The sequence below is a fragment of the Ctenocephalides felis genome, unplaced genomic scaffold, assembly GCF_003426905.1.
Source record: "Ctenocephalides felis isolate EL2017-DRISC unplaced genomic scaffold, ASM342690v1 CF-g0.4_SCAFFOLD_01886, whole genome shotgun sequence".
In the NCBI taxonomy this organism is placed as follows: Eukaryota; Metazoa; Arthropoda; class Insecta; order Siphonaptera; family Pulicidae; genus Ctenocephalides; species Ctenocephalides felis.
The window spans coordinates 53,839,137-53,911,225 of record NW_020538040.1 but is presented as its reverse complement, the minus strand read 5'-3'; the positions used below and the strand labels follow the sequence as shown (position 1 = coordinate 53,911,225).

Below are 72,089 nucleotides of genomic sequence, written 5' to 3'. Positions count from 1 at the left end.
TAGGGTAAGAGATTTTAACAATATGTATTTTTTTTTTTACATTTCTATGGGTTCCGTACGTAACGCTTATGCGTTAGACGGCGGCGCGGCACTTGCGCGCTTTGACATTTCGTCTCTATGCAGTTCAAGCAGTACGATTACTTTGAAAAAAAGTTCAGAATTTCCAAAATATGTCAAAATGAAGAAAACATTTTTCTTTTCAAAAAAATTTAGTTTTCAAAAAAAAAATTTTTTTTTTTTTAAAAGTAATTTTTTGTCAAATTTATAGTTTCTCAAAAATCTAATTTTTTGAAGTAGAGTTTTTTCAAAAATGTTAATCGTTTTTAAAAAAATATTATTTTTTGGTACGGGAAGTTCCAGCAATTTGCCTTAAAGCACGATGCCTTAATTGCCTTAAGACAGAATTCCACTTACAGCTAGTTTAAATACACTTTGAACATATTTTCTGCAAAAACCAACATTTTATTTAACTAGTCAAAACTTAGTTGCTGTTATCACAAATCAAAAATGATTATGAGAATAACAAACACTTTCTTTCATTTTGAAAATTATGTTCAATTCCAATGCAACTTAAATCTTCTTTTATTCTTGTTATCTATTGCGTGTACTTAATTTTTATGCTGAACTGTTCAAGATCCGCGGGTAAAAAGGTCCACCACCGATATCTCAATAACCAGCAAAGTTAGAAACTTTTTAACAACAATATATGCAAGTAGAGGGAAAAAACGTATAACCATCCATCACATGGATTCTTACAACGTCGCTATGAAGAGAAAAACGACATTGTTTGAAAATCCATAACAAAAATATTTTTTTTCGTTGTTAGTTTTTTTGGTTTTTAAAAAAAAACCATAACAAAAATATTTTATTTCGTTGTTAGTTTTTTTAAGCACTGTTACTTAGTTTACGAAACCTTAATATGATTTTCTGATATACCTTATTCAAATGTTTATAAAATGTATTGTTAATTTTAACTAAGATGTAATTGTTTTATTTTTATAACCTCTATAAAAGCTTACTCCTAGGAGGAGTAAAAAAATCAACTGAACCTGTATCAACCTAAAATATCGTTCAAAAATTGGATGAGAATATTTTTGTTCTTCTTGGCACCAAAAATTAAAAACGTATAACATCAAAGGCGTAAAAAAATAAAAAATAGCAAATACAATACAAATTTGATCTAAAAAAGTAGGTTGAGTTGAAAAAGCTGTTTTACAAGAGACGAATTGAATAAGTAGTTATTCCAACTCTGCAATATTTCTGGCGATATACCACGTCAAAGTTATCTACAGTGTTATCTTTGTAAAAAAGCACCCATAAAATTTATATTTTGCATTGGTTGAATAATGTAGCTATTGTTTGTAAAATCGCCTGAAAATTAGAATAAGTCATTGGACCCGTTTGCACCCTGGCTGTTCCAATTCACCCCGCCTATGGGATTACAAATTTCCGAAAAACAACAAAAAAGCACTTGTACAATGATGAATTATCTGGGAGTTTTACTGAACATAGCCAAGCAGTTGTTTGTTCCATATATGTTATTTGTTGTAATATAATTGGTTTGGTTTTCACAATATAATTGCTCAAAGTAAAATTGGACCTTTATGGCTCGCTCTGCCCTATTATCAAACAAAATTGAAATAATTGTAAGTGTAAATCATTCAACAAATTGCGTTCTAAGTATAACTATCATTATTCGGTTAATTTGAATACTGTCTCTGCGATTTAAATACACTATCGTAAATTCAATATTGCTGAAGTATTTATCATCAAATACTGAAATTTTTACTCTAAAAAACCATAATAGAATTTATGTTTATCTCAATTTTAATATTGTGAAAAATAAGTATGTCTCTACATAGAAATATTTAAATATTTTAATAGCAGTCAGCAATTTGCATTAAAACTATGAATATTATTTCATATTTTAAGAAAGATATTTTAAATTATTATGTTGTTTAATAATTTTAAATAAGTTAGCGTATAAACAAAACAAAATATATAATAATGCTCTTGACGCACTAAACTAAACTACTAGGTTGCCATTCATTCAAGATCCATATAATAAGAAGTCAAAACAATTACTGAATGTCCTAAATGTGACAGATTGTAATTAAAAATAATAATAATAATATATCTTTCGTCATAACAAACATTTGTAAATCTGAAGATAACGCAATTTTACATATAAATGTAATTAAGTTAGTTTCACTAATAGAATCAAGTTCTAAATAATTATTTCTGCTCTATTAATAGTCCATTTGCAACTATATTTAATTATATCCATATCCATATATCGAAAGCAATTATTTGATCTAAAATACATGATACGATTTGAAAAAAAAAACTACAGAAAATTAGCATTAGCAGTTGCTCATGCAATGTACAGATTTGTTCAACATTTACATCCAAATAGTGTATAAATGAGAATGTGAGTAAATCATTGAACGTCGCCGAACAATTACAGGAAAATCTTAAGCTGTTGATCATACTGTCAAACTTATGTACATACAAAACCTGAGTACAATACTTACAGATTGTTTGTTAATTATGTGAAGATGATTATTCGTATTAAGATTGTTACAGCAAAGTTTATGTGTTCACACTGCCGCAGTATGTGTATAACAAAAATCAATAATCTCATTGTCAGTTAAATTATTAATTGTAATATCATACAACTTGATGCTTATCGGATTTTCGCATTTTGATGCGATACAATTTCAAAAGTATTCATTCTAGTGTCGGTATTAATATTATGTTCAAATTTCTACGAACTTGTTTTTAGCACTCACAGTCAGATGGAAATCAAATTATCTTATTTACATGGACTTAGAAATCACGTGGTTTTCTATTCAAAAGAGAATCACAATAACTTCAGTCATCAAATACTAGTAAAACGGCTGAATTTAAATTTACTGTAATTTTTTTTTTCGATTTAATGCCAATGGAAACATCAGCCGATGTTTCAAGATCGTTTACTGTCAAATTTGCCATTCCTACCTTATATATATATATATATATATATATATATATATATATACTAGCTGACCCGACAGAGGTTGTCCTGTAACCATGTCTACAATTCAAAAGTTCCAATTTTTTTAATAACCTATACTGATATTTACCATTTAGTTAAAAAATTGATGTTTTTTACACTACAGTCTATACCGAAATGTATATACATCACACGAGTCTCAGATTTCACACTTCATTTTTTAATTATATTGTGAAATTCAAATCAGCCACGTAAAACCATGTAGCATATATCAAACAAACAAATATTCAAATATGTTCAATAAAATTATATATAAGAAATTATACACTGCAACTTATTGAACCAATTTATTTCCAATAGTTCAATTTATTTTAATGCCAAGGGTTATACAATATTTTTAGTCATACCTGTAGATGTAGATAAAGCACTTGTAGAGTAAAGGTAAAGGTAGAAGCAGACATAGAGTAAGGCAAAGGTAGAAGTAAAGTAAAGATACAGGTGAAGGTAGACGTAGAGTAAAGGTAAAGGTAAAGATAGAGGTATAGTAAAGATAAATGTAAAGGACCAGGTAAATGTAGAGGTAGAGTAAACGTAAAGGTGAAGGACCAGGTAAAGGTAGAGGTAGAGTAAAGGTGAAGGTGAAGGATTAGGTAAAGGTAGAGGTAGAGTAAAGGCAAAGGTAAAGGTAGTTGCTTCTAATTAGCTAGATTTTTAATATTAATATATATTATTGACTCTTGAACCAAGTTAATTCTAGATGGAATACGAGTAATTTTAATTTTGCGCATTAAAAAATAAAATTACACTACTGAGAAGGAACACTAGGACATTCAGTAATTGTTTTGTAGTTATTATATGGCATTTGAATATATGGTTGTTCAAGCCAGATGTGGCTAATTAACTATACTCGAAGTATTTGTTGACACTTCACGACTTTATATGCAGCTATACACACGAGAGGCGATTTTCACTTGAAATCATATTTGAAATCTGTAACCACAAATGAAAATTTGACATCAAAGCTGCCTGATGTCAGGCTTTAGCAGTGGTCGAAATCGAACCATGGAACGGGAGACTAGTTTGTGCTAGCCTAAGTCCGAACTGATTACGTCACCGCTAAGTCGCCAGGAATTTTGCTAACATTTTTTTTTCTGATACATTAAGTTTTCTAATAACATGTTAAAAACATTATATGCATTCAAAACAATGATTAAAGTATTTAAAAGTCAATAATAAGTATTAAAATCTTAATAAAAAAAATAATTTAATAAGTCTTTAGTCCAGTCATTATAGTAAGTTCATCTCGGAATTCGAGATACCAGCTCTAAGTCTGTAAATACCCTAAATTTTAACACCCTAAAAGGGCCTAAAATAACACCCTAAAAGTTGTCCTAAAACCTACATATGGTAGAGTGTACGTACCATACCTAGGTTTTGAGACAAATTTTAGGGTGATATTTTAGGGTATTTACAGACTTGCAGCTGGGTATCTCGAATTCCAAGATTCTTACCTAATTTAAGCTTAAATGACTGGACTATAACAAATCAGTGAGACTCGGTCGATTTCAATCAATTTGGCAATGATAAGATATCTTTAACCGATTTCTCTTGAATGTTTACGCCGTAGCGATGAATGAGTAGAATATTTACCAGCCCGCCGTTAGTTATGTTAGTGCTTTCGTGCTTTTCGCACCGCGGCGCTATCGATCTCATGACGTAATGTACTGTGGCAGCGCGGACGGGGCAGCACACGATACCCTGTACACAATGCACAAACACGCGACACATCGCTAGGGATGAGCCGTGTTTACCCGTGTTAAACAAACATCGATGTTTTTTTAATAGTTTCATATACCAAATATACCAAACCAAACCAAACCAAAACAATAACAATAAATTACATCTATTATATTGATTACTTCATTAGATACATTCAATTAGATAATTACGTACGTTTCAAATGGCATGCTTCGAAACGAAAGAAAAGCATATTGATATTAAAAAGTACAAAAGAATTCATTCATATTTTGTCTTCAGGGGCGTAACTACCGCCGTATCAGCCGTATCAATGATACGGGGCCCCCGGTCCCAGGGGGCCCCCAACGAGCGTTAACAGAAATTGAGAAAAACTTTTAATTTATTTCACAAACGACAAAGTCAAAAAATTAATTTCTTTTTATTGTCGGGACAACTTACATCGATTGTCGGCACGTTTGGCCTACGGGGTTTCCCCGTTTATCCCTCAATAATCAATGTAAAACCCTCAATAAACAATGTACAGTTATGCGTACCCAAAATACAATGATATGTTGACAAGCGACGAACGAACGGCAGGGATTTCTTTTAATAAGTAATATTTTTTCCAACTGACCCAAAATGGACAAGAAGTACAACATTTGGTACAGAACTAAAGACGTTAGAAAAAATACAATCATATGATAATTGCCAGAGTTAGTCGAAGGGTTTATATATTGAAAGACAGCGGGGGTTATTTACATATTTCAGTGATTGTGAATTATTTTGTATTATAATACAAACCACTAGTGTTTTGGTTTAGTGATGATTTGTAGAAAAGTGTTAGTGGTGATTTAAAGAAAACAATGAGTAAAAAGAAAACGAAAAATTAAACAGAAAAAAGATGAAGTCATAAAAAATGCCAAAAATTTCTTAAATCGAAAAAATATACACGTTTTTTGGCAATAGCACACAATAACGCTGGTCAATGCTAAATCAAGATTCTTCCGAGGAATATTTAGTAACACTTAAAAGGGTATGCCCTACCAGATGGTTTTCAAGGAACGACGCCTTATTAGCAATAAGCATAAACTATTTATTAATAGTAAAAATTCTGTATAAATTAAATTTAATTTCTAAAAAAAAGATGAACGTGAAGAATGTAAGAATTTAATTAACCTTTTAGAAAGCTATGATATTTTAGTGCTCGTAACATTTTTTTCTTTATTGTTTCAAATTATTAATCCAATTTCGAAAGCTCTACAGGATGTGAGTAATGACTTACAACGAACTAGCATACTATTAGGAAATCTTTCAAAGAGTCTGCGCGAATTGAGGCATAAAAATTCATTCCTTATTTTGTTAAGGAATACTAAGGATTTAGCAAAGAATTGAAATATAAAAACAATTTTTAAAAACAAGAGGCAGAAGATAACAAAGCGATTTTTCGATGAGTTATCACAAGACGAGAGAATTTTAGACCCTGAATCATATTTTAAAGTAAACGTGTACTATTGCTGTTTAGATATTTTAATTTCTCAAACAAAACAAAGGTTTCAAAACCTTTGTGACGTAAATAGTATGTTCAGAATATTGCAACCGGAAAAACTCATGTCTTCTTCAAATGAAGAAATAATAATTGCTTCCGGAAAACTGACGACAAAATACTGCAAAGATCTATCAGGTAATCTTTGCGATCAATTGATAATCTAAAAGCATGCTTAAAATTAGAAATCGAAAATATTCATTCCATTAAAGAACTCGCTGAATTATTATTAATAAAATGTAATAGTATTGCATCCAGTTTTTCGGATGTAATAACAGCTTGCATTTTATTCTTGACCCTTCCAGTTACAACCGCAACTGCTGAAAGGAGTTTTTCAAAATTAAAATTAATCAAAAATTACCTCAGAACATCAATAAACAGGAACGTCTATCAGACATGTCTCTATTGTCCATAGAGGCAGAAACATTAGAAAAATAAAAACATCATCAGCTATAAATGACTTAATAAATCAGTTTGCTGATAAAAAGGCAAGGAGAGTGAATATTTAATTATAGTTACTTGTAAAATATTAAAAATAATATTCGACGTATATTTGAAAATTTGATAAATAAATGTTCTTTTAATTTTATTAAATGAATTTATTAATCTTTTTATGTTTCTTTGAATTATGAAAAATCTTTAGGGGGCCCCCCAAACCGATTTTGATACGGGGCCCCGCCAAGGCACGTTACGCCCCTGTTTGTCTTAGTTAAGTTATATTTTGTATCTGTTCAATCTTTTCCCAAAAAGGACAAGAAACGTATGTCACAACCGTACCCCACAATTTGTCACGACCAGACCATGCCCAACGCACACTTTTAAAAACAAATCATCATTATTGACTGAGCTGAATTATAAGCAAAAACTAATTGCTGGAAAATAACTACTAATGTTCAACTTACAACAAAATAACAAACAAAGTGATATACCTGTATATATACAATAGACAATTATTATTAAAGGAATTTTTTTTATATATATTTTTAACAGCAATCAGAACCTTACGTCCTATGAGCTGTTCGTATTTTTAGATGGTAAATAGTAATAGTAATAATTTTTAGATAGTAATAAGTAACCCAATGGTTAATCCATCCATATTTGATGATTTTGTTATTAGAATTAATCCAATAGGGCTGACTTTTTATTGGTGCAGCAATGCCGGGCAAGGGCTATTTTCACTTGGAAACATATTGCTATCTATATTTCCAGGTAAAAATCGTTGTCACTGCTGCCTGCCAACAGGCTGCTCGAAGTGGGTATCGAACCCGGGACCTCTGAACCAGGTCCCGTCGCTCTTAACCGCTTACCAACGGGCGAGCCCTATTAAAGGAATTTGAACATGAAAACGTATTCCTGACTATACAATTTACATGTATTATTAAAAGAATTCGAACAGTTATTTTTGACTCTTTAAAAGCAATGCGGTCTACAGATAATAATGATGTAAGGCACTGACTGACAGCAATAATGGAAACTTGTTCGAACAATCATACATCATCTTCCTCCCTTCAGACCCTATCTCAAAATCAGTATATTTTAGCTGTTATGACAAGTATCATTACCGTACCCTGGCAAAACCGTAGCCAGTCACCCCCAGTCACCCCTACTCATAAATACTATTTGACGATATCTATGAAGTCAGCAACTAATCAATCATCTTATGTATTTATTTTCAATTTATAGTGACATTTTATGAAAACATTTCATTCAGTTTTTGAGGATGAATTAACAACTTCAATTTGATAATATTGAATGATTCTTATTTAAAAAATACAGTTTACAATCAAATTCTACAATACAATCAATTTATCAAAATACAATATAATCTTTCTTAGAGTCACAATTTAGATTGACACTTGTATAAGTAATAATGTCTAACAAACATTTTCGAAGAAAAAGTGGAAATAAAATTCTTAACATAATGTTTGATTATATATCATCATAATTTCTATGTTTATTTTTGAAACAGTTTGAGATAAAAACAAAAAAGCTTTACTGCTTATGAAGGACTAAATCAAAACAAGGCTCATACAAGAAGCTACTTTTATATAAAACTTTATTCAAACCATTTTGGTGCTATGGAATACAATTGTGGGGCAGTGTTCATAAGACTAATATAGAAATAATACATAAGTTTCAGAACAAATTTTTGAAATTTGCCTTAGGAGCACCAAAATATATCTCAAACTGGCTAATTCTTCTCGACACGAACACACCTAACATAAAAGATGTAATAACAAAAACAGCACATAATATAGAAACAAGCTTTTCAGTCACCCAAATTCACTAGCAAACTTCTTAATAGCAGAAAACTATCGACGAAGGTTGAAAAGAAAAGCGCCACTGGGTTTAAGTCATCAACTCTCCTGATAAAAATTGAAATAACTTAGTCATTATTTATAAGAAATTATTTTATAAGTAAATAGTTAAGATTATATAATTATCAATAAAATATTGTTAATATTATAACGAATGGGAAAACAACTATTGAGTTGTTTTTCCAACATGCCCATTTAGTATACAATGTCCCTTTACGGCTGACAATTGTAAATTCCCGAAATTTATTAAATGTCCTTAACCAGACAGTTGTAAATAAAATAGAGAATAAAAAAATTTTTTTTGAAACTCAATCGTGTATCCGTTGATGTCGTTTTTATTCGATATATCGAATGCCTGCAATAACTTAAAACAGTTTAATATCTCTCATCTCTACATCCAACACGCAAGGCCGACTGAACCGACACCTAACTCATTTTATTTTATAAAGTTCTTATTGTGAACAAGCGAGTAGACAATGAATTTGATGTAAAAGGTAAAACGCTTTGTGCGGCACATTAGCGCGTCAACGCGTCAAAGTGGCCTCTGAACTGCGCTGCTACAAAATATTCCTTTTGTATCTTTCGACGATGTTTTTGAAAGTATTCACAAACGGTTGAAAACTAACGCATAGTTTTATATGAATTTAACGTTAGAGCCATGTTAAATGTAGTGTTTTGGTATTTGCTTTGGTAGTTTCTTTTTCGTTATTTCGACAGAATATTTTCTGATAATTCTAATACAGATATAGTACAACTTAACTTTGGTAAATATTATAAATACATAATACCATCATAATAAAAGATATTATTAAAAAACTCAAATGCATTAGTTTAACTACTTCCGCATTAAGCTAAGATATTTTTTAATGTTTGTAAAGTAAAGTTCAAAAAAGTACACAATTTTTATCTAAAAAATGCAAACCCATTTAAGGACCGATGGAAGATAGAGTCCCCTCTCTATTATCATCAGTTCTTAAAACAGTTAACATTTATAAGTAAAAAATTATATATACTTTATAAATACAATAAAGGACTAGAATTTTTAATAGTTTACTCATAGTGTTAAACTTTGAAGCAAAGGCAAACACAACACGTCGTCTATGGACGACATTCGTACACACAACACGTCATGCGGTTATCGTCCATGGACACTGGTAGCAATTATGACTTACTTTGGTTTTGTAAATACTTGAAGTACAAAATAATTCACTAGAACGTCAGGTGTAATAACTCCGAGAAGTCGTGGATAATTACATATTTAACATGCTAAATTATCAATATATATTTATATTTCATTTTATTAATTGAACATCCTTCATAATATTTAATTAAGTTTTTAAAAAGACAAATTTCAAGTATATTTTGTAATAAATTAATCAATATATTCTCTGAACGAACTGAATCTGAATAAGACTTCAAAGAGTATCTATTTATTAGTATTGTAGATTTTGAGAATGCAATTGAAACGTTTTATATATTAGAGAAAATCCTAATATATAAAACGTAAAAAAATCGTTTTAGTTTTTAGACATTTCAATGGCATATTCTATGGAAGCATAATATACTATATAAAATATAATTATTAATAATTAATAATAGTGATAATTATAACATATTTAAAATACTGTTAATCATTTATTTTAAGAAATTTACAATTTCAATATTGGTATTAATTTTTACATATAAACTATGAGGAATATTATTTTTCATTCCATATGCCATGTAAATAAATATTCTCGTCAAAGATATAACAAATTTAAATCAATAGAACAACTTCTGGAAATTTGAAAAATGTAGTATACCACACACACATTATACAATATATATATATATATATATATATATATATATATATACACATACATATACATATACAAGTGTTTGCATGATATAGATGAACATTCTTTCCAAGGGGTCGATAATTGAGCTTACAATAAACATCTTGAAACGGTAATTTTCTACATTATACATTTTTCACCGGAATCATTATTTTCCTTCTATAGTCTAACAAGAAAATTTAATCAACATCCCTCACAATCGACGTGTAATGCAAGCACAACAAGTCGTAATGTAAACACTTGTATTAAAAAAGCTTCTACATACCAAAGTTATGAAAGCGATGAGAGAACGTATACGAAAATAAAATTACTTAAGTAACGCGAGCTCAAAAGCTTTCAGAAAAGCTTCGCGACGAATACGAAGAACTTGAATGAAAAAGCACATCGCGCAGAAAAAATAGCACGACCAGGAACCACAATAAATATTGACTAAACGCGGAACAGATAGGGAAAATGCGGACAAAATGGTAAATATGGTCAAAATGATATAGTGGCCTTATTTAAAAATTGGCTAGTTTTATGCTTCCGCGACTGTACAACACGCAGAAAGCCATAATAATAATCCTTCAGGTGTTGAAGTGATTTTAATCAATTTTATTACAATTATCAGGTATTAGATGGAGTTTTGATTGTTCATTCACATTCGGACAAAATGACATAGCAGAATTTTGTTAAGAAAATGCTTTTTATTCCCAAAAAACAAAAACATTGAAACCTGTCGAATGTGATTGTCTAAAAACATATCGAAGGATCTAACGGTAAGAAGATTCTTGGATGTTGCCTTCTTAAAAATTAACTTCTCAGTATGTTCATACCCTATGACTATATTATTACTAAAACTTAATGCAACAAAAAATAAAAAAATATGTTAATATTTGAAAATTTTTTATTATTTTTTTTTTTGCGAATTACTTCAGTTTTTAATTGGTGCTATAATATATATATATATATATATATATATATTTATATATATTTGGGGTGGTCCTTAACAAGGACATTTTCGAATATCTTTGCTCCCAAGGGCGCCAATGCTTCCAAATGAATAAAAAATGAATCTCTAATAGTATTAGCTTTTAATATAAACATTTAAATAGAGCGCACGCTAATTGAAAGTTCCTTATATTTGTTATTAACATACGTCATTAAGTAAATTCTTGCGCCATTTGTATAGTATTCGTGAATTCAAATATTATAACACATAAGAATATTTATAAACCACTTAACGTCTAATTAAATCCATGCGGGCTGTTCTATAATATTTATTCATCATGGAATCAAGATAATAATTTTAGTTTCAACATCATCAATTAAATAAATATTTTGCTGCAAAATTAATCTTGATTCCATGATGAATAATATACATATACTACACATTATTACTTCTCAACAAACCATATTAGTAAAAAAATAAACAAAGGTGAATTATACTTCGAAAAATAAATAACCTAAACATAATAAATTCGGACATCATATCTCAAAGAACGAATCAAGTATGTAGTTCGAATTTATTATTTTCTCGTATATATATACAGGGTGTCCCAGATGTTGACGCCAAGCAGAATCGAAATGATTGTATTGACCTCAACCTTAGTTGTCCTAAATAAATTTAGAAAAAAATATCACCTCGTTTGAAAATTGTGAGCATAGTACAACCTAGAGCTTTAGTAATTTTTTTTGGTTATTGTGATTAACTTTCATTCATTTTGTTCATTTGAACTATGGAACAGTAACCGTGAATAACATTTCTAGGACCACAGTGAAACAAATTGACACAATAGCCCCAAGTTTTCGAGAATCAAAAGGTTTTGTTAAGCAATGAATTTAAATTTTTTCTGGAGTATATTCCCTAATTAATCGGTGCAGGCGATGCAGAAAATATCAAACTAAAATATGTTCCCAATAAAAAATAACTTAGAAACTGCGGTATGACAGACGATATAAAATCGCAGTATAATTAAATAAATTTACATACATATTATGTAGAACTTTTAAGCAAACGAAATAAATTCGACTCAGATATTCAGCATAACATTATACATGTGCCACCCGATACTATGAGATAGAGCGTCTAAGCGATGCCAGAAATTTGTTTCATCACTTGACAAATTGCATTTGATCAAATTACACCGCCGTCCTATGCTGTAAACACATCAATATCTACATCGTGCTAAGGTGACGCGATCGCTGAATTTCTTACAAATTCATCTGTTTTCTTCACGAGAAAAAGTTGTAAATACATACACGCAGCAATATCTATGTAATGCTGAAGTGACGAAGCATTTCTTCACACGATAAATATAGATATATTTTAAGGAACAATTTAATATATGTTTAGTTTACTAAATAAAAACTAGTGATGTATGGCATCGTGCCTTAAGGCAAATTGCTGGAACTTCCCGTATCAAAAATATTTTTTTGAAAAAAAAGATTTTTTTTTTAACTTTGGAAAAATCAGATTTTTGAGAAATTTTAAATTTTTGCAAAAAAAATTTGGAATTATTTTTTTTTTCATTCTGAAATATTTTGAAAATTTTAAACTTTTTTTGAAATTTATGCTTTAGCTGCATAAAGACAAAATATCGAAGCGCGTAAGCGCCGCGTTGCAGTCTTCCGGACAAACGATGTTGCGGAACCCACAGAAATGTAAACAAAATTTATACGTACTATTTAAATCTCCATAAAATATCTGATAATTTAATGTCCATACGCCTAATGATCATTTTACACCACCAAATGGCATTTCCTTTCTACTTTTTTTTACTAGATCTCCGAAACCGCTAGACCTGCCTTTCCAAAAAATTAATCATTTTTTCATCTTTTTAATACATGTGAAATGTTTTTTGTATTATTAAAATCGGACGCTCCGTTCTCCTAAAAACTGAGCTACCGTTTTTGGCACTTCTTGCCCCGTATCTTCGAAACGGCTAGATCTGCCATTACCAAAAACTAATCAGCACGTCTCTCTATCAATAGGAATTGAATGTGTTTTGAATCTAAAACGTAAAAATATATAAAAATTTTCATCTTAGATTTTTTGCGATTACTATAACTTACCCTACGAGAAGTTAAAAAATAGTTTAATTAACGTGTGTTACAATCTAAAAATAAATATATAACGTTGAAGAATAATCACCTAGCAAAAATACAAACCCATAGGATAATTACAATAAAAATTATTTAAATACTAAACGAAACGATTTCTGTTGATAAATATATTTTAGCGTAAGAGTCATGTTTAGTATGTAAATAAAATTTTGCAATTAAACAATCAATGTGTTCTAACATAAGATAAAATACAAATAAAGTATTTCGTACAAAACTGTATAACCTAATAGTAAAATATAAAATATAAAGTGATACACATTTTTAAAATATATTCAAAAAATAAATTATAAATTTTGAAATGAACATCAACTGAAGCCAGTATCAAAACAAAATTTGAAAATCAAAGTGAAACTTAAAAAGTTACTAAAATAGTCTTTCTATCTTATTTTCTAAACTATTGTCTCTACTATTTCATGGGTCGGATGCATATGTTGCACCTCTTTATGCAGAGGATTATTTTTCACGATGGGAAAACACGAAACCGAACATAAAATATTTTAAACCTAATTTATTATTTCGGCATATACAAGGTATAGTCTAAAAACTAAGACATTAAGTTTTCAAACAAGTATCAATGTAGGATAAAATATTTTTGAAAGTTAATACCAGAAATTAAATACTATTATTTATAATATTTTACTCTCTACTTTCTCTTATTGGAGCAGTTAATTACTAAATTAAAATTGGTATTTATTAATATATACTAGAGAATACAATTATTTAAATTACTATCCTAGTATCTTTTGTTTTCCAATAATTACTTGTGTGTCAGCACTATTATCCAAGATATTCTGTATAAAGTTAATTAAAACAGTTAAATATGAAGATCCCAAACGTTTAAGTTTCGCAACAACGAAGAACAATTTTTGTATTTATTCTCTTCTCTCGTCTGTAAGCATATTTAATTATAATTAGTATAATATTTACTTCGTTCTAATAACAAATGATACCTGCCAGAAATAATTGTTCGAGGAATAAGTGTTATCTAAGCATTCGTTTTAAGTACAAATACTTTTCTTTGTATAAACAAAAATTACTGTCATTTGCAATGATCAAGGGATTAATAATAATAAGAATCTTGCGTCTTATCACAAAAGCATAACGAGAAAGCTCTTAATAAAGGATCCCTCTCTTTGCTCATATTTTTACAAGACAATGGTTGAATAAAAATTCTTGTGTTAAGCTTGTCGGTTAAATAATTCCACCAATCATAAAAAACTAATATAATGCAAATAATTGATAATTTGTCATAAATATTGTTAAAAGTCATATAATTAATAATTAATAATCAGCAATATATTTTTTGTACACTTCATACTGAAATTATATGCGGTAAAATATGATAATAATAGAAACAGTAGAGTTTTTAAAAATAATTTTCCAAAAAAAAAGATATATTTTTGTTATGTTATTTATTTCTTTGTTAATAATACACATTTGTTTGTTTGAATACAACACATCTGAATTAGTTCAAGTTTAAATTATTTAACATCTTGCGACAATCAGTTCAAAAAACATCGTTTATTCTAAGATTGACTTCACTTTGTATGAAATAATTAATTGTTTCTTTGTATCAAATAATTGGTCTAAAAATGCACATGTATATTCTTAACGCGCTAAACAAATATTTATAATATTAAAAAAGTTGAAAAATTATAAACTTGAAAACTATTAGAATGTACCATATACGAATATATTAGAATAAAATTCATAACCTAATAATTATGTAATAATTACTTGAATATCGAGTACGCAAGGCGAGAAAATAAGGGAAAAATATGAGATGATAAAAAGTAAGGCGATTTTAAAACTTAAAAGAAGAGAACTTAAAAATTAAAAGAAGCCAAACAAAGCGCTATTTCACAATTATATGAGATATCTGAAAATATGATTTTAATTGTTGGCGTTTTAAGAAAATTTTGTCATAATCATTTAGAACGGTAAATTTATAGCCTCATTTTAATATTTATCCTTATCTCTGAAGATTAAGCCGCGAAATATTTGAAATATTTCAAACTATAAAAATACTGAAGCAGAGCTGAAACCCATTTAGCAGAAATATATATTTTGATAAATGCTACAACAGTCTCTTTCAATTTTGTTGGGAAAATAGAGCAATATCGTGTTTCAAGTAGTTTTACACTAGAAACTTAAGAAAAACTTTTAGTTCGTTTTGGTAACAAACTACAGATGTTTCCTCTTTCGCAAGTCCAATTACTTTAGACATTTATCGAGTGAGTATTAAACTTTTTTAAATAAAACAGAAGAAAGCGCGCAAATAAAACAGAAATCAAACGCGCATGCTTAATAGCATGTGCATAACAAGAATGGTATTATACTTAAAAGTGGGAAAGTTTTCTAATAAAGATTTACAAAACTTCAATAAACCAAGATAAATGTATAATAATATATACCATAAAAAATTTTACTAAAAACAAATTGGCAAAATAATTTAGAAAAATTTAAATATAGACAAATTTTTCATTTAGTATAAATTAAGTCTTCGTTCTATTTGAAAATTATTTTATACATCAACAACATCACATAAACAGCCAGGTGTGAATTTTGTAGAAGAGCAAAATCATCAAAGAAATAAACACAGTCCATTAAACCCTTCTAGGATTTTTGAGATAAAACGCGATCCTTTTCTTAATTCATGCTTCACTAGGTTTACGAGTACATACTAATGTACCATATAGTTCAGTGTTACGGTGTTAAGAAAATGTTCTACCTAATTCACGTAATAGGTACTGAAGTGGTGTTAGAGTTTCGTTAGAAGTTGATTGAAGATTGAACGTTATTTAGCTTCTTAGTTTGAAGGTACTTTGAGGTAACGACGTCCTCTTTACTTGTATTTCTTTCCTAAATGATAAAGTAATTAAAGTAAAGTAAAGTAAGTAATTAAAGAGATCATTGTGAAATATATTGCTATATAGCTTCTTGAGATGGAATTTAATTATCAACATCAGGTAGTTATTTGTGCCAGTCATATACAAAATTTACATAGCGTACACAAATCTAAAGTAGATTTAAAAAATTATCAACAATACATACCGTTGATGTCTAATAAGAACTCTACTACTTTAGAACAAGATAAAGTTAAAAGTCTGGTGCTAAATTATATTTGCCTAAAATTAATTAGGTTATCTACCAATGTAGCAGATATATTTCGAACATATAAAATTACAATAAACTAAAATCTAATAAATGTAACAAACTATAAAAAAGCTCAATTAATGCAAGTAATGGCATTTACCATCAATTTTATAAGTTCACTATTTTCAAATAATTTCAGATGTTAATACTAATTATCAATTGTATTTGCTAAATGCTGACAAGTTAAACTCGTTTGAATCAATCAAACCACTACAAATACTAGAAGTAACTACTTTACAAAAATAGTTATATTCTAAACATATTCCGTTTCGTTTTGTTCTAAACAAGTAGGAACTAAAATAACATATTTATTAAGGAAAAATGCAACCTGGTACAAAAACCATTTTGTCCATAAAGTCCGGACAAAATGACATATAAGATAAGAACGTAATGAAATGCTTATTTTTAAAAAAACAGTTTGGTTTTCTTTCGGACATCAGCATATGAAGTTTGAACCCAAATGGTACAAGTTATACATCGTAACCAACCTTCGCCGGGATCAGAAAGAAAAAAAAGAATTTTGCAACAAATGTTTTTTTTTTGACCCTATAGTTGTCCCAAAATAGTACTATGTTATTTCGTCCATTATGAACAAATGACATACCTCATTTTAGCTCAAAGTGAACAAAAATGAATAATTAATCAAAATTCCATCAAACACATAATAAGGAAGCCGTGAGAAGCAAACTGTACTGGTTGTTGAGCTGAAAATCTCAACTAAGTGCATGGAATAAACTTTTGTTATACAACGTTATACTAAAACCAATTTGGATCTATGGAATACGGCATGCAAATCCAACATTGCCATTTTGAAATGATTTTGATAAAAATTATAAACGCACCCAAACTGGTTGGTTCATACAGATCTGAAAATGAATAGTCAAGGAAGAAATTAAAAAGTTTAGTCTAAGATACAATAAAAGAATACAAACCCATCCAAACGTCATGGCCAGAAATTTAGTGAAGTATCATGGCATCGATCGACTCGAGAGAAAACGGCCTCTATCTGAAATTCTGTACTAACATGTCGATACATATTACTCTATTACGCTCTGTGCACTATTTTACAATATTAGTAGTTACTGCGTTGCAGTTGCATTATTAGCACTTCAATTTTTATACATTACGTTAAAATATAATTTTTTTCAACCTTTTTTCATTTTCGCAACATCTATATTCGATTGCAGATTATTTATCCATTCATTTATGCGGCCGTTAAACTGTGCAGTTTACAGATATAGCCAATTCACTAATAGTGTCAGTAGTTTGTAATCAAACTTAGTGCAACAATTCAGTGCGATAAAAATAAATCTTAGTTGCTTTAATCTAATGAAAAACTAACAATGTAAAACTGTATGATATATAAAAAACACTATTTTACCACAATATAATTATGGTTTTGAAATGCATATATAAATACTGAAAATTTCAAATGCAACAAATTGAATATGTAAGGACCAACTCACAATATTGCTTCTTCAATGTATCTGTTCAAATATGCCGAATCTGCACAATGAAAATAATAATTAACTGTTAATTATTTATCTGCACATTAAATGGCCTTGATTTAGAATCACTCAATTAAATGAATAATTTACGAGAAAAACGATACCTCAAAATCGAATCTACATCATACACTAATGATGTTTTTAGCAAACTGATAATTTTAATTACCTTCATAAAAGTATTTATACCACACTTGCTTAATCATATCAAACTTTATAATTAGACTGATTGTGACTGATTGTATTGCTTGGACGTAATTTTATTAATTACTATGAGGAAAGGAGAGAAAGAGATATAGACTTCATTTTGCGACATGAAAGACATTCATTTAATCCTATCAAACTTTGTAATTAGACTTATTGTATTATTCGAACGTAATTCTATCAATTACTGTATTATATTACCAAAATTACATATTGAATTACATATTCAAAACGAAGGAAAGAAGAGAAAGCGATATAGACTGCCTTTGAGTCACGAGAGAAAGAAAAAGTTGTAAAAATATAATTGGAAGAAATTAAGTAGTGTTCTTCACAAACAGTAGGAAGACAACTTCGGCAAACTAGGGTAAGTTGCCACAAAACTTAGATTAGCCAGAAAAAAAATAAACAAAATGTGCGAGAGCAGAAGATACAAAATATGGTTCCAAAGACGTATAGAAAATTAAACAACAAACTCAGGCAGAAAATAGATGAAGCGAAGACGAGAAACATGTTGGGTTCGATAAATTGGATAAAAAGAAAAACCAAGAAAAGAAACAATATAAAATAACAGTGACTTCTCGGGAAAACATTTTTAACGTAAAAAACATTAAAATTAACAAATACATCAAACAATTTACAATAAACGAATGCAAAAAATCTGATCGAGAAAGGAGCCAAGAGACTGAGCATAGAAGGAGCGAAGTCAAAGAAAACAATAAGCGACATGAAAAAGAAATAGCGATAGGTCCACACTTTAGCGGAGCTATTTAAGAAACTTGAGAAAATTGCTAATGGACCGAAAAAGTTTTTCGATTCGACGATAATCGCTGTTCAAGAAAAATCCAAAATAAAAAATGCAGTGACCATAGGACGATCAGTCTAACACTGCACAGTGGATAAGACTTATACCAAATAAAAATAAGAAAATACAAGGAAATAAAAGCTGATATGAATGATGAAAATAAACTATAAACAAGAAAGAAAGAAACGTAACTGAAATGCGATTACACAACTTTCGTATCAATAAAAATAATAAAGTTCATGAAAAATGCGGCCTTTAGCCGCATTATTGAAAAAGCTTTTTAAGTAGTTTCTATATTTTTTTATTTTAACACAATAAGAGATATAATAAACACATAAATGTGACATGTTTTAGAAAATTATTGAAAAATTATTTTTTGCATATGCAATTACAAATAACTCAATATTATTTTTGCCAAATATTTTAACACTTTGGTGACTGATAATGTTACTGAATATCTATCTCATGTCACTGACTACTTTTTGTAATAAGATATGGAAGTATAACAATAAAAATAAAGTTTCATACATTTTATGTTTTAATCAACTATTAATATTTATTTTTGATAAGCAATTTTACAATCAGCTATCTTTAATGGTACACAACTGCTTTTACAAAAATATGTAGTTTGGGTCAGCAACGTTCGGCCTAAAAGCACGTATTAATTCGTGACCGGTCATCAAAGTGTTAATTTCCAGAAAATGATGATTAATCAAATGTTCTATAAGCCTATTTAAAATTATTGCTAAAATTCTTGTAGGTAATATATACGCTTGGTTGTCATTATTGATATACTATATATATGATATATATACTCCTTGCGTCAATAAAGCAACCAATTGAGTTGTGAACCACTCGACCATTAAGTTGTCATCTAGGAACATTAATCTTGAGATAAGTAACGTGCATCACAACAGCTTACAGAACACATAGTTCGGATTGAAGCGCAAATATAAAATAAAATATTTGTTACACAATAAGAATTATCAGGTAGAATATAATATTTCGCAAAGTATATATAAGACAAGCGTCAGATGATATACGAACATATATTTAAATTTGAAAGCATTATATATTTACATAAATGTACATATGCATCTATTGAGAGTACGCATCAATAATTTAAATGGTAAACTGAAAGGGCAAAAAATGGCAAAAGGAAACGGCGCTCGAGTTTATGTAGAAGAGAAACGCAGATAGAAGACTTTTTTCAAATGCATATCCTGAAGTTCCTCCTTCAACTATTACGCAGAAGTTTTTTCGTTGATCGTATCGACTTGCCACCAGTTCTTATTTGAATCGTGCTATTCGAGATCTGCGGCTCCGCAGGACGCATTGTTAGCACGAGAAAGAAATTGCATTTTCAAACCTGGCACGTTCTGCCTAGATCGTCGATTCTTGCTGCAGGAATAATTTATGGTTGGGAAAACTACTTCATCTTATGTAAGGAATTATGTGCAAGAACCACAGGTAATACAATATTTAACAAACATAATGCGTCAATTATTAGCGCTTTTAATAAATTTAAATTTAAATTTAATTATTAACTTCCCGAAGAAGAAATTTATGTTTTCATAAAAAAAATCGATTCGCTAATTTTATGTTTTCTCGATGTTTCAAGCCATTCTGAATCGAATGACACCAAATTTGAAAAAAGTATGTGTGTGTGTGTATGTGAAGATTTTTTGCCGTAAATCGACATTTTCTCAAAAACGGCTGGACCGATTCCAAAAATTTAAAAGCCATTCGATGTATCTCGATGAGGACTAGTCGTTTTGTACGACGATTGGCCGAGCCGTTTTTTTGTAAATCGCAGTAAAGTGAAATTTTTTTCGTCCACGTTATAGCCCGCAATTCTGAATCGATTTTGAAAATTCAAACACCGATCGAAAGATATTGGTTGGGAATCGTGCTGATTAGTTTTTGCCGAGCCGTTTTTTTTTGTAATTTGGAAAAAAGTGTTAAACTTTTCGTCCACATTTAAGCTCATACTATCGTAGCGAATTTAGGCAATCAAAAACTGTTCGAAAGATATTAGTTGGGAATGATACTGATTAGTTTTAGGTGAAAATCCACCGAGCTGTTTTCTTGTAATTGACTGTTGAGAAAAAAAGACGTTTTTCATGATACTTTTTTTGGCAATATATATCATTGTGTTATAAAACTTACTGAAATATTACGGCCTTAAGATAAGTAGTATCAAAGTTTGAGAAAATTAGTAGTTTTTTTGACGTTTGTTAAAATTAAAATTAGATTTACTTGGTATAACGATAGAGTACCATAATGAGGTCTTAATGAACATACTAAACCATTAAAGTAAATACTCCGAATTAGCGTGTTCGTTCGTTTTCAATTATGTGTAATAAATCCACTCGGAATACTTTTAATCACTCATAAATTAATTTATTTTTTATTGATTAAGTCGATTATTTACACATATCGGGATGTAACTTGGCCCAAAGCAAAATACCAATACCAACTAGTTTATTTATTAAATAAACAAGAATCATATTTCAAATAAAATATTCTAAAAAAGAAATCGACTTTGAAAATATATATCAATAAAAATGTTATCGCGCAAAGTTCTTCACATGAATGTGAAACTTTCTAACGATGTGAATATCCAAAAAGATCAGTTCATAATATTATAATAAATAAGCATTGAAATTCTCGTTGATTATAACTTTATCTGTATCGCTTCTAAAGCTGAAAAAAGTTACGCCGAACTTCTGCGAGTGATGTTTGCAAAAGATTTATGTACATACAATAAAGCTTTCAGTTTCGCGGACGGAGGAACCTATTTACCGAATGGATTCCATACGTATATAACATGGCACATTGATTTCAACCTTTATAATAAAATATTTGATATATAACAGACCATATTTTCTGGCCCAGCACAGAGTTAAGCCAAGCATTGCGAATACCATGTACCTTCTTATAAAGACTCAATGAAACACAAAATAGACTTTAATATGATTCTTTTAGTTATATAAAAAAATTTAACAGTATATAAACGTAAAAAAATATTCAAAAAGACACTAATTTTACCACTTTCCACTCGCAAATTCCGAGATTTATATGAATTTTGCCGACGGAGCGGCGGCATCCGAGTCGAAAGGACTAAAATATGTATCAACTCATTCTTTACACATCCCATTTTACGATCTACGCGAATGTCAAATGTGTCTATTCTCAAACCCCAAGAACGATATTTGAGTGTTGTAATCGTATTCATAGATCGATCTATAGGTATATGGGACACATGACTTTTATAGATAGAAAAAGAAAAGAATGTCATAAAAGAGTTCGCTGTTCCAAGCATTTTATCGTTGGGCCCGATCATAAAGTTGCATAGAAGAGTGCTCGTCCCGAACAAAAATGAGCTATGATACCCTGCCGATGTGTAGTGATTAAAAATTAATTTACTCGGACTTCATTTTGGTAAATATAATACAATACAATTACGGAACTAGCTGTAAGTGGAATTTTGTCTTAAGGCAATTAAGGCATCGTGCCTTAAGGCAAATTGCTGGTACTTCCCGTACCAAAAATTATTATTTTTTTAAAAAACGATTAACATTTTTGAAAAAATTTTACTTAAAAATATAAGATTTTTGAGAAACTATAAATAGGACAAAAAATTACCTTTTTTTGAAAAAAATTTTTTTTTTAAAAAAAAATTTTTTTCTGAAAAAAAAATGTTTTCTTTATTTTGACATATTTTGGAAGATCTGAACTTTTTTTCAAAGCAATCGTACTGCTTTAACTGCATAGAGACAAAATATAAAGCGCGTAAGCGCTGCGTCGCTGTCTAACGGATAAACACTGGTACGGAACCCATAGGAATGTAAACAAAATTCATACTTATTGTTAAAATCTCTATAAAATATCTGATAATTTGATGTGCATTTGTCTAATGATCATTTTTGACCGCCAAATGGCTTTTTGTTTTACTTTTTTCATTAGATCTCCGAAACCGCTAGACCTGCCTTCATGAAAATTTGATCAATTCTTCATCTTGTCAATACAAGTAAAATGTTTTTTGAATTTTTAAAATCGAACGTTCCGTTATCTTAAAAACCGTGTTACCGTTTTTGGCACTTTTTGCCCCGTATCTTCGGAACCTGCCTCCACCAAAAACTAATCAGCACGTCTCCTTATCAGTACGAATCGAATGTTTTTTAAATTATTTAAATCGGTTGATCGGTGTTCTCGAAATCGTCGACGAAAATTTGTATCCGCACACACACACACATACATCCATTTTTTCTAATTTCATTCAGAAACCTTTGAAACGTCGAGAAATGCAAAAATTTTCATTTTCGATTTTTTTGCGATTACCATAACTTATCCTACGGGAAGTTAAAAAAATACTATGATGTATCGGATTTTGTCCTAACTACAGAACAAAAGATGATAACGCCACAGGCTCAACAACTGGACTACAAAAAGGAATTATATATATATATATATATATATATATATATATCTAATTAAATATATATATATATATATGCTTATATCATGTTATACAAGATATTAGTCATTACAAAATTAATTACTCAACAGTCTGTTAGTCTGACAATAGATCGTTCTGTCGGTAATTCCTATTCTGATATAAATCTTGCCTAAAATTCGGCAGCAATAATTTTGTTAATATACCAGTTGGGCATTTGTCTATGCAAAAATACTGAAATACTGTCCTTAAATTCGAAGGATTGTCATAAAGTCGAATCATACAAGAAAAGGGCGAGTGTCACACCCAAGGGAGACATGAAAATAGATTAAAAAACTGTAGCTATTAACACCAAAAATTTTTATTGGCGTTAATAACAATAATATGTAAGATAACACAACATAAACATTTAAAAGCTTATGAATAAAGCATAACAATATATAACAACACATAATTTTTTCAACAAAGTTAACAAGAATTCTTTGTAAAATCTTTTTTTTCTTGTATTGAATTTTCCTCTTCTTTTATCTTTCGTATTTTATTTTATTGTTAGTTAAGTTAGATTTTTTTATCTGTTTATTCTTCACCAGAAAAGGACAAGAATTATATGTCACCACCGACCCACAAAATTTGTCACAACCATATCCAACGCACACTTTTGAAAACAAATCATCATTATGACTGAATTAAATTATCTAATAATAAGCAAAAATTAATGCGGTCTACAGATCACGTTAATGTAGAGAGCTGATTCAATGCAATTCTCCCTTTGGACCCTATCTCAAAATCAGTACAGTTTAGCTGTTATAATACTTCGATACTCTAAGAAACATGCTGAAAGACTGGCTGAATACCCGAACAACCTCGCCAGAAAACTGCTTGAAGACAACCTTCCAAAAAAACAAACGCAAACGCCAGCCACAATTATGTTGATAGAGTAATATGCACCCAACTTGCACAAACAACTACAATTAAACATAACCCTTATATCAATTAGCACTAGCCATTATATTCACTGAATGTTCATATGGACAGTAGTAAATCATTATGTATAATAAAAAAACAAAAGTTAAGCTGTTATGATGAGCCTAGCACAACCGTGCCCAGTCTCTTCTATACTAATATAAATTTAAATTTTATATTGAAATTGAAATTGAAATTGAAATATCCCATTTGAAAATGGATGTATAATGAAAATATTTGCTCCGGATTATTTATATAGCATGTGGGAATAATATACTATGAAACCAGGCATGACATTGTAGAATCAATTTACAGCATCCTATACAAAACAAGAATATAAAATTGCTCAACACCTTAAAGAGCCCTCATATAAATACTTATGAAAGGTTTAAAAACAAAGAAGTTAATGACCCAGAATAAACATGAAACCAAACTTTGAAAAGCAGGTGTATTTGCAATGCCTTACGAGTGTGTTCCATTTTTCGACTTAACGACCGTCTTAACGGCTTTATATGATAGGCACCGCGCTTACGTTATGATGTTATTACGCACTTTATATACAGGCAAGGGAGTCATCTCACTCAGAAACAGCCGAAACGGCAGAAACAAAAAAAGTATCAAAATTTCAATGTACACCAACATTATTTTATGGCTCATACTTATCAATGCAATGAGTGTTCGATTTTTAAGCATTATCAGTGTTCCTATGCCTAAACTAATTTACGTAGTTGTATTCAAGTAGAACAGTTGACATTCAAGTAGGTTGAAATTTTATCTTCACCATGTTCAATATAAAATGATGACGTATATCAAATTGTCAATTGTCTTATTATTACCACTTTTTCATCCATAACTCTGAAACGGCTGGGTTGCCTTTACCAAATACCAATAGGCTCAAATACCGCAGAACAAAGTTGATTCCAACATACCCCTATACACACGAATGTACTAGCATCCACGACCATGCAAAGATATAAATTGAAAATCCATTTTTAAATTCTTCAGGCTTTCAATGACTTGCCCTACATTAACTTAAAAGAACCAGAAAGAAGTTAATTTATCAATAAAAACTAGTGGTGCATGGCATCGTGCCTTAAGACAAGTTGCTGGAACTACCCGTACCGTAAGGAAATGTTCGAGGAATATTAAATGTATTCAAATAAATTATAATAGATACTGTAACATTGTCGAATATTTATTCATAAGAATTATATAAACTAAATTCAAAGGTAAAATTATTTATTTAAAGTGAGCCTTAGAATTTTAGCCAGAATTAAAATAAAAATCTGAATTATTTTCGATATACAAAAATGTTTGAAAAGCAATTATTTTGTTAAAACAAACAGAAGGTTTTTTGAATCACTCAAATCGAATGCTTATTTCTTTTAAAAACTGCCATTTTTTGTACATTTACTTCGGTATCTTCGAAATGGCTAGACCTGCCTTTGCTAAAAACTAATCCCCACTTTTCCCTGCAATACAAATTGAAAATTTTGTGGATCATTCAAATCGGGTACTCCGTTCTATTTCTATTTTCTGCACTCTTTGTTTCGTATCTCCGTAACGGGTAGATCTGCCTTTGCCGAAAACTAATCCGCACATCTCCCTATCAATAGGAATCGAATGTTTTTTGAACCATTCAGATCGGTTTATCCGTGCGTGCGAAAACGTGGACAAAAAATTGACGACACACGAAAAACACGCACACAAACATCCATTTTTCTGAGGTATGCCAAAATGTTCAGAAACCTCTAAAACGTGAAGATATGAAAAAAAATTTATTTTCGATTTTCGGCCTAACTTACCCTACGGGAAGTTAAAAAATTGTTTACATTATTAATTTCTAAACAAGCTTTCTCAATTAAAGGATATGTGCATTACTTCAAATATAAATAAAAAAATATACTCCTTATACAACTTACGAAATATATACTTGTAAAAGTACGTAAAATTTTCTATCAGCAAAGGAAGCAAAAAGGTTAAGGTCCTTTAATACTAAGGTAGTTATTATGGTCCCCTGTGTCACAAATAAAAGAACCCGGTGAAAATGGAATGACGCTCTGATAATGAAATTTTGATATAGCGAGATAGGTGCGAGACTAATCTCGAGATAATATATTATTTACAAACTATGGTTTCCCACAACTCGGACTGCGCCTTGATAAAACTTTTGCGCCGGAGAAAATATATTGTATTAAATATATTTTCGTGAAATATGTTAACATAAAATTATTGAGCATACATACTCTGCGCGTAGAATAAATTCCTTATAATATTAAAAAATATAAAAATAATAAAAAAATAATGAACTTAAAATACCATGAAAATAATAATAGGTCTAACATCTCACTAAAATTTCTAATTCGCATTATTTTAAGTAAACATCTAAAAAAATATGAAAAACATACATTACATATAAAGAATACTGACCATTTTAATTGAGATGCAATTCAACTTATTAACTTCCCGTAGGGTGTTATAGTAATCGCAAAAAAAATCGAAAATGAAAATTTTTATATTTCTTTACGTTTCAGAGGTTTCTGAATATTTTGGCATACCTTAGAAAAAATGGATGTATATGTGTGTGTGTGTGTGTACGTGTATGTATGTGTGTGCGGATACAAATTTTCGTCGACGATTTCGTGAACACGGATAAAGCAATTTGAATAATTCAAAAAAAATTCGATTCATATTGATAAGGAGGCATTGCGATTAGTTTTTAGCGGAAGCAAGTCTAGCCGTTCCGAAGATATGGGGCAAAAAGTGCCAAAAACGGTACCTCAGTTTTTAAGAGAACGGAGCGTCCGATTTTAATAATTCAAAAAACATTTTACTTGTATTGATCAAAGATGAAGAATTGATCAAATTTTCATAAGGGCAGGTCTAGCGGTTTCGGAGATCTAACGAAAAAAGTAAAAAAAAATGCCATTTGGCGGTCAAAAATGATCATTAGACATATGAACATCAAATTATCAGATATTTTATAGAGATTTTAACAATAAGCATAAATTTACAGTTCACATTCCTATGTTTATCCGTTTATCCGTTTTGTTCATATACCAATGTTTATCCGTTAGACAGCGACGCGGCGCTTACGCGCTTTATATTTTGTCTCTATGCAGTTAAAGCAGTACGATTGCTTTGAAAAAAATTTCAGATCTTCCAAAATATGTCAAAATAAAGAAAACATTTTTTTTTCAAAAAAAAAATTTTTTGTCCAATTTATAGTTTCTTAAAAATCTTATTTTTTCAAAGTAAATTTTTTTCAAAAATGTTAATCGTTTTAAAAAAATAATAATTTTTGGTACGGAAAGTTCCAGCAATTTGCCTTAAGGCACGATGCCTTAATTGCCTTAAGACAAAATTCCACTTACAGCTAGTTTATTGAAAACACTTTGAATGAATTTTGAATAGTTATTTGGTAAGTCTAAATGACTGATAACGAGTAATTTAGTCAAGCCCTATGCTGTAAATTAATGTCATTGATCATCAAATCGTGAGCTTTTCGTAATACAAATGCTTGATCATTTATTCATTCAATAAATTATTCTAATAGTTCAAACATTTGTTTGCTTATTGCATTCGTTACTCGTTCGTTAATCTATTTATATCTCATTAATTTAAATATTTACTAATTATATAAATCATTTGCTTCTTCATAAAAATAAATAATATTAATTTTTTACTATTACTGGTATTCTTATATGGTGTAGCTCTATTAAAAGTTTTTTATGCTAAAATATCAATATGATTATTAAAAAACAATCAACTATCAATTTCAATGATTTTAATAATGTAAAACTAGAAAATCGGGCTATAAGGTTTCAAAAGGCAACTTAAAATTTTTGTTAAATTTACCTTAAATTAAGGTGACCATACGTCCCGGATTGGCCGGGACAGTCCCGGATTTCTACCTTGTGTCCCGGGTTATTTTATAAGCATGATTGGTACCGGATTTAAATCTTTTGTCCCGGATTGTCCCAATTTTTCAAAAATTAAGAGATGAATTAACAAAAATTATGAAAACAAACGAACAAATACAATTTTTTTTTTCAAAATATTTATGAATAAAAATGATAAAAATCGAATATTATACAAGGCTCAAAAGCGCAAAAACATATAGATCGATAAAAGATATAATATCATAGAAGAAAAAGTATGACATATAATCGAATAATAAAGTTCTTACTGAAAGTCCACAATTCTTATAAAAAAAAAGATTGATATAAAAAAACTGTTATTATATACCGGGGTCCCGGATTAGCATTGCCGACAGGGTTTTGGCTTTGAAAAATGTGGTCAAATTAGGCAAGTTTACTGTATACCTAGCATGAAAAAAATTATCTCAATTGCAAGAATTATTCATTTATTTTGCACAAATAATTAATAGCAATGAAAAAATATGTCGACAAAACGAAGTTAAAAAACGCAGAAATGGAGTTTTTGAGGATAGAACAATAAGCTTAAAGTAAATTTCAGTCTCTCGTAATATTTACAATATTTTTCTGTATGTTTATTTTACATACCGTTATGTGAACTTTATGCTGATGAGTTAGCGCACCCAAACAGCTAAAAGCACTCGTTTACAGTCCGCAGTAATTTTAAAAATATTAAGTTGAACTAACAAGATGCTGAGCTCTTTGAATTTTAAAATAAAATGTAATTGAAAAGATATATACACATACATTAATTTTTTTTTGAAGATTTAAAATATTTTTAACACAATAATTTCATTTCTGCAGTTGGCTTTCAAACATTTGGGAACAAAGATCTATACAAAAACTTGAGACACATTATTTAATTAAGAATAATTAACACAAGAGCAATAATATAACAAGAAATTTATCTATGCTTTTAAGTAATTTTGGTGACCACAATGTTCTTTTTTTTGTTTTTGAACAGCAATCAGAACTTAAGTGTCCTATAAGCTCTTTTGGGCTAATTTGACTTAATACGACGTCGGTTTTACAGATGGCAACCCAAACAATTGTCTCATCTCTGTGTGATAAATTTTATTATCACAATTTCTGTAATAGAGCGAATATATCATTAATGCAGTAAGGCCGGGTAAGAATTATTTGCTCTTGAAAACATATTGCTATCTACATTTCGAAATAAAAACAGTTGTCACTACTGCTCGACATCAGGTTCCGCGAAAAGAGGATTCAGGTGCAGTCGTTCTAGCCACCTATCCACGATATTCTATCATTAAATATTTTTTAAACCAGCGTTGTATCATACTATCAGAAAAAATGAATATGATCTGAAAGCTCTTTGAGTTGTTTACCAATTTGTGTCTGCCTCATCAAACAATGCGCTTAGTTTTGTGTCATCCGATTCGAGTCAATGTTGTTTTAAGGTAAAATGCCACTTACAACTATTTATTTTATACCAGCAAAGCTCCTAAATATTCTAAATATCGAAAAACTTGAAAATATGCTTTGGTTTTTTTTTTCAAATATTGCAATTTAAATAGCCAATGGTTAAGATTTTGTACGCAAAATTCTGCCACCCCTCCATGACGAGTATATTGGTCAATCACAGTTAACTGGTTAAGGACGCCTTTTTCAAATGCCATCGTATTTCTAGTACTGAATTAGATTCAGTAATATACGAAATACTAATCTTATTTTCAACTTGATAGATGCTAAATTTAAATGAAATTTTAATCTTTTGTCGCGTAATCAATATGCTGCTATAAATTTCTTCAGTAGAACCATTTTAAAAAGATCAATACATCTTTATATTAGTATATTTTATTATTATTAAAGACACGAGTTTAAAATTGCCTAATGAAATGACCACTGATTTCCAAATCAGAAGAAACTCAGAAGCCCAATGAAAAGTAATTAGCAAACAAGAGTTTATATGCTTTGAACTTGCAATCATAAAAGAATTGGTTTTGTAAATGTTTAGACAGCGGTTCGTATTAAAATAACACTAAAAAGCATGGATGTAGATGATTTCGTTGAGTAATTCTAATATTCAAGATGATTACAATATTTGTAGAATAATTTCATTAGTGGTAAATTCAAATATGATGACTAACTCAATTTAACCCTTTCCACTTGGATGCCGCCGCTCCGGCAACAAAATTCATATAAATCTCGCAATTCGCGAGTGGAAAGGGTTAATTGTTATTTCTATAACAACAAATTATAAAACCATACCTGCAATCTTATAAGTTTAATCTTATGGTTAGTTTTTTTTAATCAAATTTAATAAAAACCATCTAGGAAACCAAACCAAACTAGGAGAGGATTAAAAAGAAAGTGGCTGCAAGATTTAATAAATTAACAATCAATATATTTTTGTAAGAAAATTTCTCACTGGGAGAAAAAGACTTCTCTTATGCTTAGCATCAGTTCGTTTGTATATTTTCAAACATTTTACAATTCGTCATATACAATTTGTTGATTAATCAACTTATACATACATATTTCAAATACTGTAGATAATATTGGTATTAATTAAATAATAAAACAAAATTAATAATGGAAGATAAAAAGTGTGCTCTATATCATATCAGCCGATATATAGGTAAAATAAAAATCTATTCAAAGCTGGTAATATTAAAATATGAATCTTTTGATTTGTCATATATTATCTACAAAATATATTGTGTTACACATTTATGCACTGGCAAAAATCTGGTAAGAAAATCGTCGTCGATAGCATATTTCTTGTGTGAAATTTAATTGAACAAAAAGTAGACAAATATGAAAAGTTGATTTTACAGAACTGTGGTTATGAATGTCTTAATAACAGTGATATTAAAAAAAAGTGTTTATTAACATTCTTCTCACAAATTAGGTACATTTTGCTCTTGTTTAATGTTTAACATAAAGGAAGTTCTATAATTTCCATATATGACTTCAGAAAACTGAGTTACAAGCCGAGCTGATTGTTAATGCAAGTGTCATTCAAACAAATGCAAACACGAACTTGTTCCTTAGTCTAAATTTAAACATTCAGTTCAAGATCACACCTATATAACGTGGTATGAATGACGGGACAAATGTTTTGATACCAACGAATGTTAGTTATTTAAACTAGGAGCATATTAGTGGTATTTGGCTCAAATCCAAGGCTCCCGGGCCTGAGCGGTATCGGTTCGGTGTATATTGCTTCTTTGTTGATATTTAGATAAGTTGGTGCAATTAAATCTTTAATGGACACCTCACGCAGAAAAATAAACTATTAAAAGTTTTGGTAAATATATAAATAAATAAATTATTCTCATTAAAGAGAATTTTGATTTACGATTCCTAAGAAGGCGCCACATTTTGCAGAGCAATTTTAATTAGTGTGTCTTAAGAATTCATCATAAAATGCTCCCTGCTAAATTAGAAAATTGTAGTATTTTATATATAATCAAAGTGTTTACTTAGATATAGACAAATTCACCATTGAATTGAATATGCCGCAAGTATCGATTTTAGTAGCTATTTATTTCTTATCCGCATGAACCAGTCAAAGCTTTGTACAAATCTTTGGGATTTTATTTTATACTGGAGTAGGACTAGCGATGTCGTTAAAATTGAAATTGTCGATCGATTGCAATGTAAAATAAATCTTTGTTTAGGCAAAATGGTTTACGAAGACAATTTCGTTTTAAATAATAAAAAAAATACTTTTGTACAATAAATTCATCAATACGTATTCATTTATATTCAAAAATGTAGTTAATTAGTATTCATTTTGATCACAATTTAAATTCGTTAAACTAATTAACCCCACATTGCAAAAATTTTTTAGACATCCTTAATGTTGCGTGTTTTACAATTAATCAACCCTCGGTTTAAAATTTAGCTTTCAGTTTGAATAATGGATAACTTTTATTTTAACGTTGTCTATGATATTCAATTCTGCAAATTTTCATTGAGCCAGGAAAAAACTCAATTGGTCAGTCCAATCATTATCCAAGTAGTTTAGTCACTTGAAGATTTGTAAAACTATACTTTACCAATGGGCTCGCCCGTAGGTAAGCGGTTAAGAGCGACGGGACTTGTTTCAGAGGTCCCGGGTTCAATACAAACTTCGAGCAGCCTGTTAGGCAGCAGTGACAACGATTTTCACTTGGAAATATAGATAGCAATATGTTTCCAAGTGAAAATAGCCCTTGCCCGGCATTGCTGCACCAATAAAAAGTCAGCCCTATTAGATTAATTCTAATAACAAAAATCATTAAATATAGATGGATTAACCATTGGGTTACCATCTAAAATAAATACGAAGTAAGGAGAAGTTTCAGCCCAACAGCTCATAGGACGTAAGGTTATGATTGCTGTTCAATAATAATAAAAAAAATATTTTTCCAATAAAGAAGGGTAAGGAAATCATCGTCTTGTGGTGCTCTCACACCATGGACCTGCTTTCGGGCAGACTACTATTTATCATTATTAACTCTTTGGGGACGGCTGTTCACCTGAATGGACAAACATACTCTGTGATTTTATAAACAATGACTCAGTTTGCATCGAAACGTTGAATAAATTACATATAGCAGTGATAAACAGTGTTGTATTTTGAAAATAATTTTAAGTTATTTTAGTAGTATTTTTAGCCTTTTTCTTTGCTATATAGTCTTTTTTTAATACTTAAAACGATCGAGCGCTTTTAAATATGGCAAAACGACTGTTAAATTTTGTGAATTAAGCAGTAGTGAAGATGAGTTTCAAATAGACATTCATACAGACAAATTTTACGAAATTACTATTCGCACCGAAAATAGTGATGAATATCACGATGATATTATCCAACCAACAAAAAGAAGAAGAAGTTCGACAAATTAAATGAAGAGTGGAAAGACATTAGCAAATGTGCCGATTCTCCTTCAATAAACGAGTTTGACATACATCAACAAACACCCCGACTACAGATACCAAGCAATATAAGACATCCAATAGATTATTTTACTTTATATTTTAAAAATGAATTATAAGACAATATAATAGAAAACAAACCATTATGGCAGCAAAAAAATTAAAAAATATACTGACTAATCAGTGGCATATTCTAAATGCGAGAGAAAGAAAAAGGGATTGTATTGTCTGTTCTGAAAGAAAAGCACCAGGAGAAAGGCGGCAAACAAAATTTTATTGTGAAACATGTCAAAATCAACCAGCTATGCATTTTGGAAATTGTTTTGAACGTCACCATTCCTTATAAAATGATCAACAATAAATTAATATTATAAAAGTATGTCCTTCAATGACCACAAATTTTTATCAAACAAATTGCATAACATTACTTTCTTTCTAATCAAAATATACTCTGTAAATACTGCCCTGTACCTTTCACTGTTTATATGCAAATGTGTTACTGATATAATAGTATTTACATATTATACAAAATAATTGCATTACGCAATTGAATCATTTATGTTACACTATAGTACCGCACATCAAATCTATTATACTCGTATATTTGAAAATTAATTCAAAATATACATTGATATTAATTTGTTTTTTTTTGCCACTTGTTCAAAAACCAAGAGTTCATCACAAAATAATTAAATTAACTTCAATAAAATCGAAGTAAGAGAATGTGTTGAATTTTAAAACATTGTTGAAAAAATAGAAAACCTACGGTATCGTGAAAATTAATGAATGCTTAGATAACAATATACAAAAATTATATTATATAACTCGAATTGGCCGTGTAAATGATTTCATATAACTGAATTTCAGAGGTGGAAATATGTTTGCATGCGAAAACTCCTGCATTGCTGCATAAAATTCAGTCACTAGAATTAGAGAAATTCTAATAATGAAATATTTGAAATAAAAATAGGTCAACCATTGAGTTGCCTTCTGAAAAACTATCGTTAAGTAGTGTTGTGGCATAGGACACTTAAGAAAGAATTCTTGCGTAGAAATTCAAAAAAATCATTTTTTATTTTGTTTCATATTTAAGTTTAACTATTTAAAAATATGTGTACGAGAGGATTTTTTAATTATTTTTTTTCGGAGATACAACTGTTTGACCTTGATAATCCTGATGTTTTCTTCATTTTGCAAAACTTTGAACGCGTTTTTTTAAAAACTGTCTTTTTCAATACGATGTCCTGATTTTTCGAGTTTTACCGAACCGATTTACTGGAAATTCTTAAAATTAGAGAATCTTTTTTATAGACTTCAAATTTTTATAGACTACAAATTTGTAATTTTAAGTATTTTTTAAGAAGTCTGGTAACTCAAAAAGTGGTAAGAAAAATGAATCTTATTTTCAAACAGTTGCCATTTTGTTAAAAAAAATTAACGTAATCCTAGTATATGACATTGCATACATAATTATGGATTATAGATTACCAGGAAGGCTGTAATGGCTGTAATCTTGGGTATGATCACATGTCAATTTTTTGGGACCCCTCAAATTAACTTTTTTAACTTCTCGTAGGGTAGTTATAGCAATGGGCCAAAAATCTAAAATGGAAATTTTTGAATATCTTCACATTTCGAAGATTTCTGAACATTTTGGCATACCTCAGAAAAAATGGATGTGTGTGTGTTTTGTGTGTCCGCATTTTTTCGTTCACGTTTTCGAGCGCGCGGATCGACCGATTTGATTAGTTCAAAAAACATTCGATTCCTATTGATAGGGTGATGTGGTGATTCATTTTTGGCAAAGGCAGGTCCAACCGTTGCGGAGATACGAAGCAAAGAATGCAGAAAATACAAATCGAGTTTTTGAGAGAACGGAGTATCCAATCTGAATGATCTACAAACCATTCAATTTGTAATATTTGGGAGAAGAGGTGATCAGTTTTTGGCAAAGATAGGTCTAGCCATTTCGAAGATACAGAGCTAAATGTGCAAAAAATGGCTGTTTTTGAGAAAAGTAAGCGTCCGATTTGAGTGATTCAAAAAACTTTCTGTTTGTTTTAACAAAATATTTGCTTTTGGAAAAAAAATTTGGTTCATTTTTTTCAACAAATTTTTTTTTTGTTTCTCTGTTTTTTTTGTATATCGAAAATAATTCAGATTTTAATTTTAATTCTGACTAAATTTCTAATATACTTTAAACAATTAATTTCAACTTTGGAATTCAGTTTATATAATTCTTATAAATATTAGGCAATGTTACAATATTTATAATAATCTATTTGAAAACATTTAATATTCCTCGAACATTTCGTTACGGTACTAGTTCCAGCAATTTGCCTTAAGGCCCGATGCCATACACGACTAGTTGTTTTTACTTATTTCCTGTACTCTTGTAATGTTGATAAATAAATTATAGAAAAAATGATAGTAAAAAAATTGATTGCCTTTTTCTACAATGATTTTAAAATGATCTAAAGTTCTGCTTGCTTTTGAAACGAATATGCATTATAACTTAATGGCACAAATATTCTTGGAATTAAATAGATGTTATCAAACATGGTTCTTATTTGACTATATTATTATTATTTGTGTAATATTTAATATATTATAAATTATATATATACATATATATATATACATATATATAGTATATTATATAATATATACTATACAAACGTGTGTTGGTATACAAACGAATTAAACTCATATGAAATTATATAATTCATGATTCATATTTCTGTGTGTCTACTATGTGTTTGAAGGAACAAATAAAATAACTTTTGTTTAGTCATTCAGTTTATAAGTTAGAAGTTTAACAATAAAATTAAAGGACCTTCAAAAATTTGCATGTGACTTAACAACCATTGATCAAACTGAAGATATACTAGAAACGGCCTTGACAATATGCAGATACAAAAATTGATTTTACTATTAAAATATAACGCTCGTAACTCAGAAGTAAACCGAATTATAATTTGACCTAAAACATTAACATCGAAGTGACTTTAAGAATCGATTTAAAAACAGGACAACGCATCAAACTAAAAAATATTCAAATATTATTGGCGTCTGCTCTTTTTAATTATCTTAAGTGGTTTATTAGTGATATATTTGTTCAAGTTATTGAATTTTTACCGATCACTAAGTAACATTAATTGAAAGTAAATTTATGATGTTATATTTTGAATTAACTAATTCATTCAATTTTCAGGTGAAATGATTTGACAAAAGTTTAATTACTGCAAGACCACAAATAGATCCATGGTCAGACCTGGTTATTGGTGAATTAGCCTATTAGAGGGTTACTTGCCAAGTGTTACGCCCATAATATATATGAACAGGATAAAATATTTATTAAAATATAATTATTTCACTAAATATACTAAATATAATCGTTATTACTAGCCACCGAAAGCACAACAACGATAATTTAATTAAATATAATCTGTACATACCTAATCTGCTTTAGACACAAAATCGTACATAATGTATTTATTGTCAATAGTATTGAAACTAAACACTGTCACTTAATGAAAATAACTGTAAACACGTTTAAGTTATCTACAATGTCACAAAATATGATGTCAAACCACTTCCAATTGCTAATAAGCTGATTCTATATTACGCGAATTAAAAAGCATCTCACGCGACCACACACTTCTACGATGGTTATTGTATGTCTACTGGCCAGGGGCTGCGAATGTAGTAAAGCAGTACTGGGCGAACGACACGACGACTCGTGGCGCTAGTGGCGCGATTACGAGACGATTTAGTGGAGATCCAAACCTCGCGCTCCGAATAGTCAGGAACGGTTTCAATTCGAATTCCAACTTTAACTAGCTGTAAGTGGAATTCTGTCTTAAGGCAATTAGGGCATCGTGCCTTAAGGCAAATTGCTGGAACTTCCCGTACCGCAATTCAAAATTCGAATAATTAAAAATAATCAATAAGAGTTGATCAATGATTTGAAACTTTTAATAAAATTTCGAACAATATTAAATCATTCTATCTTAAATCATTTATTTTGAAATATTTTGGAATCTCTGAACTTTTTTTCAAAGCAATCGTACTGCTTTAGCTGCATAAAGATGAAATATCGAAGCGCGTAAGCGCCACGTCGCCGTCTAACGCGTAAACATTAGTACGAAACCCATAGGAATGTAAACAAAATTTATACTTATTGTTAAAATCTCTATAAAATATCTGATAATTTGATGTGCATATGTCTAATGTTCATTTTTGACCGCAAAATGGCTCATTTTTTTACTTTTTCCTCCATATCTCCAAAGTCGTTGGACCTGCATTTCCAAAAATTTGAACAGGTTTTCATTTAGTCAATACAAATAAAATGTTTCTTGAATTATCCAAATCGGACGCTCCGTTCTCTTAAAAACTGAGTTACCGTTTTCGGCACTTTTTGCCTCGTATCTTCGGAACGGCTAGACCTGCCTTCGCCAAAAACTAATCAGCACGTCTCCTTACCAATACGAATCGAATGTTTTTTGAATTATTCAAATCGGTTGATCCGTGTACCCGAAATCGTCGACGAAAATTTGTATCCGCACATACATACACACACGCACATACATACATACACACACACACATACATCCATTTTTTCTAAGGTATGCCAAAATGTTCAGAAACCTTTGAAACGTAAAGATATATAAAAATTTTCATTTGCGATTTTTTTGCGATTACTATAACTTGCCCTACGGAAAGTTAAAAAGTTCAAAGCAATTTCTGATATTCGATCAATTTATTTATTTATTTATATTACAAACTGTAGCTCTTGGTGATAGAAAGTACAAACGTAATTATAATTCTAACCAATTTATAATAGTATAAATGTATACATTCATATTAATATAAAACAAAGTATTCTTAATAAACTGAAAACTTATTAATGAAAATTGATAAAAGAATGGCTATTTCAATAGATAGGAGAAGCTATTTCTATTCATACTCGACAATAAATAATTTTTGCCATTATAGTAAGTTCACCTCGGATTCGAGATACCCAGCTGTAAATCTGTATTTTGCACCCTAAAAGTTGTCTCAAAACCTATACATATGTTGCGTACGCCTTACCATATGTAGGTTTTGAGACAACTTTTAGGGTGCAAAATACAAGTATTTGCAGACATACAGCTCGGTATCTCGAATTCCGAGATTCTTACCTGATTTAAGCTTAAATAACTGGACTATTGTACAAATATAATAACATGTTTTTTTAATATACACTCAACTATGTCTTGAACGAACATATAACACAATTTCGAAACATCGCTAGTACAAATTGATACAAATTATTTTTGTTCTCTTGTTATGTAACTTCTTATGTGAGATTTCCATAATATTTTTTAGCTTCCCGAAGGAGAAATCTATGTTTTCGCGAAAAAATCCGATTTGCTATTTTTGTTTTCTGGACGTTTCAAGTCATTCTGAATCGAATGAGACCAAATTTGGAAAAAGTATATGCGTGTATGTGTTTGTAATTGAGCTGATTGTTTATCTTTTGTCGTTTTCTCAAAAGCTATTGGTCTGATTTCAAAAATTTAAAAGCCATTCGATGAATTCCGACAAGCACTAGTGTTTGTCAGTTTTGTGCGACGATCCGCCAAACCGATTCTTTATAATTAGCAGAAAAAAGTACAAATTTTCATATTTTAGCCCACTATTTTAAATTGATCAAATTCAAATGAAAAATTCATCAGAGTTTAGTCTTTCGCCGTGCACATAAAAGATTCTAATCAGAATCTATGCTGAACGATTATTTACGTTCCGTGTTTCGTACAGTTGACATACATACTTTAATAAAATACATTTTTTGAACACAAAATAGGTAAAATACAATGTGTTAAACAAATTAACTTATTTTATACAATTACGGTATGTATGTATGAAAGACATCTATTGAAAATCGCGTTGATGAGTTTTTAGTGCAAGCAAAAATTTTATTTTCAAAATAACAGTTGAACATTTTACCCAAAATACTCTTTACCTAATTAAATATATAATTTTACTTATAATTTAAATTAATTTTTAAATAGACCTAAATCTCCGTTCTTATTGATTAAGTTGATTATATATACGTATCGGAAAGTGCATGGAACTTGCCTTAAGGCAAAATGCTAATTACAACTAGTTTATTATTTTGATCGTTAAATAAAAGATGACCCACTGAATTTTACTAAATTCTATATTAACAATTGAATCAACTGTTGGAAACCATGTGGAAAACGATGAATGATTATAAACACAGCACAATCGAAACAAAAAGTACAATGAATTTACTCAAATATAAATCCAATAAATACTGAAAATTAAATACGCATTTATTTTAATAATAAGAGCTTTATTATTTAAGTTAATATAAACCACAACGCATGGTACTAAATAATCATTATTATATTGTCTAGGCTAAATAATTTTGATATACTGAACTTTAAGATAACTTAATAAACGTTATTATTTTTTATTGCATTCACCAGAAATTGTTGTCAATGTAAGTATGCGCGCATTAATTATATTTAACTTCCCATAGGGTAAGTTACAGTAATCTCAAAAAAAATCGAAAATGAAAATTTTTATATATATTTACGTTTCAAAGGTTTCTGAATATTTTAGCATACCTTAGAAAAATTTATGTATGTGTGTGTGCGGATACAAATTTTCGTCGACGATTTCGGGAACACCGATCAACTCATTTGAATAATTAAAAAAACATTCGATTTGTATTGATAAGGAGACGTGCAGATTTGTTTGGCGAAGGCAGGTCTAGCCGTTCCGAAGATATGGAGCAAAAAGTGCCAAAAACGGTGACTCAGTTTTTAAGAGAATGGAGCATCCAATTTTAATAATTTAAAAAAACATTTTACTTGTATTGACAAGATGAAGAACTGATTAAATTTTTGGGAATGCAGGTCCAGCGGTTATAGAGTCTCAATAAAAATAAGTTAAAAAATGTCATTTGGCGGTCAAAAATATTTATTGGACATATGTATGTCAAATTATCAGATATGTTATAGATATTTTAATAATGTGTACACATTTTGTGTAATTTTTTTTTTGCGTTGCGCACCAAGACTTTTAATTGCGGTACGGGAAGTTCCAGCAATTTGCCTTAATGCCATGCACCCCACTAGTTAGTATTATATTATATAATATTTACAAAATGTCTTTATTCATAGTAACAGTTAACGCTCAACCATAGGTTTGAAAATATTGCCGTACATTTTCAGTGAATGTAGTCAAGATCAAATAGTTCTCTAAAAATTTCAACAGGTGGATCTACCTTTAACTAAATTAATTCTTTTTACCTGTGTAATACAAAACAATTTACGAATTGATGCAACTCCAAATTTAACGAGGATCTGTAAATTATAAGATTTATGCAGAGATTGAAAGATAAATAATACTCCTTTTTAGGAGCGGTATATATTCTTACTGATACTGATGTATAGAACTGTCAATACGCAACTGGCAAGTTTAGGAAGACGTACTCAATTTTATGGAGGAATATTATATTTTACCTTTTATTACAAAAGCGTTATAGCCAATAGCGTTTACTATAAACTGCGGTCCAAGCACTACATACTATTTTTTGGTAAACGAAGAAAACATCTTTCGGGAATCTGATGTCGTTTTGGGAAAGGTTGGCACATTTATGAGAAGAGGTTATCTGTCAGTTGTCAAAATTATTCAACTATACTTAATGGGGCATTTTTACTTAATATTTAGTTTACACATTTATAACGTACACTGTCACACTAAATTATAGTTATGTAAAGCAATATTTTATCATTTATCAGTATTTATTTTTGTTACTATGTTAGAAATAATTGCTACTCTAATACGAAACAGTTCTGTTTATTTGGTCGGAGAAGTCATCGAATGTGTGATTATAATAAAAAATCCTTCTACACCCGATCATTTACAAGGCCATAGGTATTGTTGGAATGTTCTCATAAAATAAATAAAATCTCAAAAACTAAGTTTATGTATTTTAACAATAGTGCTTCTGTGGAGAACTTGGCGTGGGCTTCTGCTCAAATTCAATGTTACTGCGCAACTGATAAAAGTCCTACATTGAATTCTGTATCTAATAACACCGTGGTAATCAATAGCGGCACGTCCCTAGAAACACTGCACTCAAATAATGACTCGATTATTGTATCAACAAAGCCTAAGATTTTGTTTTGTGATTTAACTTTAGCACCTGGAGAATCCATAAAATGTAAGTTTTGTTCTCTTCATGACCAATGATTATTTTATATGCATAATTTGTGATGATATCATTCCTAAAAAAAAGTAGTTAATAATATACATAATCTTTGAAGATAAAAATTCTTTAGTGTATAAAGAATTAAGTTTGTTTCAGTTTCAAGTTGCCTGGAATTTTAATTACTTCCGAATTTGAAACAAAAATTTATTTATCCATAGCACAATCACACCTACTCTATCAGTGATCGAATTACTTTTACACTAATTGCAGATTATTACAATGAAGTTATACCAATTGACTCGCCTCCTTCTTACAGAGGCTCATTGGTCAAGTACTCCTATAAAGTTTTAATAGGAACTCAAAGAGTAAATTCAAATGTTAAGTTAGTGAAAGTACCATTTCGTGTGCTGCCATTGAGTTCAGTTAATACTCCTCTGGATGGTTTAGGTTTATGCAATGATACTTCAGAAGAGCTTACAAGAACTAATCCATTTCTTGAAACCAAGAAAACTGATTCGCCATTGGAGATTGCCATTGAAAATTTACAAGTTAGTGTTTTAATCAAATTCTATCCTTATTCCTAAAAGAGATTGTTTTTTAAAATTATTTGTTTCATACATACACAATTAATTGAGAAATAAATTAAGACTTTAAGCATGATAGACCATATTATTTTATTTATCTATGGATTAGATATAAATTTTTGAGTTTGAGTAATTCATTTTGAAATTTCTAGAATATCACGGCCCGCAGAAGTCCAAATTTTTATATGATTACTAATAATAATGGCCATGTATGCCGATTTTGTTTATTCAAACCTGCTTATAAATTGGGTGAAGATATTGTAGGTGCTTTTGATTTCTCAGTAGCTGTTGTACCATGTATGCAGGTGAAGATATAAACTATTTCTTTCAAATTAAGTCTTGCACTAGTGAATCTTGCACTTAAATAATTCAAATATTTCAGATATCAGTTTCTCTTCAATGTGAAGAAGTGTTGAAAAATTCTAAAACAGAATCCAAGGCAACTACAGGAAAAATTGTAACATATAACAGACATAATGAAGTATGTATTGGATTGTCGCATACTCAGCTCATACTTCCTATACCTTTACATGTAACTCCGTGTTTTGAAACATCTTTAGGTTTGTATGTTCATTTCTTCCTATTTTAGTTATCTTAATTAACAACTTCGATGGTCTGGGTTATGTTATTACAAAATTCTTTGCCGGAAGTTGATTTTTTCTTTTGACTGATATTATTATTTTAATAACAATCAATAATTTTGTTACATTATAATTATCAATTACAGTTACCTTAAAGTGGAGACTTCACTTTGAATTTGTTACAAGTTCAAGTCCAGAATTGAAATTGCCTTCTAAAACCATAATGGATTGGAGAGCACCAGAAAATGTACCAATAGAAACTATGGTTTGGGATTTACCAATAACGATTCATTCCACAAATCCAATGCTTATAGCAAGCCCCAATGCTACTAATACACATATAATTATAAAGTAATTCAGTATAAAAAATATTTTTATGAGTGATGACAAATTATCAATCTATTTATGGCTAAATATGAATACAAAATTAGAATAAGAAGAAATAAAATTTGTACTAATAATTCATCTTTTATTGATTTTTATAAAACGTAAGTAAATATTTAATAATTTCAGGATTATATTCTTCAAGAACAGGAACTCCTTTCTCATATGTACAAATATTGTATAATGGCATTTGTTCAGTTTGATACCATATATTTTTAATTCCTTCATTCCCATTTATATTCAATGTATTTAATTGAAATACTGAAAAGTCAAACAACCGTCCATCGGTTTGTATACACTGAACAGTTATAGGTTGAGGCAAAATTTCTACAGCATCCTTTAAAAAAATATTATTTATATGTAAAATTTCAGTTAATTTAAACCATTTCTTTTTTTCATAAATGCAAATAAATTCATACATAAATAGTTTTATCGAAAGGTCTAAAAGCCCTTTGAGAGTTTCCTTTGTAATTAGAAGGTATGAAACAAAGTACAAAATTCCATTTTAATTTCAATTAAAAAATATGGTAATAAAACTAATTCAAACATACCCCATATTTTTTCTTGGCATAAGCTGCAGCTATCGTAAAACTTTTTATCATAGATCTTCCTAATGTCTGGTCTGTTGTTACGGGTGTTTCATATAAATTATGAACATATGTTGGAGTAAAATTTAACAATATTGTATGAGGTGCATCCATTTTTGCTACTTGAGTTAAAGCTATAACAAATATCATCAACATGAGTTTAATTTTGAAAGTGCACATTGAAATTGCTTATATTACAAATAGCTTCCTCATAAATTTAATTCTATTATCTTGCGCAATGTAAATCGCACAATGTACAATAAACTAAGAGAACATTGTACTAATCCAAATAATGAGGAATATTTGTTATAATATTATTGAAATTAAAGACAAAATTATACAATATTATATTAATTTAGAATATGAAAAGTTATGTCATTCAATTTACTCACGATAAACATCATTTAACTCATAAATGTTTTCCTGCGGCATTGTAATTGTTGACTTTATTGGAAACATATTATACAATTCGATCGCTTCTGTTTTTGCCACATCATTTACAACAGGTTTCAAAGGTTTATCCGTAATAACAAAATTTTCAGCATTTATTTCAAATTGAATTAAGTCAGAATCCTTTTCCAAACATAGAGAAAAATATGCATTTTTTAAAACATTACGTTCCGAAAAAATATTTGAACTCATTTCACAAATTCTCAACAGCTTGGAAGATAATATGAAGCTAAAAAATAAAACAATTATGAATTTTCATTAAAACAATTCATTCATTCAATTAATTATTAAACACAAATATTCAAAATGTAATAAATCAAATTGAATGCAAAAAAATCAATATAAACAATACAAGACAAAAGTTTTTTATTCTTTTTTGTCTTATTAGAACTTACTTTCTCCTATGATCTGATATTCCAAGTCGCCTAGGAAAATTAAAAGCTGGTCTCAAAGGATCAGTAACTTTAGGTAACTTTTCTTGTTCAGTATCAAATACATTAGCACTAAAAATAGCTCTTTTAACTAAGTCATGTACACGGTTTGGAACCTCAGTGTTACTGATTTCATTTTCTAAATGTTCTGGTAAGGAATTTTCTTTCAGCTGTATAGACTTTGTTACAACCAAACTTTGTTTTACTCCTTCTAAGAGAACATTGTGATCTCTAAAGAAATGGCACTTTCTTTCGTGATAATTTGGATGAGTCTCATCAAATGCTATTGGTTTTGGAATTATACCAATCACATCTATTCTGTAAAGAACAAAATATAATGTAATCGAAATATTATACATTACAATAATTATTAAACAAAAAAGTTGCAATAACATTTGTCATTTTCTGTTGGATGTTTTGATACATTTCTTTTTCACATTTATTATATTTCAGTGTAGAAAATTTAAGGTTGCTTACAATACATGCAAGACATTATTAATAACACCGTGTTATATTTATTTTTGTTTACCATAATATACTTGTGCTTAAGATATTATAAATCAAACGCAACCTAATTAATTTATTTAATTGTATATTAAAAGCTATTTATCTTAATTATTATCACATAATTTCAAAACAATGAGAGGGCTTGAATATGAATTTGATAAAATTGCCCACTTGAAATCATGAAAGACAATACAATTAAAAAGAGAAATACACTTCAAAGAGCTAATGCAATAGATATTAAAATTCAAAATAAAATACTTGTGCGTAGCAACTATAACAGTAACGACAGAAATAATAGTTTTGTTGATTACAACAACATACTTTTCTATTTGCCTTTTTTCTTTTATGGCTTCACTTGCATCAATAACAGGTATCCCTTTGGCGGTGAGTGCTGCTTCTGCCCCAGTTTCTATTATTTTTCGGCGGCCTTGAATAACCCAATGCTTTTTAAACATACGATCCAAATGTTGGGCACGAAGAACTGTTATCAAACGCATTTTCTGAAATAATTATGACTTTAATACACTGAATATGTAGGCTAAGCAAACAGTCTCAAATTAAGTGCTTTTGCAAATAATAATAAAACAATTATTGATAGATATTAGCATTTATAATTGTTAATGTTATTTATATTTATAAAAATATAAAAATCAACACAATATTACAGTAACCTGTCAATATTTTGTGAACCAATTAAATCCTAAGGTGAAATAACCTAAAATATGAAACTATCAGTTGAATTTATTAGATAATGCAATTTTGCGAACAATATTATGAAAATAATTCATTATCTATCACCACTGTTAAATATTAATTGCCTCGAAAGCAATATAATGCATTGAAAGAACCTTCACTCACCGCTGTCTTAAATCTAGCATAACCTCAAAATCTGAATGCTATTTGGCCTAATCTTTCGAATGACTACTCAACCAAAATAAATACTATTACTATATATATCCTAGACAAGACAATATAATATATTTGTACTATAGTAGATTTTAACTGCAGAATTAAAAATTAAAAATGAACCCAGTTGTAGTCGCATTCTGCCTAAATCAATAAGATTTAAGATTGATTCAACTATTTAGGTAAAATGTTCAACTGTTTATTTCGAAAATAAAATTTTTGATTTCACTAAAAATTAATCAATGCGTTTTTCAATTAATGTATTGCAAACATACTTATAATATCTCTAATTATATAAATAAAATTAATTTTTCAAACATTTTATTTCATTCATTTCAGGTTTTAAAGATTTATTTTATTTAAATGGGGGCGTCAGCTGTAATCATTAGCTATACACGGTACACAAAACCTACATATACACGAAACTTTAGCGAATTTTAATTTATCAACCATTTATTGTAGGCTTATAATATTTTAGTATATTATTTCAGACTAAAATTTATCACAATACAAAGTTTTATCAAAACCATCATTTTTTTTTCAACAGTTATTCATGAAGAAACTAATCAACGCGATTCCCAATCAATATCTTTTGAACCATTTTTTAAATTTTTAAAATCAATTGAAGACAGATTGTTGACAAAAGGCCGAAAACCAGCTCACATACAAATTTTTAAAATTCAGAATAAATTGAAACATAAACTAGTCATTTTTTTTCACAAAAACTGGAAATTAATGCTGTTCTATAAAAAATACTTGTCTAAATGCAGCTTATTGCATTTAATATTGTTACTAAATTAATATATGTTAACCATTTATTATTTATTACTATTTTTTTAAATAGCTTTGTAATTGCTGAAATTTTTATTTCACACAGAAATAAGAACAGTACTTAGCTTAATTGAAAATTTTATTAAATTAAATACATTTACTTATCAGTAACATATACAATTTTGAGTAAAATTTGAATTTCAAAGCCGAGAGACTAATGAAACTCGTCCTTAAATAGCAAAGAGATTGATGTAAATCATATGTTATTCTTAATACATTGTATAAAACCTTATTAGGAATTTATATAAAAATAAAGCTTAGCGCATTCTATAGTGATTTTCTTCGTGCACTTGGCATAATTCACCATTAAAGTCTAACTTTATGCTGAAATCCAAGTCACGATTATTCCTAGCATTTGGCTTCATCTGAAAAACTCCATAAATTTCTTCATTCTTCTTCACCGTCATGTAATCATCAAAATAAAATACAGTTTGTTTCCAATGTGTGTATGGTGCTTCTGGAGCAGTACTAAAACCTAACCGTTTGTGGCATTTTGTGAATTCCACATTAAAATAAGTAACCAAAGCCTGAACAAAATCATTTCTTCGAACTTGCAGGACAAATGATGCAGTAAAATCTAAATCCTCTTTCTTAACTGTGTATAAATCAACCTCCTTCAGCAGGCAAGCATTTGTAACAACCTAAAAAAGAAATTCATTACTATCAATAACACTGAGACAGCTATACATATACACATTTTTTTAACTAGTTTTGTTCGACTTAAGCATGTTTAAATATACAGATGTAAACAATTTATGCATTGAAAATTGTTAATCAGACTTCAACTGAAATACATAAACTTGTACATAAATAAAATATTATAGGGTAATTAAATTAAATTATTGAATATTATAGGGTAATTAAATCTATTAACTTGCATTATATACAATACAATATTAAATGTAGGTATTATACCTGTTTTGGATCAACAACATCAACTAAAGGTTCACTAATTGCAACTTTTCGAATAGAGCTCATATCGAAACCGTAAACATCATCCCACCAATTGATTTTTTCATCTTTGTATTGTCTGTCTTCTATACCTGTTACATATAGAGTGCATTTATCTGGGAATAACATACCGTCGGGTTTGAGCCACTTATCACGAGCATGTAAAACAGTATCTAACATTGATTCATAGAACAGGCAGTATCTGAAATAAATTAATGCTTATGAACACATGAAACAAATATCTAGATGGACATTAATGAAAAAAATTAATACAATTAACCAAAAATTATGTACTAAGTACTAAATTATGAATATTCACATATATGTAATAGCAAAAAACAATATACAAACCCCATCCACTCGGAGATGATGATATCGACTTTTTCAATTTCATCGGGTAGACTAACTTCCTCAACTTTGCCTTTAACTATTGTAACAATATGAGACAAATTATTGGCATCAACGATTTTTTGTGCATATTCAACGATATTTGAACATTCAATAGCGATGACTTTACTCGCTCCTGCTTTTGCCGCAAACATTGAGAGAATTCCAGTTCCACAGCCAATGTCTAAAACCACCTAGGAAAAAATATAATTTAGTAAAAAGCAATAGCATTAGCACTACTGAATAGGAATAAAATACTACCTTGCCCTTGAATAGATGCTTATTGTGATACATTGAATTTCGATAGGATAACGTCCTAACTTCATCTTTTAACATTTCCTCGTGAATTCCAAAGTGTGCGTATGAATCGAAGTAATAATCCCGCGATGTCATCTCCTCGGCAGGGACGTTATCGACTTTGTCTTTTTTTATGCATTCATCATTTTTATTATTTAAGTCGGTATTCGTAACTTCCATTGTGTCCATTTTAAAAATGTATTAAACTAAAACAAAATAATTTGCATGAAAACAAAATCAATCTAATTCTATACCGCTCTAAATTTAATCCCGCGTTTTAAATAAAAAAACGTGTTTGAAATAAATGGATCTTGAATCGATTAAACATACTAGTTATAAAAAGACTAACCGTGCACAGATAATAAAAATACTAATTGTAAACTGCTCTTACATATTATTTCCTTAAATTCAATTCACAACACTGCACAGCTTCTTCAACCAAATAAAATAATTATGTATCAAACAATGATCTTCGTGAACGGCAAAGAACCGGCATTAAGCAGCCAAAACACAGAGAGGATCACTGTGACAACATAAAGACATAGACCCTGTAGACATAACTAATGAAACAAAATATACAGACAACTTCACATCAGTGACGTTACGCGTTTACGCGCCTTTTTTGAACTACATATTTGATAGTCTCTGTTACATTCTATGGCCGCAATAAATTTCATATCAAAAATATTTATGTTAATCAGGTAAGCTAAACTTGATTATTAGAAGAGTTCAATTATTTTCATATCAAAATCGCTAAAAAAAAAATTACCGGCATAATTATATTTTTCCTTAATTTTAATAAATACATAATAAAAAGCTAATATTTAATCATATATTTTCACTCTATATTATAGATCATAGTTACAATTTTCAAAAGATGCTATAAATTATAGTATTATTAACAATCGAAACAATGGCAGAGGAGTGGCTATCGAAGAAAGTGGGAGGTCTGAATGTGCAGTTTGAGGGTGAATAAAAAACCGCCCAAATCTCTCCCAACTTTGTGTGAGAGAATCTGCTCATCAACAAGTTGGTACAGGCAAAAATAAATTGAAAGATTTCCTGACTTAATGTTATTTTAAGAAAATAGAAATTGTATTTTGCTTAACGCCGCCATTGATGGGTATTGCAAAAAGTAACTTACACGCTAAATTTAAAAAATTCAAAAATTATATTATGAATGAAATGTACACATAGATTAAAATGAAATAATATTGTAGTATTCAATTTAACATTGCATTTGAATTTAATCACATCGCTCCTAGAGACATAGAACTCTATTTCTACTTGAAATCGCACACATTTTGTGTCATTTGAGAGAGAGAACTATATTTCTGACTCTGCTTGCGCGTAGAAATGTAATTCGATCATGTATAGCTAGCTCTCTCTTAACAGTTTAAATGTCGTGTTCTGTCATATCCTTGTTGTAGATAAATGAAGTAATATTAATTTATTTGAGTAAAATAATAAGTCATGTGCGCTCACCTATTACTATATGCCGAATTTCAATGGAATAACAAACTTCTCCGCGGGGGAATACATAAGCCTTCTCGTTCGTCATACGTACCGTCGGGCATGCATTGTGTGTAGAGTAGACACAAATTATAGTGTCATATTGTGTTAACGTGTATATTGTGATTTTATATATTATATTCAGGCTGTATTTAAATAATGACTAGTTAAATGAAAGTTAAAAAAAAATCAAAATTGTGGTATATACGACATGTGTTTTAGATAGTATTAACAACAGGATATGCGTGAGAAAATGGAAGAAGTCAAACCAAAAGTGGAATTTTTACCTAATGAACAAATCGTACAAGTAAGAATTGTAGTGTAGCACTTAGAATTAAGTAAATTTAGTAGTGTTCTGATAAAGTTGGTTTATTGTAGTTGGTTTAGTGCCTAGGGTGTGATATAGTAATTTTAGAGATGGTTTTTAATATGAGAAGGCGTATGTTCTAAAGCCCTCCCTTTGTCGCTTTCGCGGCCAGTGGCGTTATGTCTCATAGGCGTGTCTGTGATAACAGGTTCCAATAATCAAAATTCTTAATTTTTATTTCAAATCTGCTAATAATACTTCAACTTAAAATTAGCGTTTTTATTTAATATTTGTTTTATTTAATTAGTAAATATTATTTGTGACAACGATCGTGACCCTTAAATCAACAAACTTTACAGTTGTAGCGTAAACTATAATTAGATGTTGCATATGTAATTATTAATTACGTGCAACAAAAGTTTCGATACTTGTCAAATGCAAATCGCATTAATGATGTGTTTATTAATCGATAATCGTTACGGTTACGGACAGATGTTCCGTGCAGATGCGCGGACTCCCCACCTAAGCTGCTGTTGATTGTGTATAGTGCAAGAAATAGGCGCCGACTTATTCCACCAATTTTGTAGGCGTGACGGTCACGTTCAACTTGCAAATATTTCACTCATTAATAGAACTGAGCATGCCAGGATGACTCGAAGTTCCCCCACAATAATATAACGAGCTTATTGAAGGTGGACTGACCTCCTGAGGAGGTCACGATCTACGATAGCTTCGATAGGCTCATGGAGTAGGAGAAAATCAGTTTTTTTTTATTTATGTTTTCCTAATTTACTTATTATCAAAATATTTAAATTCTAGACAATAACAATTATAATACTTTGCATATTTATTTTAATACTTGATTTTAGATAAGTATGAATAGTATTAATTCTATCATACATGTTATCAATGTCGTAACACCACATTATAGAAAAAATACTATTCGTTTAATAAGAAATATTAAAAGTGAATATTAAAAGAAATATTAAAAGTAAATCGTTTCATTACAATTTCCGTAGTGTTTGTTAATTAATAATACACGTTGAGTGCGGCTGTCGCCACATCGCCGATATTGCCACATTTACTAAAACTATCCCCACATTATCAGCATAGTAGTAGAAGCAACTAGTTTTTACCTCTACCGCGGCCATGTTCAAAAAAAAAACTAGCTGTAAGTGGAATTCTGTCTTAAGGCAATTAAGGCATCGTGCCTTAAGGCAAATTGCTGGAACTTCCCGTACCAAAAATTATTATTTTTTTAACATTTTTGAAAAAATTTCACTTCGAAAAAATAAGATTTTTGAGAAACTATAAATTGGACAAAAAATTACTTTTTTTTGAAAAAAAATTTAAAAAAAAAAAAAAAAAATTTTAATTTTTTTTTTTGAAAAAAAAATTTTTTTTCTTTTTTTTGACATATTGTGGAAGATCTGAACTTTCTTTTCAAAGCAATCGTACTGCTTTAACTGCATAAAGACGAAATATCAAACCGCGTAAGCGCCGCGTCGACGTCTAACGCGTAAACATTGGTACGGAACCCATAGGAATGTAAACCAAAATTATATTTATTGTTAAAATCTCTATAAAATATCTGATAATTTGATGTGCATATGTCTAATGATCATTTTTGACCGCCAAATGGCTCATTTTTTTTACTTTTTCCTCCATATCTCCGAAACCGCTAGACCTACCTTCATGAAAATTTTATCGATTCTTCATCTTGTCAATACAAGTAAAATGTTTTTTGAATTATTCAAATCGGACGCTTCGTTCTCTTAAAAACTGAGTTACCGTTTTCGGCACTTTTTGCCCCGTATCTTTGGAACGGCTAGACCTGCCTTCGCCAAAAACTAATCAGCACGTCTCCTTTTCAATACGAATCGAATGTTTTTTGAATTATTCAAATCGGTTGATCCGTGTTCCCGAAATCGTCGACGAAAATTTGTATCCGCACATACATACACACACACATACACACACACACACATACATCCATTTTTTCTAAGGTATGCCAAAATGTTCAGAAACCTCTGAAACGTAAAGATATATAAAAATTTTCATTTTTGATTTTTTTGCGATTACTATAACTTGCCCTACGGGAAGTTAAAAAAAAAAAAACGGGGCAGAAATGTTTTCCTCTGTTTTTATTATTATTTTATATATGTTATTGATATTTTTATTATTACTAACGAATTACATGTTCATTCAAGTTTTATGCCTAGGCTCCAATGACTATTCGGTTACTCTTTGTTATTTGGAATATGCAGCACCATTTACACTATTCGGCCGAATACCGAATACTTAAATAACATATCGGCGATTTATTTTTAGAGTCCATAATGAATTTATTGTTTTTAAAGCCCGTAGGTAATTATCTGTTTATTTATTAAATTTCACACTAATAGTAGGTCTATTAAAATACATAAAAACTAGGAGAGAACGATAAACTGTATTTAACCACATCATCTCAAGATTAAAATATTATGTATTTTTATTTTGTGCTATAAAAAACCTATGATAGCTCTTTGTTTAGAAATGCTTAGATTGAATATAATGAATGACTTTTTGTATATATATATATATATATATATATATATATATATATATATATATATACGAGTATATACAGGGCCGGTCCTGGAGCCCTTAGCGCCCGCATGCAACTTTTTTTCTAGCGCCCCCCCCTATTAATTTTAACTGTTTTAACAGTTTATCATTAAAATTATATAAATATTTTTTTTTTTTAAATTTTATTCTCAATTGTTCTAGATTTTGTACACAAAAAATTAGATATAATCTAAAAGCGTATAAAATAATACATTGATTTTAAATTTATTTAGAAAATCGAGACGATTCGCGGATTGATTATAATCAAATATTTTTAAATTTTCAAATATTTTTAACGTATGTGCCATATTAATATTTGGGTTTTGAAACATTATACTTATTCATGATGCAATTTATTCTATTGAGCAAATCATGTCAAGAGAGCTAAAAAAACTAGCTTTTCATTTTCACTCGTATTTCATGTTGGATTTTTCAAATTTTAATTCATTTTAATTTTTCATTATGTATTTACAATATCCAAAATTTCGTCGTAAACTTCTCCTTATTGATATCGTAAGAGCCGAATTGTATTCATCCTTGTTTTTCCCTCATATTCAGAGTATCAGATTGTTGTTTTAACCCTTTCCACTCGCGAATTGCAAGATTTATGTGAATTTTGTCGCCGGAGCGGCGGCATTCTAGTCGCAAGGGTTAAAGTTAAATATTCAATGTATTTTAGAAGCATTTTCAAAAAATCAGTAAAAAATGCAAAGAAATTAAACATTTCTCGAATTATATTGAAAGAAAAAACTAATTATATTTGATATATATTATTTCTGCATAGTTAATAAAAATTAAATTATTCCAATTAATTATAGTTCATTATTATTAAATTATAGTTCCATATCCATAACCCTAACCACGCATATCTTCAACGTTCAAAGTTCATCAGATGTGGCAACAAAAACAAAGTTACAATTCAATTTCTCGAAATAAACATGCCATTTTCTAATCACTGAGTCCCCATTTTTCATTTCCCCGATTATAATTTGTTTATATTTTTTAACAAGTTCCATTTCAACTAAATCAGTTCGCAATTTTTCGTCAATAATGTCCAATAGTTAATTTAATTTTTCGCTGGTTTGCGCTTATGAGATTATGAGATTGAACAAGATATTTTGTTTTTCGACTTCACGGTAACTTCAAACAGAGGAAAATTGAATATGTAGATTAAGCAATAAATAGAGATGTTATTTACTAATTTTCAGCTGTTATTATTAATCATTTAATCGTTTCTACTGATATCACATTGCCAAATAAATACGCTTTTCGTGTCTCCGTATTCATAGTTAAGTTAGATTTTTTATTATAATTCATTAAATATTCTAGATTTTATATAAATAATAAAAAATATAAATAATATATTATAAATTTAATTTCCGAAACTCGTTTTGGCGCGCCCCCTAAGGCGTGCGCCCGCATTTTTTGCATGCATCGCATGCAAGGCAGGACCGGCCCTGAGTATATATATATAAAACACATACGTGTAACCTTTGAATGATTCATATTAAATAACATAAACATACAACAATAACGCATTCTTTGAATATTCAGAAAAGTTCTTCACATGTTTGTTTATAATCTCAAAAGTCGATAAAGTTTAAAATATTATATATACAATAACAAATTCATTTCTTATCATATATTATATAAACTAAAGACTTCTAAATACCAATCAATCGCCGCCCTTTATCGCATAAAAAGATAAAACAAACAATATTTCTGCTGAGGAGATGCGGTGTCTTCTTTTAAATTAACTATTCGGCATTCGACCGAATACGAAAAAAGATGCCGAATACCGAATAGTACTGAATATTCGTTGCTAGCCTAATAACTTTCAAAGGCCCAATCATGCCCAAAAGACAGGGCACTTTAATTCAAATTCGGTAAGGATAACGGTGGAATGGATATGTTAAAATAGAATGAGTCACGTGAATTTTACAAATAAGAAAATTCTACTAAATATAATAAAAACGCCATCTGTTTCAATTTTTTCCCGTTATATTAACATTTATTTCTCTAAGTAGTTAAGAAATTTAAAAATTTATAGTAATGATGAATATATCTAAAACATGGAAAGTATTAAGCAACCCCCCGCATCACAGATTTAACTTTTAAGTAGTCATCATAACATCAATGCTTTCCTTAATGTTTAATTTTTATATTGTGGAGCTATTATCAGTTTTAAAATGAGTAAAATGGAAAAAGTAATTCAAATTGAATAGCATTTGAAAAACTTTCTGCAACCAATTTTATAAATTTGACTAATTTTATTTCTCACCTCTCATAAAAAACATCATATAAATCAAAGTTATTCTTAATACACAAAATTTTATATAACTGCTGATATCATAAAGGCTGTAATGCTAAAAATAGGAAATCAACATTGTTATTAAACACAAATCAAATTTCTTAATAATGAATTAGATATTAACGTAAAAACTTTATTTTCAGTCATCCGAGCAGAACATTTCAATCATGACGTCGCAGAATCAGCAAAATCAACAAAATACTCAACAGCAACAACAACCACAGGTAATATTTCTTTAATGGCATGCACTGAATGCTACTAAATATTTGCCTTTATCAAATTAAATTAAAATAAAGTATGTAATAAACAACATGCTACTAAATAACATCTGCTACAGATAACGATTTTGCATTCAAAATACTTTGTTCTCAACACCAGTATTTGAATTTAATACGTAATTTCGCGCCATAAATCAATTAAGATTATTTTTATGATTCATAGTTTTCTTGCACTAACAATAAGATAAATTCATTTACAGAAGGTTTTAAAGCAAACGTTTACGAAAGAAAACGTTTGCTCCTTATTGTAATGATAAATCTGAATTGTGCACCGCTTTAGCCCCTTAACCGATTTAGATTCGAAAATATCGGGCCGAAGTTGTAAAAGCTGGCGCAGATTTCGTGACCATTTTGTTGCCACACAGCCTACAGTTTATCCCAAAAATAAAAATAATTTTGTATTTTAGAGTTTTGTATAAATAAATATTTTGTAATCGATTTTGAAAGCGATCACCGTAATGCATAGTATTTGCTTCTGGTCCGATTAAGGGGTTAATGTCCCAAAAGCCCTTACGAGCAGCCCTTGCCGCGCTCTCTTGCAAATGAACATTTTATTTAATACATTTTTGACATCTTTAATTAAAAATTAAGGTTATATATATATGTTTTGTTTTTACATTTATTATCTTTATATTTTGTATAAATATCAATTATTTTGAAACTTATTCATTACATTTTTTTTAATTTAAATCACAGTAATATGTTCTAAAAACTTAGTCAATCACTGGTATTATCATCACATGGGGGAGGGGCGTCCATTAATCACGTGATCGATTTTTTAGGGATTTTGGAAACCCCCACCCCGTTGGTGATACGTCGCGATATTCAAAATTACCCCCCCTCCACGTAAAAAATCGTATTTTTTTTTAAATTCAGGTAAAAAATAAATACACGTGATATCTTACTAGACCCCTCCCTCCCCCACGTGATATTTTATGATTTTTTGTCAAATCCCCCTCTCCCTAAAAGCCTCACGTGATTAATGGACGCCCCCTAACCGCATTAGAATTGAAAAAAATGAATCAATAGCATAATATCAAATATTGAGGTAGATTATTTTCACTTGAAGAAATGTAAAGCGAAATTTTAATGAGCATTTAACTATCACTTTTCTTTGAGATTCTAAAAATACGGGTATTTTGCCCATGTTTACTTATGTTGTTCACATAAAATGCTGTCCCACAAATGTGTACACCGTGTACACATTTGCAGTATATAACTAAATATTTTCTTATGTTTGCATAAAATTGACACACACATACACACACACATATTTATATATATATAATTGTAGAAATGCTTATTTATTAAAAACATATTAGTTGAAAAAACGTGTGGAGTTTATTTTTTGTACATATAAAAGTGTAAATTGAAAGTTTCAAACTTCTTATTCTAATATGAGTATAAAGGATTCGAGCTTAATTTTAGTATATAGATATGAAATCCAGCATCAGCAACGATTTAATCACAGCTAGAGAGTTTTATGAACAATTAAAGCTTTAAGAATTTTGACAATTTATGATATGGAGATTATTTTATAATAAATATCTTATTGTTACTATTGAATCAGAGTTTAAAATTTCATTTTATTCCATTTACCTCAAAAGGTATTAAATAAATAATGAATTGGAAAAGCTGTTATTTGTACTTATAAATAAATGGTAACACCACAACCAAATACAACTAATAATTTTTTAAAAATTTCTAAGAAAAAGTCAGTTTTGTTGTTTCCACTTATATGAACCATAGTACTTAAAGTTGCATGATTTGCTTTTCTCATCAGCTTCTTTGGGACCTCTAGATCCATATTTGTAAGGTATGGGTCTTACCTTCTCATTTTCGATTTTGTGCAAGATTGGTGTGAATATTCTCCAAGCTTCTGTAAGTTCATCAGACCTCACAAAGTGCATTTGAGATCCTATAAAAACATCTAATATGAGCCGCTCATAAGCATCAGGCAGCTTTACTTCCTAAACCAGAAAAAAACGCTTATTTTGTTATATATTATAAATTAGTAAATACAATTCAAATTGCCTTACTTTGTATCTGTTGCCATAAGTCAAATCCATTTCTGTTTCTTCCATGTCAAATGTTATTCCTGGTGTCTTAGTCATCATCTTCAAATATACAGCTTCGCCAGGTTGAACTCTTATCACCAGTTCATTTCTTTTTGGTTTGCCATTAAAAATGTCACCAGGAACATCTTGGTATTGAATTCGCACTTCGGCTTTACGTTCATTAAGCGCTAAAAGATAATTATGCACAATTAATTAGCTTAATTATTGATATTCGAATGATCGTATTTCGAAGGCTTGCGGAATCGATAATTGTAGTTGAAATTCATTTGCTTTTCAAAAACCTTTATAATGAATGTAATGAAGATAATTTTATAAGAAATTCAAAAAATGTTTTTTAGACATTTATAAATAATTTTAACAATTATATCTCTTTTTCATTAATATTTTTAAGGAGGTTAAAAAAAGAATTTGATCCATCTTCATTGACTAGTCTTCAAAAATGGATTACAATTAATGGATAAATTGGCTCTACATTATGGCGCAGATACGTATGATATTTACGTAGCATTTTACTATAATTATTTAGTTCTTGACTTTAACAAAGTTGAGAAAAAATCTTTTACATCTGTATTTTTAACTCCATTCTGTATTAAAGGCAGGAAAATTATTTTGATATGCAGGTAATTATCAAAAAAAAAATCTAAATGGTATTCAGCGACACCGATTTCAGTAGCAGAGTTTAACTGGCAAATCTCCTATATAGTCTTCAACTTCATTGACACATCGAGAACGAACGGCAGTGACACTCGTCGCCGGCACGTAAATTTGATCTATCAGCCCGATTTTTACTCGGGGTTTTATGCTTTTTATGTAAACCTTCTTGTAAAACAACATTCTATACTACATACATCATAGTAAAAGAAATAATAAAATCCTACTACATCAACATTTTGAAACTTAATATTACCTTTTCCGCATTTCAATATAAATGGTACACCATCCCATCTTTCATTTTTTATGTACATTACAGCCAAGGCGTAAGTAGGAGTGTTTGAGTTTTTGGGAACCGTTGGGTCATCCAAGTATCCTAATTTCGCGTCTCCTTCTCCATTTTCGTCTCCAATGTACTGTCCCAATACTACATCTTTCAAGTCTATCGCATCTATACATCGAAGCACTTTCACCTGAACATACACGTTTTTATGAAAATGATGAAATATTTAAATTAATATGTATACAGTTTGGTGAAAAAAATTACTTTTTCATTTCTAATATCATCTGGGTGTACCGAAGCAGGTTTTTCCATAGCCATAAGAGATAAAATTTGTAACAAATGATTTTGCATAACATCACGAATAATGCCAAAATTATCAAAATAACCACCTCTACCTTGAGTGCCAAATGGTTCCTTAAATGTGATTAATACTGATGCCACATTATCTCTATTCCAAGTCGGACTAAAGATGCGGTTGCTGAACCTGTGAAAAATTAAGAATTATTTATTTTATGAAGTATTAAAATAATAAACTGTATGTAAATTATACCTCAAGGCCATCAGATTTTGTACCATTTCTTTTCCTAAGTAGTGATCTATACGGTATAATTGTTCTTCGTTGAACAAACTTCTTAAATGTTCACACAGTTTTTTGGAACTCTCTGCATCTCTTCCAAATGGCTTCTCTATGATAATTCTATTCCAGCCTCTAATTTATAAAAAAAAAAATCCATTGTAAATGCTTTAAAAATACCAATACTGTCAATAAAAATGGAGAACATTACCATTGCTATCAAGACCCAAAAACTATTAAACGATTAAAACTTAAATAATTCAAACAAAAATGATTATATAAAGTCCTGTATTTTTAAAATTAAAACGAATTTAAGGATTTTTATGCACTATAAATTGTTCTCAATAATGTTATATTGATTTACATTTACTGACTGTTATGTGCACTAAAATCAATATGTGAAGGCCTAATTATAACCAAACACTTGATTACTAATTACCCATAATGAGTTCATCATAAATATTTTTTTATTATAAAACGTCGACTTATATTCTACATGGTATATAGCAACAATGGTTTAGAATTTTATCTTATCGATGCAAAACTTATGTGTGAAACAAAGGGAACTTACTTTTCTCCCATACAGGTATTTCGTATATGTACTGTAACTTCTTCGAAAACTGATGGCGGCAGGGCAAGATAGAATAATCTGTTACCGTAAGGACCTGCTTCATGCTTGCTTAGTTCTTGATTAAGCAATTCGAAATCTCTTCGCGAATCATAATTGCCAGAAATATAAAAATTCGCTTTCCAGAATTGTTCATACCTCGCTTGTTCCTCCGGTTTTACCTGAATTAATAGATAATTTTAAAAATATAAAGTAAATAAATATATGAGAAAATATCAAATAAAACCTTCATATATTGGTAACATTTCTCTCTTAACTCGGAAATCATCATTTTACTTCTGGCATAACCATAGAATACAGTTTTCTCCGGAATCAGGTTATCTCTGAAGAGCCACCATAGCGTCGGATATATTTTCTTCTTCGCTAGATCACCCTATAACGTGCAATAAATGACAGTATTAAATCAAAAGTCCCATTTTCATAAAAAATAATGAAAAAAATCTTACAGATGCTCCAAATACCACAAATACATGCGGATGGCTTCCGTCAAAATGTGTGCCTTCCAACTCCATCCTACTCGATTTCAGAGAGTTCCTTATCAATGCTAAACTCTGCTGCACACCATTTTCTGAAATTACAACATTTAATGTTATGACATAACACATTATTAATGCAAATTATAATTAATGCAAAACACATTATTAATGCAAAAAAATCCGTCCTTAAAATGTACTTGACTCATCCCTCCGCTTCGAGAGTCGCTATAGGCGACATTCACAGGACTACCTGTGTGTACGAGTGTCGCCTTTAAGCGACATGTAGTATGTCGATCCTTGCTTAAAGATTTATCACTGTGAGTCTATTGATAATTCTGACACAAGCTATTGAGATCTTCAGAAATGTAGTTTTTCATTTTTAAATACATTTTTATTGAGAAAGAATGAAAAATCTTAAAATATGTTATGCCGGGGTCCATTCAGTAGCGCTACTAGGCGACTCACTATTCCGTATAGCAGCGTCTCTATAAAACAATGTTACCCAATAATAATAGATTTGTTATTTCAAGTAGGTTGATTTTATTATCATTACATGCATATTAGGGAGATGATTAAACCATCGACTTTAGATGATCTAAAGGGTTATTGCAAACCAAATGTTAGCGAAATTGTAATATCCTTTACAATACGGCGAAATTAATATTGCATATAATAATTCGTGTTTTTGCTTAAATGCAATCAGATACGATCTAAATAACTTCCTAATATGATATCATAGATTCTTAATATGATATCGTAGATTATAATAAAAGGGCTCAATGCGATAATTTATTTTGATAATTAAGCATAAAAAGCATATATTATTTTGACCAAGAAATATTATATACTTCAATGTTCAAATTATACTGCAGTATACGTGACTATATATTAATGATATAGAATTGCAAGTCATTCCTTGAACATTAATAGATTTTTTTATTAATTAATACATTTTATAAAAATAGTTTTCATTTCCATAATAGATACTTTTATTTCAGTTGTTAACGATCGTGTACGTTTATTTTGATAAAATTACAATAGGAAATGAGTAATCGCTACAAAACGGCCAGAAACAATATTAAGAGTGAAATTACTATGTGAATGTTTTTAGTTATTCTTTTTGGTTACCATGTTACGAACGAAAGTAATTTATGAACGAACACAAGTAAATTTATACATATCACACACACATAATTTATATATAAATTTATAATTAAAACAATGAAAGATGCCACCGAATACTCACTATGTATTTTATAAAATACAAACTAAACAAAATAAAATAACACCTAAACCATAACACTGCAACACGAGTGGCAAGAATACAATAGAGTCATTGATGCCGAGCAGACACAGTAGATGGTAGAGCAAAATAACGCAATTAGAATTGCCAATTATTGTAATTATTGACCATTATTCGCCAATGCTAACAATTTTTTTACGCAACATACCTGTTTTACCGTTCATTGTCGGAATATTTAGGTTAACCTCGCACGAAATCCGGACAACCTCTATCGATTGGCTGCTCCAGCACTCTCACTAACTAACCAGCGCAACGTATCGAACTATAATGTACATATACTCTTGAACAAATGCTTTCCATTCACATTCAATAACTTTTATAATTCGTTCTAGCATACAAGGTCGTTCACCGAACGGATAAGACATACATCACGCCACAGTTGGATGCAAGACTTTTATATCAAATGTTATTAATTTATATTTATTGTTTATATTTTATATTTATGCAACAATTCATTTGATGAATAGAATGCAATTGAAATTCGAATAGCAACGTTGAATGTTATCATTTGATTGTGTCTCTCTTGTGCAAGCGCACTTTGAATTATGCCAGTTAGTAACTGTAAATAACTGTTACACGGTGCGAAAAGCCCTTTCATCACCAGCAAATCATGAATTTGACGCGATATTTAGTTACTCCAGTTTGAAATAATAATTTTTTTTCAAACATTTTTTAACCGTCCCTCTCTTCCTCTTGGTTTTTCCAAGAGAGAAATTTAAAATTCCTCTCCTCCACCAAACATCACATGTATTTTTAGCACATACGAAAAATCTCAGGTAAAAAATAAATACACGCGATATCTTGAAAAACCTTTTCCCTTGTGATATTTTATGATTTTCAGTCAACCCCCTCCTTTGAGGCCCCAAGTAATTGATGGACGGCCCCTCATATATGCCTTATATTGAGCGAGGATCTTAGCTACAATAATTATTGGAAAATTTTACTAATTATTCGTAATAATAAATGTTATTCTTGACAAGATATTACCAACTACTTCTATTAAAAATGTATTATGGCTACCCCTATATTCATGTACAAGTTCAAATAAACATGTTTTTATAAAAAAATAATTTTCATGCAATCAGAAAAATCAATTGTCCGCTCATTGTCCTCAGATCCAAGAACATCTATAATCTAGAAAAGGCCGTCAAGTGAGAAAAGGGCTTGGTTACTTCAACTGTTATTTTCTTGTAATTGTATATATATTTTATTATATCACACGTTAAAAATCATAAACAGTCCGAACAATCTAGCTATCTTAGGATCAAAAGGGGTCATAGTATGTTTAAACCCGAACTAAAGCCCGATTAAAAAAAGTTAGTAACGAATTTTATAACTGTTACCAATTAATGATTATGTTATCGCATTAATTTCCTTTACACTGTGCAATATAAAGCGTATGTGTCGCGTGGTTGCAATAATCGCGAGAAGTCACTTATCTCATGTTTGCATAACATATCTTCTACTCACAATGGTAATGTTTGAATAATTTAGATAAACATGGTTAGAAAATTAAAGAAATTTATATCTTGAAATTGAACGAGAAATTCGCGTTATGTATTAATGCTTACAATCAAAATTATTTATTACGATTCGAATGCAGAGTACAGTGTTTTAATTATGCATTACTAATGAAATGAAGATAAGATTCAGTGATAAGAAAATATTTCAATTATTCACAATTAAAATGATTGAAAACAATGTTGGTTTACAATGTTATGTACTTTAATTTTCATAAGTCATAGTGCGATCGATCAACCGAAAAGTAGAAAAAATTTTGTACAGACTCTTTGAAAGAGGCTAATAGTTTTTTGATTGATCAAGTCATTTGCTGATCAAAAATGATCATTATGAAACATTCAAGAGATTGCAATAATATGTATTATTAAATTTCTACCAACATTGAAAATGTTCAAAACGCTCTATACTTTAAACAAAGGAATTAACTTTTCAAATGGATTTTTTTTTTATTTTGGATATTCAAAACGTGCCTGGATTTATCGTTACGAACCGCACCATGAAAACAATTTGAACATGCTATCAATTTATATTACTTTCACTATCGGACTAAAATTGATTTTTATAATATTCAGGATTCCAAAAAGTTCAAGCATTTCATTTTTTTTTTAATTTCAAATACATTGGTTTATTTTACCTTACTTTGTACTTCTAATTCTATTTTTTTCACGAAGAAAATTGACAAATTTTAAAATAATTATTTCTTTAAATTGTTCTAATAATTCTAAATGAAAACAGCAATTTTAAAATCAATGGCAATATTTTATTAAATAAACCCACAGCATCATCTTATGTCCTCCTTATAATTTATATTATAAACACAATATTGTAACTGTAATATAGAAATTATTTAGAAATCCGGAGGTTGCAACAATTTGCTTTAAAGCTATTATTATATGATGAACTAACTTGGCACACGCCTGCCTAGATTTCCTTACTATCTGAAGTATGTAGGCATAGATAAGTATATATTGCTACCTAATTTTTGTTCTTAAAGATAACAGAGGATTACTAAGAAACGACGACATTAAATTAAATTTGCCATTTCAAATAACATTTTGTTGAAATAATTTTTTTCAAATCTATCAATTGCATAACTTTTTGGTCTATTCCTGAAATTATAGTTGATATAATTATATTTATATTTCATTTTGAACCGGTCAACTAAATTACTCTTAATAAACTCGAATAATGTAATCTCATTTTCTAGTTTGATAGATGGATTTTTCTAAATTTCATAGAATACTTTTGCTTCTAATATTAAATTAATATGTAGCGATTTGTTATAATAACTGGGTGCCACAAGTAATGTAATTCGCATCATTCAGTACTTGTATCAGGCTTCCATTTTTCCATATTGCTTTTCTATGTGCCGACTCTTGCCATTGGCGGATCTAGTTTTGGCGCCAGGAGGGAGTCACATAATTAAATTATGTATAGAACATATATTCGCAATACGGTTAAAAAATCTTTAAATTTTAGGAGCCTTTGACTCCGCCGTTTGTCTATAATAAGTTACATATTGAATTTATAGAATGTGTTTGGTAACAAAATACATAAATAAAATCATTATGAAAAATTTTTATTGCTGAATTTGTGTTCTATGTAAGTCTTAAGTCAAACTCAGGGGGGGGGGTCATGACCTCTCCCTGGATCCGCCACTGACTCTTACAATAATAAATTAGAAGTGTGCCAGAGAAACCTACTTTGCTATTTTCCATAGTCATTTATTAGCCAGGAGTCTCCGGATGTAACCAAAATTAAGGATATGCAGAACAGCGCAGTGAGAGCGATTGAAGGTCTCTCGAAAGCCTTGCAGGCCTATGTTCGAGAAATATAAAATTTTAACCAACACAAACATTCATATGTGACAACAACCGATTGTGGTGCATGCGGACAAATCAAATCAAATTGAACAGCGATAATCGTAGACCAAACAAAAATTCTTTTGGTTTTTTTCGCGAAATAAGCTGATTCTTGAAATTCGTATTACTTATTTGACATCTTTTTGAAACCTTTGAAACTTCGTTGTAAACAAAATGTTAACGATATATAGAAAATATATTTATTTATTTATTCATAAGCAAGCCGTAATCAATAAAATAGATATTATTTCAGGCTCTTGTCAAGCTTATTCATAGTAATATTAAAAGGATAGTAATTTTATAATAATCATAGTAGCTGCACGAATTTCGCTTCTGAAAAAAAAGAGCTGAAAAAAAGCATTGGAACATTAAATACAATGTTCATCATAAAGTTCAGCATATTAAAGTCTATTTGACCACCAGTCAAGCTCAAAATTCTTGCACAAGGTTGAAAGTTAGAATCATTTAAAACCGTAAAAAATTTAAATTAATAAAATAGCAATAAAAAAATATGGTTGTACAGGCGATCAAATGGTCAGACTACATAGATAAAGGATAAGGATTATGCAAGAAAATAGTTATTGAAATCAAATTGAGAAAATTCAGTAATGTCATAAAAAGCTAATTCTTTAAAAAGTTTAACTAGGGAAGCATGAAATTTTTTGCTGTCTAAGTTTCACATATTGAGTGGAAGTTTATTCATAAGCTGAATACCTAAACCGTCGATCGTATTGAAAGAGCTGGCTAATTTATATGTGAGCGCCTTAATAAGTTTGTGTCTAGTGTTGTAGTTTGAGGAGGACGAAGCCATATCAAAAAGTTTCGAATTGTTTTTGATGAAACTTAATGTTACCAGCAGAAAAATGCATGGGACAGTTAGAATATTGTGTTTTTTAAATATGGGTCCGCAGGAGGCTTTACTGGGCAAGGAAAAAATTATTCGAATAGCTCTTTTCTGAAGCTAAATATTTTAATTAGTTCGGATGAAAAACCCCAGAATTGGATGTCGTATGAAACGTGAGAATAAAAGTTGCTATAATAAACTGAAAGTAAGCAATTTAAACCAAGTTGGGTTTTAGGGTGCGCAACATGAAACATGTTCTAGATAAAGTTGGTGATAGTGAGATAGAGATATGATCAGATCATTTTAAATGATTATTAATATGGATACCAAGAAACTTTGATACTTGCGAAAAATTATATGCTGAATTATTGATGGTTAAAGAAGTAATATATTGGATAAACGATTTTTTGTACAAAAAGATATGATTTGGGTCTTATCATTATTGAGGACTAGATTATTTTCACAAAACCATTTCGCTATTTGTGACATAACCACGCTTAATTTATGTTGTAATTCATCAAGAGATTTGGCCTTGATGAAAACGCTGGTATCATCCGCAAAAAGAATAAAATCACAAAGTGTACAATAAGGTAAATCATTTATATATATGAGAAATAAGAGAGGCCCTAAAATTGATACTTGGGGCACACCCAATGTACTTGACAATTTATCCGAAATTATTTGCTCGTGATCGTTATTTAAGTAAACGCTTTGTGTTCGATTAGACAGGTAAGATTCAAATCGTTTGAGCGAACGTCCGCGAATACCATAATTTTCTAATTTGTCAAGAAGTCTTTGATGAGAAATACTATCAAAAGCTTTAGACAGATCGCAAAATATTGCAGTACAATATGTGGCTTCTTCGAAGGAGTCAATGATGTTATGAACTAAATTATAAATCGAGTGGGAAGTAGAATGGTTCTTTCGGAAACCGTGCTGATTCTTGAACAAAATATTATATTTATTGAGAAAAGACGTTAATCTAGTATGCAAGATTTTTGTATTGTATATATAATGCTATAAAAAATTTCAGGTTATAACATTACAACAGTTACAAAGCTTTTTGCCCGGCGGCTTGAATCAATTAGAGGCATCCCAAGTCCAAGCTCAAGCACAAACTACACCAGTGAAATCATTTATGACACCTCAGGGGCAACAAGTACTGCAGGTCCAATCGATGTCACCACAATTCATGCAGGTACATCTAATACTCTCGAATCATTAAGCATAAACTTTATATAATTTTAGTTTCAATATCTACCTCTACCTCAAATGATCATCTAGTTATTTTTTTAACGTTATTAGGGTGGCCAAATATTATCTTCAGGAGCTCCTAATCTAGCTTATAGTGTAATGCAGCCGATACAAACTGTCACAGTAGACGGCCAAGAAGCAATTTATATTCCCGTCTCAATGGCCAATGCAGCTCAGGTAATTTGTGAAATGAAATTAAATCGCACGTAAAAAATGCATATGTTGTTGGTTTAAAATCCATCAAGTCATACGAACAGGTTGCTTCTACTCGAAGAATCATATATAAATAGAGCGCACTGGTATTATTGCTGATATTATGTATTATATTTGTAATTTTTTTTTTCGTTCTGCTGTACTTGATTAACATTTACAATTCACCGAAGTTGAAATGGTTCAATTTTGATATTTCAAATTTTGTATTTATCTGAAATAAATACCAAATATGAAATACGTATACAATCTTTCAGACGATACAAATAGGCGGTCAGCAAGCATTATTGACACCGGCGGGCCAAATAATTAGAACACCGCAAGGCACTGTGCTACCTGCGAATTTGCTACAAGGAATGACTGCCCAGACCGTTCAATTACCGAATGGTAAATAAACTATTTTGATTCTTTAGTTTTGATTACGAAACACTCTTTCATGTCGTTTATAAAACTCAAATGGTAATCGGTTTATTAGATTGTCTGGTTTTGGTTGAACTATTATTTCTATCGCTTCTATTGATTCTAGCCATGTAATGTGTTTAATATTCGTTGGTTGTTCACATTTAAAAAATTCACATTTAGTTCAATTCAAATTTAAACAGTAATATTCTAATATGAGCTTAGAGTTGGGGTGTGACAAGTAGATAATATTTTCATCAATCAAAAAATGAATTTCAGAAACTGATGTTGGTACATGGTGATACCCCAGCTAATATTTTCCTTAATATTATTTATTGTATTTCTACTCTAATCAAACTTTCTGATGTATTTGTTATCTTTATGACCGCGCAATGTATTCTGAAAATTCTTACTCGCGGGATTGTCATTTGGTTATAGCAATTACTGTTTGTAATTTTATTGATTAAGGCGTACTTAAGATTCTGATTCTATTATATTGAATATAATCAAATACATGACTTGAGAGCCATCTTAGACCAGAGTGATTTTCTTCCCTAACATAACTTTAGGAGTACCGTATCATTTAAAAGAGAAAAAAAAAATAGATTAAAAATCCACGGCAAATCGATTAGAAGTCCACGACAAATACATCAGGAAGCAAAAAGTGTGCAAATACCGCTGCACCCTTTACTAACACCAACTAACACATGCGGTCATTCTGTATTTTGTGCATTTCTCTTCCTTTAAGCTGCTTCTAACCCTGCAATCATAACAATACCCGGCACCAACATTCAGATTCCGCTAAGCGGGTCTCAAGGAATAGCTTTCCCAGGAGGTAATATTACGATACCAGGTTTGAACACATCAACTAACTCCGGACAACAGCAGCAACAGAATAATACTTCAGGAGGAGGAACTACAATAACTATACCTGGGACAAACATTCAAATCCAGAGTCCTGTACAACAAAATTCGCAACAGAGTAACAATAGTAGTACTGCCAATAAAGACACTGCCAAATTAGAAAGCTCAGGTAAAAAGAAGAGAAGAACAACCCCTTATTGCTTTTTGCTTTCCACAGCTTATCTCACATTGCTTCTTGGGACTGGTTATGTGGGCTTATTAATTTGGTTTGGAATAATAATCACCCGATATGTATCAAACTAATTTTCTTAAAATATATTATAGGACAAAAATTTGAAACTTGTTCTTGAAAAATTATCATGAATGTACGCCAAAATCGTATTAATAATTTTTAAACGCCTAACAAAATTTGAGAGTTGTGCTTTTTGTTACAAGATTTTCAATTAAATATTCAATATATCATATAACTTAACGTAACGTAACTTTGACTTCAATTACAATAAAAAATATGGGAGCGGAATTCTTGATCAAATATTTGATATTTAATATTATCACAAAAAAAATACATAATGCAATAATGATGATAATTTTGAATATTAAATCATTTTCATTATTAAAAACAATAGTTGTTTACTCTTCTATATTTAAATTGGCCGATTAGACCCGCAACATAAAATGAAAAAAATGCTTTATCTAATAATTGTGTAATTGACAATAATTATGTTGCATTAGCTGTTGTAGAATAGACCAGTTCGAATAAAACCGCCGCGTTAACTTTTTTGTTTGATTGATATTTTTTATAGTCACGACACGAGAGTGTTGAGAAATTGGAACAAATATGCTCATTTTGATGTCTCAGTGTCGATAATTCATATTACATATTTCAAACAAAAGAAAATCCTTTAAAATGGCTTATATTTTATTAAAATAGTATGACATAATATTGATGTTGCTTTCGTTTATTCTTGATGTTTTTGCCTAGAATAGATTTCGCGATTTCATTTTTTATCAGCACCAGTATTGATTGAAGAACAATTTACTCCTCAGGCCAAAATGTTTCGGTGCGATCTCCTATGCCTCAAGTAGTGCAGTTCGCTAATGCGATGGCTGCCCAAACAATACCGGTACAAGTTCCGTGAGCACGCCAACGGGCAAACAGTTTTGCAGACCGTCCATTTCCCATTGCAAGCGTTTGCTGGAATTCCTGGTCTAGTGCAACCGCAGATGCAAATAATACCGCAGTTAGCAGCACAGGTTTGTCAAAATTTTATATAATAACATTGGAAGTTTCTTCTATCAATGCTTGGTCAACTAATAAAGCTTATTTAGATTTCTACTTAAATTTGCATCAGTTTATTTGATACATTATAAATTTAGATAATCTTAATAAGTTTGTACAAATTAAATAGTTCTTTGTAAATATAAATTGTTTTAAATAATTTTTGTTTCCAATAGTCACAAGTGGCAAATGTCATTAATTCAAATGGACAAATACAACAAATACAACTAACGTCTTTGGCTGGCTTGCAAGCTGCACAAGTTCAAGCACAGGCTCAAGCTCAAGCTCAGGCTCAGGCACAGGCACAGGCACAGGCCCAGGCCCAAGCACAGGCTCAAGCTCAAGCTAATCAATCTCAACAAAGTGTTCTGTCCCAAATTGCCACGGCGAATAATAACGCGGCTAACACATCCACATCGTGGAATAGCACCGCCCGACTTCATCAACGCAGGTAATTGAAAAAATTTAATCATAGGTATATGATTTATGCTATTCCATAAAAGCATAATATTATAAATCACTCAGTTACTCAGTAATTTTTTTTAGATTATAAAAAGTATTAGGTTTCCGTGTGTTAATCAACATAAAAATTTTACAGACTGTCTCAGCTCCTAGTTCTCTGAACACTTCAATCACTACAGATTCACAGACAGCAAATTTATTACAAAACCAAAGTCAACCAATCACTATAACTGGGCCCAATGGTCAGCAATTAACTGTTGTCCCAGGAAATGGTATAAATATTGGGCAATTGAGATCTGGAGCAAATATTATACAGGTACGTTCTTTGAATCAATATTAAGAAATGATTCCTTAAAGACAAACTTGTCAACGAAGAATTATAAGTTTAAGAATTTGCTTTTTTTTTATCACTTTTACCTTATGACTTATTATGCTTATGACTTTTAAATTTTTATACAGGTGCCCAATTATCCGCTCTGCAATCAATACCAGTGCAAAACATTCCCGGAATTGGTAATGTACAAGTCATACCAGCAAACGCCTTAAGTCTGGGTGCTCAATCTCAATTAGGTTTAGCATCATTACAAGGGCAACAGAACACACATTCCATTGCACACGAAACAAAACCGCAAATAATAAGTGGGTATATAAAAAAAAAAAAAAAAAAAAAAAGAATATACATAGAACCAAAATAACACAATTATTTTAAAATTTTTGTAAATTGTTCAGATGTCATTGTTTGATGGATTCCAAATATTTCAAATAATTTCAATTTTTAGTTAATGACTACAGCATAAATGATTGACATGGAAACAAACACACTGTTTTGACTTTAGATTTTTTTGTTGTTTGCAATGTTTAAAATTTTGGATTTGAATATGGAAAATTAAAAAAATTTTTTCTTCAACTGAATTAGACAAGCATTTGAAAACCAGGAATATTTATGACAATAGAACTTATTTTAAATTTATATTTAATTTATTAAGTATGAATTACAGCTGGACAACAAAACAACAAGATCCTAATGACCCAACAAAATGGCAAATAGTCACAACGGCCAAGTAATTCACCACCTATTTCAAACTCAGGAAATATGAACTCGCCATCACAAAATATTGGAGCTACTGATGACCCTGATAATCCCACTCCTAAACCAAGGTTACGAAGGGTTGCTTGTACCTGTCCTAATTGCAGAGATGGGGAACGGTAAGTCACTAACAAGCATTGTACTGAAGTAGTATTTCATAAGTAAGTTCATTATCCCCACTATCAGACCTCAGATGTTAACTTATCACAATTCTTTGACTTTACAATGGGTAAGAAACACAATTATAACCACTAGTCATTGCACACAAGGACACAACATGTCTTGCCTTATGTTTTTATTATAATCAAATAGAATCTAAGAAGGTTATTATTGTGTAGTTATAATAGAAGAAATTTATTATATATGATCTTTCTATATGTTTATGGCCTTCATAGAACTAACATAAAATATTTGCCTTTCACAGCTATAGTTTACAAATTATGTTTAATTTAATCAAAAGAAAATGTAGGATTGGAGTTCACTATTTTCAATCTCAAGTTACTAGATTACCATGAAATTATAAATAATTCAGTAACACAAAAAACTTTCTTAAATTGACATTTCCAGTTAACATAATCAAATGCACAAATGCAAAATAGAGTCTTATGTAGAGCCATACTTTGCATTTGTGTATAGTATAGTAGTCATATCATGTTAAGACACTTTCTCTATTGCGCGTTTCACTTCACTTTTCCATTATGGACTTTCACATTACAAGAGCTA

At 29.9% G+C, this 72,089-nt stretch overlaps 5 protein-coding genes across 7 annotated transcripts; 2 read left to right on the top strand and 3 right to left on the bottom strand.

The window, feature by feature from the left end:
* The first annotated feature begins 40,792 nt into the window (after positions 1–40,792).
* On the top strand, positions 40,793–43,270 carry LOC113377583 (RAB6A-GEF complex partner protein 2-like). Of its 2 annotated transcripts, XM_026617948.1 has the most exons (7): positions 40,815–40,831; positions 40,885–41,403; positions 41,472–41,692; positions 41,951–42,228; positions 42,417–42,569; positions 42,647–42,824; positions 42,992–43,270. In XM_026617948.1, the coding sequence occupies exons 2-7, from the start codon at positions 41,285–41,287 to the stop codon at positions 43,198–43,200; spliced, it is 1,158 nt and encodes a 385-aa protein (XP_026473733.1). In that variant the 5' UTR covers positions 40,815–40,831; positions 40,885–41,284; the 3' UTR covers positions 43,201–43,270. The 2 variants fall into 2 exon arrangements, with proteins under 2 accessions (XP_026473732.1, XP_026473733.1); XM_026617947.1 differs by having other exon boundaries at positions 40,793–41,403.
* Positions 43,249–46,223, bottom strand: LOC113375097 (39S ribosomal protein L37, mitochondrial-like). Its single transcript, XM_026615044.1, has 7 exons — positions 46,063–46,223; positions 45,526–45,704; positions 44,662–45,015; positions 44,209–44,495; positions 43,781–43,950; positions 43,378–43,566; positions 43,249–43,254 (listed from the first exon to the last, which is right to left on the bottom strand). Exons 2-7 carry the CDS (start codon positions 45,699–45,701, stop codon positions 43,249–43,251), a joined length of 1,182 nt encoding a protein of 393 aa, XP_026470829.1. The 5' UTR covers positions 45,702–45,704; positions 46,063–46,223.
* An 866-nt stretch (positions 46,224–47,089) lies between these two features.
* On the bottom strand, positions 47,090–49,118 carry LOC113376546 (protein arginine N-methyltransferase 1-like). 2 transcript variants are annotated; one of them, XM_026616502.1, is made up of 5 exons: positions 48,926–49,079; positions 48,541–48,782; positions 48,244–48,473; positions 47,857–48,094; positions 47,090–47,582 (listed from the first exon to the last, which is right to left on the bottom strand). In XM_026616502.1, the coding sequence occupies exons 2-5, from the start codon at positions 48,763–48,765 to the stop codon at positions 47,199–47,201; spliced, it is 1,077 nt and encodes a 358-aa protein (XP_026472287.1). In that variant the 5' UTR covers positions 48,766–48,782; positions 48,926–49,079; the 3' UTR covers positions 47,090–47,198. The 2 variants fall into 2 exon arrangements, with proteins under 2 accessions (XP_026472287.1, XP_026472286.1); XM_026616501.1 differs by having other exon boundaries at positions 47,091–47,582; positions 48,968–49,118.
* Positions 49,119–49,913: 795 nt separating this feature from the next.
* LOC113375096 (transcription activator MSS11-like) lies at positions 49,914–69,677 on the top strand. Its single transcript, XM_026615043.1, has 7 exons — positions 49,914–50,395; positions 55,457–55,537; positions 66,845–67,009; positions 67,117–67,242; positions 67,533–67,662; positions 68,423–68,707; positions 69,586–69,677. Exons 1-7 carry the CDS (start codon positions 50,330–50,332, stop codon positions 69,675–69,677), a joined length of 945 nt encoding a protein of 314 aa, XP_026470828.1. The 5' UTR covers positions 49,914–50,329.
* LOC113377941 (glucose-6-phosphate 1-dehydrogenase) lies at positions 57,243–61,957 on the bottom strand. The gene is made up of 9 exons (XM_026618404.1): positions 61,733–61,957; positions 60,252–60,373; positions 60,032–60,178; positions 59,749–59,966; positions 59,154–59,312; positions 58,868–59,087; positions 58,577–58,793; positions 57,631–57,836; positions 57,243–57,561 (listed from the first exon to the last, which is right to left on the bottom strand). Exons 1-9 carry the CDS (start codon positions 61,746–61,748, stop codon positions 57,307–57,309), a joined length of 1,560 nt encoding a protein of 519 aa, XP_026474189.1. The 5' UTR covers positions 61,749–61,957; the 3' UTR covers positions 57,243–57,306.
* Positions 69,678–72,089: the final 2,412 nt, after the last annotated feature.

Coding starts and splice junctions, on each gene's coding strand:
- LOC113375096 (XM_026615043.1), top strand. CDS start 50,330: ATGCGTGAGAAAATGGAAGAAGTCAAACCAAAAGTGGAATTTTTACCT. Junction 67,663..68,422: donor GACCGTTCAATTACCGAATG/GTAAATAAACTA, acceptor TCTTCCTTTAAG/CTGCTTCTAACCCTGCAATC. Junction 68,708..69,585: donor TGCCAAATTAGAAAGCTCAG/GTAAAAAGAAGA, acceptor TTTACTCCTCAG/GCCAAAATGTTTCGGTGCGA.
- LOC113375097 (XM_026615044.1), bottom strand. CDS start 45,701: ATGCGTTTGATAACAGTTCTTCGTGCCCAACATTTGGATCGTATGTTT. Junction 45,016..45,525: donor GAAAAAAGGCAAATAGAAAA/GTATGTTGTTGT, acceptor TGTTCTTTACAG/AATAGATGTGATTGGTATAA. Junction 44,496..44,661: donor ATATCAGATCATAGGAGAAA/GTAAGTTCTAAT, acceptor TTTATTTTTTAG/CTTCATATTATCTTCCAAGC.
- LOC113377583 (XM_026617947.1), top strand. CDS start 41,285: ATGTTAGAAATAATTGCTACTCTAATACGAAACAGTTCTGTTTATTTG. Junction 41,404..41,471: donor GATCATTTACAAGGCCATAG/GTATTGTTGGAA, acceptor TTTTAACAATAG/TGCTTCTGTGGAGAACTTGG. Junction 42,229..42,416: donor TTGCCATTGAAAATTTACAA/GTTAGTGTTTTA, acceptor TGAAATTTCTAG/AATATCACGGCCCGCAGAAG.
- LOC113376546 (XM_026616501.1), bottom strand. CDS start 48,765: ATGGACACAATGGAAGTTACGAATACCGACTTAAATAATAAAAATGAT. Junction 48,095..48,243: donor ATCATCTCCGAGTGGATGGG/GTTTGTATATTG, acceptor AATTTATTTCAG/ATACTGCCTGTTCTATGAAT. Junction 47,583..47,856: donor ATGTTGTTGATCCAAAACAG/GTATAATACCTA, acceptor TTTCTTTTTTAG/GTTGTTACAAATGCTTGCCT.
- LOC113377941 (XM_026618404.1), bottom strand. Junction 59,313..59,748: donor AATACCTGTATGGGAGAAAA/GTAAGTTCCCTT, acceptor TTTATAAATTAG/AGGCTGGAATAGAATTATCA. Junction 59,088..59,153: donor CAAAATCTGATGGCCTTGAG/GTATAATTTACA, acceptor AATTTTTCACAG/GTTCAGCAACCGCATCTTTA.